This window comes from Amphiprion ocellaris, chromosome 18, assembly GCF_022539595.1.
Source record: "Amphiprion ocellaris isolate individual 3 ecotype Okinawa chromosome 18, ASM2253959v1, whole genome shotgun sequence".
Lineage (NCBI taxonomy): Eukaryota > Metazoa > Chordata > Actinopteri > Pomacentridae > Amphiprion > Amphiprion ocellaris.
The window spans coordinates 25,784,028-25,853,572 of record NC_072783.1 but is presented as its reverse complement, the minus strand read 5'-3'; the positions used below and the strand labels follow the sequence as shown (position 1 = coordinate 25,853,572).

The following is a 69,545-nucleotide window of genomic DNA, read 5'->3' as shown; positions in this document are numbered from 1 at the left end:
TTGCCCTGCATTTCTTAATAATGCAATTAACTTTACTTCAAGGAACATAACAGTGACTTGGAAATGTTCACGTATCCATCCCCACATTTCAATAACCTTACAGAGATGCTTGGAGTCTGTGTCACCTCATCCCACTCTGTTTAACTGAATTGTTGGTTTCCTTTTCTTAGATGTCACGACACCTTCCCTCTTTACCGACTTCCACTTTCCTTCTTGTTTGCTTAGTTATTTTTTGCACAGAACATCTCCACAGCCGGGAACTAGTGCTGACTTCCCATCTGTATAAAAACTATCACATGACATTCTGGAAGCGATGCCAAAACAAGAACTTTATGGGGGAAAAAAATGTGTTACACAATTTTTAATTTCTCAATACCTCTGAGATAAATGTTTTAATGCCCCGTGGGAGGTAGTATGTTATGATAAATATTGTCATCTTTGTACCTGGGATCTTAATTGTAGCCATCTTTGCTGCTCTAATTGTGATTTACGCTGTCATTTTGACAGTTATACTGCTGTAATTTACAAGGAATTTATTGTGTAGTATAACTTTGACCTTGTCAGGATGAATTAAGGCATTTCAGACTGACACCACGATGCTGCAGCTAATGGTATATATTTCAAATTTAGCTAAATGGACCCTGAGGTTAGAATCCCTCCATTAGAACTCCATTCTAGGTCTTACCCCATTTGTCTCAAAGACCATCCGGCATCAAGAAGTGTTTTAATTCAGACTCTATCTTTCTCGGTGAGTCCCTACGCTTCACCATTGTGAACAGCAGTGAGGAATTCCAAACTAAATTCACATTTTTATACCCAGAGTCAGAAAGGAAGTCAGAAATTAATCAAGAATAAAATACAACCACTACAATTTTTTTCTGTCCAGAAATGCAAGCAAATAACTGTCATTTGGCATCTCAATCATAAAATAAATAATGTGTTTGACTATTTTTTTCAGCTTTTTTGTAAAACAGTAAATTTGAAAATTCATGGATAACCTTAAGCTGGGTGGTAGTCCAATAAATTTGTTAAGCACTGTATACACAGACACTTAATAATATATATAAAAAATGTGTAATTTATTGCATATAAACATACACTCTATTAGTCATCCAGTGTACAAGTTGCTCTGAACAATACATCCTGATGTTGTATCACTTTCAGCTCATCACTGGTATTAACACACAGCACATCAGTTCACCCCACCATAGATGCATAAAGCACTAAAACAAATGATTCAGACTAGCTTCTTCCCATGTTACACCCTTCTTTGAAAAATAAATAAAGCATCATCCATCTTTTGTAAACAAATGATAAGCAGTGACAACAGAATAAAAATCCCCAGTAGCTTCACTGCTATTCTGCCTAAAGCAAAATCAGTTTGTGTTTGCTACATCTTGGGTGATAAATAGAACATCTGGTTGACTTCACTGATGGAAACATCCCTTAGTCGAGGAATTCCCCCCTTACGGGAGCATTCTGTCCTCTGGCCTTGTGCATACACATCTGTAACAGAAGGGAAACAAAGTATGGCATAAGAGTTAGGATTAGAAAGTTTGGAGTGTTTTCTTACATGTCCAGAGACACGAGTACGACTAAACTGCAAATTATATACTAAGTTTAAACAGTTTTCCCTTGTTTATTCCCTTTTAGCACATTCTTAGATGATCACAAAATGTCTTTTTCCTACTTACAGACAAGGTAAGTATAGCACTAAGGACTGCACAGTGGTAACTGGGGTGTCAGTGTTATTAGAAGTCTGATTGTAGTACAAATGTAGTTGCACAGCTGTATTTTGATGAAGGGAATTGTTTTAAGACAATGCATCTTAAATATCTTGTTAAGTCAAACAATCTTGAAATTATCTTGTTTTGAGTTAAATTTTACAAGAAAACTCAAAATAAGTTTAACCCTCCTGTCTCCCTGCGGGTCAAATTGACCCGTTTTACAGTTTGAAAATATTTTCACAGTGAAACTTCTGATGTCAACATTTTTGGGAAATCTTTGAACATTTTTTGGTGGAAAAAAAAACAAATGTTAAAAATGTTTCTTAAGAACATTCACAAAAAAAATCAACCAAAATCCAGCGAATTTTGCTGGATTTTGGTTGATTTTTTTGTGAATGTTCTTAGAGAAAATATTACAAGTTTTACTGCTATATATGTAATCACTTTAGATATTTTTAGGATTTTTTTGGAAGATTTTTACTCATTTTTTGAAAAATATTTACAAGAATTTTCTTGCCAAATTTGATGTATTTTTTAAAATAAAACTTTTAAGGGAAACTTTTGAGGAATTATTGGAGTTTTCTTCCTGAAGGTTTTGCAAATTTTCAGAAATTTGGGGATTTTTTTTCAGACAAAGAAGCAATATTATTTGGTGCTCATAAATGAAGACAGCAGGAGGGTTAATACATCTCAAATTAGGAGGTTACATGAAAGCAAAAATCTATTTTTGAGTGAAAAAGTACTATTTTTTTTTAGCGTGTCTGGCTTATTTTAAGACACCCAAGGTTGACAATCCTGGTAAAACATAGCTTAAAATAAGTTTTCCCAGCTAATTTTAAGATCTCAATATTCTAAATATCACATCTTATTTCAAGAAATCTTACCAAGCCATTTTTCACTTGTTCTATTGGCAGATTTTTTCACTTATTTCAAGGTACAAGTTCCTTGAAATAAGTTTTTTCTTGTTTTGAGAGGGGCATTTTTTTCCAGTGCAGTAGAAGGATCTGTGCAGTAATAATGCTGCTCAGTGTTGTAGTAATATTCCCTGTAGTAGTGATGTGAGCTGAAACAACCGCAAAAACGGTGTCAAGGTCTAATGAAAACTGAAAATAAGCTGAGTCATGATACCAATAGAATTTGCTAAGACATGTCCCAGCAGACGGCAGAGACAACCTCAAAGTTCACAACCTGAATTCCAGCCCAAGTACAGAATTTCAAAAGAAAAATGGAAGGCAATCCTGGGTACAGGAGGAGCCCCAATGAAGATAAAAACAGGAATCCAAGAGAAGAGCGGTTAGTTCAGTCCTGAGACTAAGTCATAGTTTGAGCTGGTAATCGTTGCCTTTTGACAAATAAAACCTTTTTGCATGAGACTCTGCCTGACTCAAGAGTAAAATCTGGAAGACTTTCCTGCTTTTTAAAAAAATCTGAGTTGAGCTTGGTAGAATTGGTGCCACTTCACTAACCAGTTACCTGTGATGTTGTCCACGGAGTCGAGTGGCGCCGTGTTGTTAAAGTTCACTCCGAACAACAGCAACACAAAGATCATTAAAGCCACCAGCAGATAGATTGGCGCCGCAAGAGCCCAATACCTACACAGGACAAAAGGCTTCAGTTAAATGATAACAAAACTACTAATGTCTACTAGTTAATGTTTTTGTCTCATCTTATTTGCAGGATTCTACTTACTTTTGAGGCCAGTAAGTGAGCCCTATTGAATGAAGCCACTCATCTGGAACAAATGCCCACAAGCAATAAAGAACTATAGAGAGAAAATGATAACAACATATTAACATAATTGTTTTCATATGTTTGACACTGAAAAATTATAAGATTGAGAAAATGTTTGCTACTTATGCAAAAAGAGAGACATTGTAATTTTGTTTATAAGATGTGTTTAATAGTTTATACTTTCTATCAGAAGAGTGAAATTAGCAGTTTTGGACTTACAGAAGCCAAACTGTGAGCCGAGGTAAAGGACAAACCCATAAATGGCCCTCTCTGGCAGAGGAGAAGGAGAATTTTCCACCATGATCTGGAACCAAAATAAATAAAAAACGAGCCTTGAGGGAGTGTAATAAAACACAGCTGTTCAGACACATAGATTGCTAGAGCTACGTACCTATAAACACGGATTTGTTTTGGTCGTTTAGCTATAATCCTGCTGAACGCATTTAATGTCTCTCAAAATCAACACCAGATATTTTCCTGTCAACACAATCGAGCTGGATTTTTAACCAAGATGTCAAAACGTAAGATGAGACGTATTTATGAAGCTGACTGTCTAAAGCGAAACAAGTTAAAGTCAAAAAATACATCAAACCTTCTCTGCTTATTTAATTTTACACATTAAAGATATGAAACATCCACAGTATGGTGGAACCCATCTCATCTAAACATAGTCCCACGTGATATCTAGTACGACGTGAAATGTTTGCTAAAATATTCGTTCCGCATTTAGAATAAGCTTCAAAATAAACCATAAAACGCAACCTTTTGCTTAATAGTAGATGGTGCAATTCTATATTTTGCAAAGCAACACAAAACTCGCACATCATTTTAGTCTGTAATCGATGTCATGTTTTTGGCGGACACATTTAGCTGTTGCACACCGCGGAAATACACACTGCAGCATGGCTTCTCAGTGCATGAAGTTTACTACTGAGCGATTTTACCACCAGTTAGGGAAAATACCAGAACATTTTCTCTGTGTTGGGGATTCTACGAGGTAAATTTACTCTGGGACACATTTTATTTCGACGAGACAACACCGACTGTTACTTTTTAAACGTTACCTGGTTAGTAAGTGACGAAGCTCGCATGAACAACGTGGCTGAGGACGGTGAAATACTTCATTAAATGAGAGGAAATATTTAAGGGAAAGCAGTTGCCATAATGTCTAAAACGAAGGCAAAAAATGCAAACGTTCAGCCCACAAATAAAGAGAAGAACAGCACCGTTAAAAAGAAAAAGAAGTACTGGATAAAACAGAAGATTAAAATGCCTCCAAACAAGAGCCAAGAAAAAGCTGAAGCTCAGCAAACTGCTCCTCCACAGGATGCCCAGCACTTCTCTGCCAACTGGAAAATATTACAAGAGGTTTGTCAGTACAGTACTTTGTCATATGTACTTGTATTTGTTCAGCACTTCTTGAAGGTTGTCTTCAACTGTGCTAAACTTTTTCAACAGATGTTAAAGGCCAGTCAGCCGGAGAAGAAGCAGCAGCCTGTGACACCCAAACATCAGAACGGTGTCCTGCCAAAAAAACCTACAGAAACATCTTCTAAAAATATTTCCAAGAACATTGCTGGTCCCAGCCAAACAGACAGCGGGAAAAAAGTGAAGCACAAAACTGTCTCGAACAGCATTGGCGTCCCCAAGGAGACTCAGGTGAATGTGAAGGAGCCAGCTGCCTCCGAGACGAAGCAGCCTGCTGCTCCAAAAAGGAAAAGGGACGGTGGAAAGTCAAACAGCGAGCAAGCAGCCAAGAAACAGAAGTCTGAGGTCGAAGAGAAGAAGGCTACAGAGTAAGTATGCAGCACTAACTCCTGCTGATATCCAGGTCAGGAATAATTATGTGTGCTAACCTCGTCTTGTGCTGTTGCAGAGACGACCTCTGGTTTGATGATGTGGACCCCGATGACATTGAGGCAACGGTGGGAGCAGAAGCAGCAGAGATCATGAGGAAGAAGCAGGGCATACAGAAACCCAAGGACACAGAGAGCGCCCTGGTCAAGGAGAAAGCGTTTGAGGGGTGAGTTTTTTTCTATAGCCCTTTACAACAGCCCAAAGGGTGACCAAAGTGCTTCACAGTAAAAAAAAACAAACAAACAAGAAAATAACTTAAAAACACTACAGTAACTTCAAACAGGACAAACAATCGCACTCACACCTACAGGCAAATGTAGAATAATCAATTAACCTCAGCATAGTTTTGGGCTGTGGGAGGAAACCAGACAAAACCCACACATGCACAGGGAGAACATGCAAACTCCATGCATAAAGATCCCGGGAAGGCCGGGGATCTTCTAACTGCAAGGTGAGAAGTGCTAACCACCACGCCACTGTGCAGCCCTTAAAATATACAATAAAACAATAAAATAAACAGCAATAAAACAGCACTAAAATACACTATCTAAAAGAAATAAAAGTAAGAAAATGTCACCATGCTGCTAGGTATTAAAAACCATTTCAAACAGGAAAGTTTTGAGTTTTGATTTAAAAAGACTCAGGTCAGTTATAATACTTTCGTATTATTTTTTATAATAAAAATAATATGAAAGTGCATATATTTCTGTGAATAAGGTATTACTGATTCATTGTCTTGATGTATGTAGACTAGTCATGCTTAATGTTGTGTGTTGTTGCCCCACAAAGACTCAAATTAAAAACCCTGGACTTCATTATTCTGTGGCTGTCTAGTTTGTCCATTCAAGTTCAGTCCTGTGATTCCCCACTTTGATGCAGGAAATGATCGACAGTAAAGAAAAATGTTGTAAAAACACTTGTATGGCCTATACTAGATAGACAGACAAAAAGGAGAGACATAACTCTTCAGGCAAGTTGAAATAATAGTGAAGATTCTCCTCTTTTGTCACCCTTGTTCATTATTCACCAACATTAGCCTCACCAAAATTGTGGCCATTGATTGTGAGATGGTGGGAGTTGGTCCCTCCGGAGAGGACAGCATCTTGGCCCGTGTGTCCCTCGTGAACCAGTTTGGGAAATGCATCTATGACAAATACGTGAAACCAACAGAGAAGGTGACGGACTACAGGACAGCCGTCAGTGGAATCCGACCAAACGACATCAAAGACGGTGGGTCATGAAATAAGTTGTCATTATAATACTGTGTAATGACTTTATAAGCTAGTAAAAAGAGTTAGAATTAATCGCTTAAAATGGTCTCCAAACACTGTTATTATTTATGTTTTTTTTTTAAAAATCATCTGTGTTTGTCTCACCACAGGAGAGAATGTAAAGACAGTGCAGAAGGAAGTGGCTGACATCTTGCAAGGGAGGATAGTGGTTGGACACGCCATACACAACGACTTAAAGGTAGCATGGATGGAATATCTGAGATTGGATTTTTCCGAAATGTTTTTCAAACTATTTGTGAGCACTTACAAACCGAGATTAAACTGACTTCTGTTTCAGATTCTGCTTTTGGATCATCCAAAAAAGAAAATCAGAGACACTCAGAAGTATAAACCCTTTAGGAAGATTGTAAAGGTAATTGTATGATATTGGTTGCATTTAAGAAGTTGTCAAGCTCGGCCTATGAAAAGAAAGGTTTTTCCACGATTTCCTTGGAAGTATTTTTCTGACGCACTATTACGCTGCTCCCAGCACTTCTGTCATATTTGCAATGTTTCTTGGAAGTCTGGTTCTGTAACCGTGACACCACTTGTCTGTGTGGCACTCTGGGATCTCCTGCACTGTGTCAAAATGTTGAACCCACAGCTTGGTGGGAGAGCAAATGATTGTGTTGCTGCAGTCAGAAGACTTGTGCGTGAGGTTGTATGCGTGGTTACAATAGCACATGCTGTAGCTTAGGTTGTTTCCACTGAATGTTCTCCATCTGATGCCTCAGGATGTTACAGCTGAACTTCCACAACCCTGTGAATGTTGACGGTCAGGTGGCTGCCCTGATGCACCTTTGTTAGTCTTGGAAACTGCAGGCTGTTTGACTGCGCGTGCTGCTGTTTGTTGTTTGGTGCGTGTCCGCACACCTACCCCTGGTTAGCAGTGATGATCCTCAACATGAGAGTTGGGTCAGTTTGACACGGAGTTGCTCTCAAGTTTGGTGTTTGATGTCGAAATCGCAAATGTGCATTTGCAGATGGTCAGAAAAACAATTCCAGAAAGTGGTCAGAATGTTCCAAGTACTTGAAGTGGTGTATCGTTGCATAAGAAGTTGATTTCGTGATGGGATGGTGGCCAAAAACATCCGGTCTTTGCTTTTCATAGGCACAGTCTCAGAACTTGTTGATCACCAATAACTCACAACTTGCACGTAGAAGCTGTGAATGTTCAGTAGAAGGTCACAGACCCAATCATGAAATTTAAATGCTAATGAGATGCTTTATTTCTTTTAGAGTGGTCGACCCTCATTAAAGGTCCTCTGTAGAGAAATCCTCCATGTGAAAGTCCAACAGGGTGAACATTCATCTGTAAGTCATCATGATGAAATTACATGCTGCCTCATTTTGTCAACAATAACAGCTGGTTTATTCACCACTACATTCTTGTCCAACATTACGAAAGAATACTTGTAAATAATACAAAATGAGATCTTGGACTGATCTTCGAATCTTTCTTCTTTTGATTTCCAGGTCCAAGACGCACAGGCCACCATGAGGCTGTACACCCTGGTGAAAAAACAGTGGGAAGCAGAGATTAAAGCCAATCAGAAAAACAAAGACACGGGTGAGAAGAAGAAAAGAAAGCCCAGGTTGGCAAGGAACAAGAATCTCAAGAGATTATGAATTTGAAACCAATATGCAAGACAACAGCTCATTTCCTGATCAGAGCAGATCTGACTGAAGCCAGCAGAGGTTTGGGTTTGTTTTCAAGAGAGGAAGAAATCACAATCGTTTTTTTTAATAAACGGATGCTGAACACTTACGACAGTCTAAAAGCATGACTCTTATCTATCACAGCTGCCCTTCAAAGTGAGCAAAAACAAACTATTAAGAATCTCACTGGAAATGACAGATGTCCTTAGAAATGTGTTTGAAATGTGCATCAGCAGGTGGTGACTGATTTCATCAGAGTTCCTCAGACAGGTTGAGCCAAGTTGTGAAACACTTGTTCGCTGATCAGTCAGGAGTTGCGCAAAGCAAAGATGTTCATTCTTGAAGATGTTGGACTTTCTCACACAGAAATGAAACCATCTGAGAGTTCAAGTCTTTATTCACACTCATTTTTCTCCAAACTCATTTCCTCCTAAAGATGTTCCAGACATCATGTCCTAATGTGTTATTCCCAGCAGTCGGAGGCAGGTGTTCAAATCACGCAACAGCTTCCTCTGTGGTGCGATCTTTAGAATCATTTGTCCACAGCCACCAAGTGCAGTGTTGATGTATTGTTTGTCCAGCGCGACGTTAGTATTTTATAAATGGTCTCATGGTGTGGTTTGTAAGAATTGATGGTTGCTTAAAAAGTTGGACGCTTTAAGAAGTTTGAATAAAATGAGAGAAACTCTTTATAAATATTTGTAGCTGAATTTATTGTTTAGGATCATTTAAATCAATGCAAGAAGTGAACATTTCCAGGTTCATTGTTGCCTAATTTCTTAAAACACATGCAAAGTTTGCTGTTGATCCACAGAATATGCACAATGTTGCTGGTTTGGTTCTATCAAAACTGTCTCTTGCAGCTTGTAATCACGTGGTTCTTTTTACGTCATGGATGCCCAGAATTTGTCCAACTTAAATGGATCTTGGTGCCACGTCTGGTACACAGTTGCTCTTGACCACATGAGGTGATATTGATTCATTTAACATCATTTTAAGCATTTGCAAAGTGAATTTGTCATTTTGAATTTCCTACAGTCACTTGTCTTTGCGTTGGAGCTTTTCCTAGTTTTCTATAAATGTGTTTCTTCTGCTGGGGTAGAATGAGGGATTCAGGCTCCTCACAGTATGTCAGTGTGATTTGCTGCCCGTGTTGTGTAGCAGAAATGAAACTCACACCTTTGGTGGGAAGACTCCTAGTTCTAAATGACACTCTTAAGTTATGGAGCTCAGCCTGACTCCAGGGACCTCAGACGGATGAAAACTTTCTATCTTTCTCTGACAAACACACAAGAAGAGATATTAGGAGGACGGTGAACTCTGTTTGCTGCAAATACTGTGTTTTATGGTTGCTTTTAGTCTCAAAAGCAAACATATCCTGCCCAGGTTGTTTGAATGTACTTTCAGTATGATTCTTAAAGCATCTTAGGGAACATTTGTCAGACAGTTTTAATTTTTAATTTTTTTTTTTAGCCAAATTCAGTATTGTATTGCTCACTGCCATCCAGGTCTGAAATATTAAGTGATATAATTGTTTTTTCTTGTTTGTTGTGGTAATAAAAATAAGAATTGTCGGCTCCCTGTGCGCCAGCAGTACGTCAGTGTGATTTGCTGTTCAGGAGCTGATACACTCTGTGCCTTACATTGTTGAAATGAAGCCAGCGCCCTTGGTCTGCAGCCTCTAGGCTTTAAATTAGACTCTATGGAGCTCAGACAGATTCTGTGAAGGCCTCTGGCAGAGCAGAAGATCCCGGTTTAGATTTGAATGCAGCCTCATTTACTGACAAGACAGAAACAAGACTTTGTTTTCTGGATAACTGAGGTTTTTGGTACAGCTTGTGTTGCGTGCATTTGTGCAACTGAGTGGACTCCCCTGGTGGATGATGATCTGTGTACAATACACAGTAAATATCGTACAGTGGCCATGAAATCTCTGCTGGTTTGTAGTGTCTGGTGGGCTCTAGATATTTTAAAATGCGTAGTGAGGAAATTGAAGAGGTGATCTACATTAGAAATACAAGCAGCTGCATTTACAGAAAGAAAACAAGTATGATTGTTAGGTTGTGCGGCTTCATTTGTCTTTTTTGTAGCCACCTTCTTATCTAATTATATAATATAATTTGACCAAGCAAGGATCTCCTGAGCCGAGAGGGTCTGGGGTCCTTTAACTATGATAAATAATGTAAACATTTAACTCAGGGGGTTTCTCACGAGACATTCATCATAAGATTCAGTCTGGATTCATGGGAAGAGCATGGAGTCTAGTTGAACATTTATTTTCATTTAATCATAGAGTATAGTTGATACAATTGTAGTGTGATACTTTGGAATCAAAAATATTTCGCTGTTTGGTCAGTTTTTGTAAGAATTTTACACTGATTGGAGGCAGAATAACTTGTCAATACACAAAAACACAAACCTTACTTTGGACAAAATCTTAACTGGGCCATTTGTTGTTGTTTTTAGAGGTTTTTAATAAGCATAGTGACCATTTCTAGGGACTCTGTTTGCATACACTGATCAGCCACGACATTATAACCACCTACAAGTGAAGTTTAAAACATTACAATGTTCTGCTGGAAAGCCTTGGGTCCCAGTATAAATGCAGATATAATAACAAACACATGCAAATTAATGCAACCAACAAAAAAAGAGACAATGCCAGCATCTTTTTATCACATTTTTTTTATTCAAATGGATTTTTAAAAGCCTCATATTCCAAGTTTCATGCTTCTGTCACCATTACAAGTCAAATGTGTTGTGGAAAAAAAAAAAAAACTTGTACCATATAAACCAAGTCCAAAGTTTCATGTTTTGCTTAAATTAGCCATAACATTACACCATATCGTGCCATATTGAATGACTTTCAAACTTGTTATGGTTGCATGCAAGTCTTGGAATCATTTATGTCAAAATTCAGAAATTTGTGTGAGACCACACTGTCTGTATAGAACTATGGTCTCTGTAAAGCTCCAGTAAAAGGACAGTAAAGGGTTTAGTTGCATTTTCTTATCATATTTAATTATCTTTCTTTTAATTCTGGCAATAAACAGATAATTTAATATTGCACAACAGAGAATTGAATTAAATCGTAAAGAGTAGTTCCTGAAACAGAATTTTTTTTTTTACTTACATCAGTGAAGGACAAAACATGGCAACATGACAGCATCTATTCCTTTAAACAGGGATATAACACGGTTCATGATTTTAGCTCCTTTTAAAGTAGACTTCTGGGAGTCATTGTTAACATTTGCTGCGTGGTCCTTTATTTTTTCAAACACATAGCATATAAACATCACCTCTGCAAAGTTTGTTTGCTGTGCTATTGTTAGTTTTCTCAACCAAAATCAATGTAACATCCTTGTGCACTTCACACTAAACATAACATCCCGCCTGTTAAACGTCTGAAGGTCACAGGGTTCATCTCGGAGGCGACATTTTTCATTATGAACACGGCAAGCAGTAAGTCAGATGTCACTGTTTTCCAATTAGTTGTAGAGAACGTCAATAACAGATAGTAAAGCACTAGTTTCTCATCTTCATTAAGTCGTTGCATTCTCAAAACCAGCAATTCTTCCTGTTTACCTTCAATGTTTTTGCAAATATATAGACTATTATAGATGCATACTCACATATATACTGTGTGACTTCCAGTGCAATGCTTTGTCATTTTTAAACTATATATTGTGTTAGAAGTCCACAAACACACTAATTAGTAACACTGCCTGGTGGACTTGTAAGATTGAGGCCATCTTCTCAGAGTTGCTGTTTTTCTCAGTCATTGCCTGAGAATCTTCTCTTAACCTCCCAGTTTCTTCTTAGGTCCTTTGCTCCCTACTTTCTTATGCATGAGCTGTGGTTGGCTGCTGCCGAGAGGTTGACTGAGCATGTGTCTGTGTTGACTAATGCTCACTCTTACGATGCCCAAAGTTGAGCATTCAGTATTTATGCAAGTTGATGAAGAAACAGTGTCAGCTACTTTCTGTGGATGACTTCCTGCTGGTGTGTTCCGGTCGCTCAGGTTACATTCCCTTTGAGTTTAAAGCACAGAGTGATGCCTTGATGAGCAGAGACTGACAGTCTTGTTACTGGACGTAGTTAGTCTCAACTAAACATGCTTATGTTGTATATTACTGGAATTTGTAGCTGCTGCTAACAAAGCTTTGCTAAAACTCACTGTGATCTAAGTGGGCAATGAGATTCTTACTGTATTTGCAAATGAAGTGGTAGCTAATGTTTGTTTTTTAGTGAGCAGCGGGTCCGTATGGATGACAGCGTCAGTTTGTCGGTTGTTTGTTTCACCACGTTGGTCCCGACTGAAATACTTCAACAACAACAACAGGGTGGATTGACATGTTGCCAATTTACTGACATTGACTTCCCCCAGAGGAAAAATCCCTCTGACTCTGCTGACCTCCAGACTTTCCCTCCAGTGCTGATTGACTTCTTTCAGAATTCAGAGTGAAATGTCTCAAGAGCTACTGCAGGAATTGCCTTGAAAGTTGCTACCAGTATTCAAGCACCCTTGCATTGTAAATTATTTTCATTTGGTGTGTTGATTTATGCCCAGAAACCTGCAAAATGTACATTATCATTAGCTACATCTGTCCTTTGTGTTTACTATCAATTAGCAAATATTGGTTGTAAATATTTCCTGCTTAATATCAGCATTGTCACTGTGCAAATGTTAGGATTTAACCACAGGCTCCATGGTGACGAAGCACAGCCATATGAGAGCTGCTGTTATAACTGGAGGCCCAGACTTATTGCTGTTTTATTACCTTTAATACACTATATGGTGAATGCTATGGATGCTTTTAAAATGTATAAAAGCTGCTGCTGGAGGGCCACTGGCTGCTGATTTAACCGAGTACAACACCTGTGTAAATCTTGTGTGCGGCTTATCGGAGACTCTGCTGCAGGGCCTTGGGAGGCGTAAATGAACGAGGAGTGATATAGTGCAGAATAGACACGTGCATTGTTTCCTCGGGGTGCAAAAAACAGCTCGAGGTATTCAGTGGCAGCCTCATAAGGTGTGATTTAGTATGAAAATATGAAACATGCAAAATACCTAGAGAGACAAAAGGAGCTTAACAGTAATTCATGTAGTTTTGAATGACTTACAGTGAACAGGTGAGGGTTTAGTTGCTAATACCAGGACATGCAGCTGCTGTGGGGCTTGAACCTGTAGACTTTTGGGAGAAAGTGGGAAAAAGCTCAGTGATAATACAAAGAACAGAAAACAGGAAAAGCAAGAAAAACACGAGAAAGAGTCAGTTCTGCAATCAAGCTGCTGATCCAGCATTTTTTCTGTTTTTCATGCAGTTAAGTTCTTCTTATTTCCTCCATGTCAAGCATAATCAGTTTCATATCCATGTACTTTTTCCTCTTTTTCTTGTAAAGGAGAACACTGTGACTTTAGCTTTGAACCCTCACAGCACAAGAAACATTGACCTTTTCTTGGTAGACTTCTCATGTAGATCTGAAGTGTCTCCTTCAGGCAAAACTAATGTGACTTTTTTCTGCAGCTTGAAGTGGCTATTTTACAGTAACCTTCCCTGTACTTAAATAACCCCTGTACTTTCCTTTTGTCTGCTTCTCCGCCCATCTCCCATCCGTCTGCACTTTGCTCTTACAAGAACATTTTGCGGTCAACGTAAAATGTCCGAGGCACCTAAGGAAGAGCCTTTTGCCCTTGTGCTTCTGTTGTAAATTTTATGAGGCCATGTTGCACTCTCAGTTTCCTGTCAATAAGTGCATCAGCAGCATTGCTTGCTGATCATCATGCTTTTCCTTCTGCTGGGTAAATGCTTCATAACCATTAGGGCCGCCTCCTTGCAAAAGCAAAACACGGCAAGCAGAAAGTGGAAGGTTTTGTCTGCAAAATGCATGAATGAAATCAGTCCGTTTAGCCTGTTGATGCTTATTCCCAGCAACATGAGCGTGCATTTCTGGAATTTGTCATGAAATAGTGATGGTTGCTCAGAAAAAGGGAGGATCTCTTCATGAAATTTGCCTTTTCTTTCCCCCCTCTATTGTTGTTGTTATTAAGCATTTTACTCCATATAATCCACCTGCTCATCTGCTACCACATGACTGCTGATGTCAGCCAAGCCAGAGTCAAGGCTGGGAACCTGTAGACAAAATGGTGTTTGTGCGTCCGTCCAGCAGAGTGAGCATGTGTGGGCTATGAAGTGGGGGGGGGAGAAAAAAGAAGCAATTAAACAGCTGATGGAAAAACCAACACAAGCGTTCCTCTCGTAGCCCCGCGCGCGTGTGTGTGTGTGTTTTCTTCCCTGCATGTATTTATGAAGTTCAGCAGCCATATGAGAAATTAGCCTCTGTATTCACCGGGGTCCTCCCACCCCTCTGTCTTGTTCTCTAATCCGCCCACATGTATCGTCTGAGGAAAAAAATAGTGCAGAAGGTGACGCTCCTCCAAAGGAACAGAGAGAGAGAGAGAGAGGGGAGGCACAGGGAGGGGAAAAGGCAAAGAGAGAGGTGTCTACAGGCTGCATCTCCAACTGAAACATTTGGACAAAAAGGGGGAGACAGAGGAAGAGCTGAATGGTAGCTACACCCTGCGCCTGGAAGCGTAGAGACACTGTCACAAAGGCTGGCAATTCTGGGTTTTTTTTTCCTTTTTTTGGGGGCAATAACAAAGAGGTGGGAGAGGGGTTTGTGAAATCGAGGGAAATAGCAAAGAAAGAGGCAGTTTTCAGGGGGACTTCTGCTTCATTTCATCCGAAAAGACTCATCCCTTTTACCATCATCAGCATGACCATAAGCTATAAGTAACATTCGGCAATAACGCTATCCAAAACGAGATTTCCTGCAACTAGACGCGCGCAATCTTATTTTGATTTATTTTACAAAAGCAGAAAAAGAAAAAAATATATATCGGAGGGAGAAACCAAAACAAAAAGATCATCTGAATGCCTGCGAGAAACTGGATACTCTCTGAAATCATAAGAAAGAGCGATCTGACAAAGAAAACTACCTTTTGATTGATCTTTTAAAGCTTGATGTGCGTGTTTCTGCGCGCACTCGAAACGAACCTGAACCAAAAGCAAGTGAGTATGAACCATGTCTGTGTATATGTCTGTATTTTGGTGGCTTTATTCTGCGTTTATCCGTCTAATAACACGAGATTTCTCCTTTTAATATTATTCTGATTACTGGGCAGAGGAGAAGGAAGGAGGTGGGATAGAAATGGCTAAAAAAAAATACAGCGCCTAACCTACATTCAACAAGTATCGTTTTGTCCACAAAAACTGCCATTTTTCCCCCTCTCCTTCTGTAACCTGCTTGTTTTGATCCTAATGTGGAGAAATCAGAATGTGTTCCAGATTCATTCACTGTTTCTGTCTCTAGCTGCACAGAGAAATGTGCTTTTACAGCCTGATTCTATGACCTGAAAAAAATTTCCATTTTATTTAAAAAAAAAAAAAAAATCCTAACATCCCTCATTGCACAAATGGTGGGTGTTTCCCCATCTACACCACCAGATCAGAGCAGTTTCATGCCTCTGAGAGGGGAATGTGTATGCATCCCTGCCTGCATCATTTTTTGTGTGTGTCTGTGTGAGTAACTGTTTCCATGTGTGTATTGCTATTGTGTAGAGGAGAGGTGTGTGTGTGTGTGTGGGGGGGGTGCATTTGTTTGACTTGCATGTGCCCTCAGTTTTTTTTTTATTTCATTTTTGTGTGTGCAGTCGTGCATCGTGGCAGCACTGGGCAAGTGTCAAGGCCCGAAATGGAGGTTTGATAAAGGAACCAGGGGGAGGGAGGGCTGACACACAAACACACAGGAGAGGAGAAAATGTTGTGAGGAAAGAGATGGTGGAAGATGTAGGGGGGGGAGGCACTGGAGCGGAACTACAAGAAGGACATAGCGTCACTGAGATCTCACCCAGGAAGTCAAGGGGGGCAGTTAAATGTCTAGACGTGGTCTTCTACCCCTTCTGCTACCTTCATCTACACTCTGGCAGTTAGCTCCATCCGCATTCCACCGCATCACACACAGAGTCGCTGGTTTCATAACGCCTCTTCTTCTGCCTGCACTTTCCAGCACATGCCTCCCCTTTTCTTTTTTATTTTTTTTCTCTCCTGCCAACTGGCTCCTCTCTGAACAGGAACTCTTCTTTTTTCCTCCATTTGCTTTTCTCTCTCTCACACACACACACTCTCCTCTCGCTGCATTATAAATCTACAGCTGGTGCTATTTTTAGACTGAGGGTAACCCAGAAAACACCCCTTCGATTTTACCCAAAAAAAAGAAGCCTCCCCACCAGAGACAGTGGCATGCAGTCAGTGGATGTGATTGGTAGAGTAGTGATGGGGTTTTCTTTTTTCTTTCTTTTTTTTTTTAAAAGGAGGGCGCTGCTGTTTAAGCAATGGGGGGAATAAATCTATTTCGAGGCTGTGATTGAATTACGCATCCGCCGTGTCCTGGGTTTCTGTGTGTTCTTGTGCCTCTGACCCTTCGTCTCTCCTTGGCTGGGATGGTTTCACTCTCATCTCTCGCTTCTTTTTTTTTTTATCCAAACTTCCCGTATGTCCTTCAACTAATTTCCCACCTGATTCTGGCCTTTTACACCTCCTTCTTCAAATCTTTGACCTTGAGGGCTCACCTCAAGCTCACCTTTGTTTTGTTTTCTCGACATTCAGCTTCCCTGCTGTTGAGTCTCTCAGCTGTGGATTTAAATCTCTCTTCACCCCCTCTTCTTTTCTGTCTAATTGCTGGCTGGTTCACAGGTCAGAAATCAGCTCTGTAATACTTCTTCCCTCATCACATTTGTCAGTCTGGCCCCCGTGTAGCACATGATTGCGCTGCTGGATCATAATGGTCCTAATCATGCAGGGAGGCCAGTGTCATTAATTAGGAGTCGACAGGTTTAAATGACCTGAGAGAGAGTCGGGCGGTGTTCGGGGTTAAAGCTATCTGCTCCAAAATGCAAATTCTCCAAGAACCAGATTTTCTATACTGTGGGATAATAGCTCAGATTCATCCAGGTCCCAAAATAGAGTTCCTTCCCGACATGACACACTATCCTGTGCCTTTTTTTTTCTTCCTTTGCACTCAGTGCCAGTTCAGAATTATTCTGACCTCTTCCTACACTGATGATTGCTCCTTGAAGGAAGCTCTCTTCTTTCATCACCCTGCATGTCACCAGTCTCACTCTGGTTTCATATCTATCCAAAGAACAAAAAAAAAAAAAAAGAATCTCAGCCGTCATCGTCCTGTGGGCAGGAAAGATTTTAGTCATGGACACTGACTGAGCTTTCAGAGCTCTATTACAGGCTTCATTGCTGCTAGTCTATTCCTGAAAATGGCTTTATGTATTAATCATCCCCCAGCCAGCTAAAAGGAGAAAACCAGGAGTGCATGATTCTTTTTTTTTTCTCCCTCATAAGAAAAAAAGGTTTCTGGAAGGGAATCATCACAAGAGAGCAGCAGCTGCATGCTTTTCTGGTAGAGGTGTTTGACCAATATGCACAAGGCTCAAGACCCCCCGAGGGGGTGTTGGAGCTGCGGTATGTGTGGATTGGTGAGCCCCTGGAGATCTGCACTCTGGTGTTGCTGAGTAGAGGAGCTGCCACTGGTAGATTGCCCATTTCCTTTCTGCTTGCTTAATTGATTGGCTATTTAATTCACGTTCTGGGAATTGGTCACTAGTGAGCTGTTTTTTTTGCTGTTATTTTTTTCTCATCTGTGTACATTAGAGGGTCTGTGTGTGGTCCTGCTTGCTGGCTTTCTCTGCACACCGTTCTGCTTTTGCTGCCTCCTTTCCATCCATCCATTCATGCAGTTCCAGTCATTCTTATTCATACTCGTCGCCACCATCCACACACACACACACACACATGCACACACACATCTTATCTGGCTTCTCCACTCGTGGCAAGAAACACTTCCACCATGAGGTGCAGTGACAGTCCGAGGAGGTGAGGAAGGGAGGGAGGGCGGTGGGGGGGAGGAAGGAGGGAGAGAGAGAGGATGCTGTGGTGTGACACCGCACTAAAAGGGGAGGTGACCGCAGTGCTTTCAGTGTGCTGCAGTGCTTCACTTTCTCCTGTTGGGGTCTCCTCAGCACTGGGGAGTGTGAGAGGAGAGGGAGATGAAGGGGGGAGAGAGAGAGAGAGAGAGGAGGGAGGGAGTGTGGTGATATGGATGGAACAGCGTGAAGTCTTGTGGTTACATCCTTTGATGAGGTAGCGGGTGGCAAAAAAAAAAAATGGCTGCGCACCAGAAACACATACGTAATTTGCACTCTCTCTCTGCCTCACACACAAACATACATTACACACTCGCCTGCAGAGCCCTCCTCTTTTCTTTCTTTTTTTTTAAACCCCCCTCCCCAGTGGTACATTTGCCATTCAGCTCAGCTGTACGTCTGCTTCACACTTGTTTTCCTTCCTCTCTCTCCATCACTCTGCTGTTTCCGTACCTCTCTCTGGCTGCTACTGCAGGACATTTCTAATCCTCCCTCCCACACCTTCACAGCCGTTCAGGTGCCATCCCGAGCCACTGCATGGTCTCCCTCCCCCATCCCCTCCTCCCCCTTTTCATTTTCCCCTATGTTTTCTGCCCCCCACCCCCCTCTTCCTTTCTCCCATCACATCTCACTCCCTCTCATCTCTCCCCATCTCCCCCTCTGCGATTGGTAAAGCTTTTCGCTTTTCCTGCCAACTGCTGGTTCTGTTCCACATAGTCAGCACTCCTCCAAATTTCTCTCTTCTCTTCTTTCCCTCTCTTTCTCTCCCTCTCTCTCGCCTCCCCTCCCCCTCCTCTTCCCCTGGTTGCTGCTGCTGGTACCTCACAGTCAATGCATCCCATAATCTCGTGCTCCCCCCCGCCTTCTTGCTGCAGTGTTTCTGCTAATATATATTAACGTCGGTGCGGTCTTGGTGCATGAGTCGAGTGCACGCTCCTCTCCTCCTCCAAAGCCCCCGTTCTCTGTATCCATCAGGGCCCACTGCATTAAAAAAAATCTCCTTTTATACCAGCCTCCTGTCCCCTTTTGTCATGTTTTTCTGCCTGTTCATTGTAGCCAGGTGAGTGCGCCTCCCTCCCTCTCCTGCTTTTCCTTCCCCCTCGTGTAAGTATGTGGGTAGTGGTGTAGTAGCAGGGTGGCGCAGGACATGGTGGCCGAGGCAGGAAATGCTGCAGGAGAGAGAGAAAGTAGTGGTGCTGCAGGAGAGGAGGGAGGTGGGGTTGTTCCTCCTCCTCCTCCTCCTCCTCCTCCTCCTCCTCTCTGCACCCCCCTCCCCTCCCCTTCACACTCAGTTTTTATCCTCTTTCTCATGTGTGCTGCGTTTCCTTCTCACCTCTTTGCCTTTTTTTCTTACCCACCTCCACCGGTTCTCTTCCTCCATTTTACACAAGATGCTCACCTTCTGTACCCCCTTTTTTCCCCTCCTGCTCTTCCCTCTCCTCCCCTCCTTTTCTCTCACTGGTGTGTTTTTGTGCTGATGTCAGTCGATGAAGGTGCTGAGGCTGACTCTTAAAGAGATCTGCTTACTTCCCCTGTATTAACCTGAAAACTGCAGCTTCCGACTCCCATTAAGATCAATCATCTGGTCTTGTTTGCAGCTACCTTCCCCTCAAACTTTTTAAATGTAACCCCACGGAAAGGTGCAGCTGCACACAATTAAAAACAGCTAGAATGCACAAAAGAACATTGAAGTAAATGTTTAAAATCAATAAGCTCACCACATGTGACTGTGAGCAAACAAAAAGCGTTTAACCACAGTTACAGACTTGTGGCTGTCCGTGTATTAAATATTCAGCAGTTCACGTATGTGCTGCCTGTGAAGTGCAAGTCAGGGTTCAGAGCTGCAAAGCGGAGCCCAAAAAAGTTATTTAAAGTATAAAAGTTTCACAGCGAGTTCACTGAAAGCTGCTTGTGAAAAGTTCAGCATCCCATCGGAGGGAGTTTATCCCAGAGAGAGTGCTGCTGTCCATGGTGCTGAAACGTAATCCATCCCACAGCACACTGCTGGAGAGCCCCACAGGACAAAAGCTGACTCCAGATTAAGATCTTTTTACACTCTCTTCCCTCCCTGACCTATCTTCCAAATATTCTCTTTGCTGCAGAAGTCATTCCTTTTCTTGTAAAGGAAAGTTGCCTCTATTTAGATGCTACTTTGGCATAAAGATGCAGTGCAACTCTCAAGCTCACAGCGCAGGACTTTTTTTTTTCCTGTCAAACAAGCACATTTCATGGTCCTGCAGCAAAATACTGCAGAGATTTGGGAAAGCTCAGGAAAAAAGTAGAAATCTGAAGATTTAACAGTTATTTTTCAGAGCTGCGTACATTAAATATACCCTTTTTTGTCTCCAGTGCACAGTAGTTAGTGCTTTGATTGTTAACCCATGCAGCAGATCTTACCTGAGTGTTGTCTTTTTTCCCCCCAGGATTTCCAAAAAAAGGAGATAATACTCACACCAAAAAGTCAGAACAAAATCTGAAACAAGAATCTCATTTATAATAAAAGATCTGAAGAGAAACGAAAGACAGCAAACTTTTCCGTGAACAAAAGTTGTTTCCTCAGACAAAAAAAGTGAAATGATCAAAACAACAGAGCGAACGTTGGAAAAGAAAGAAAGACTGCAGTGTCCTATATAACACAAAGTCTGAGGGGGAAAGAGGAGGAAAGAGTTGACCCAAAGTGAAGGAAGCTTAGTTTGGGAAAGAGGGAAGAATGACAGAGGACTGATGCAAAAGAGAGGGGAGGAAATGGAAGAAAAGAGTGAAATGGCAGGAAAAAGCAAGAGAAGTGAGGAGAAGGGGGGACACTGGATAGGAATAAGACTGTTGTGAGAGAGAAGAAGAAGAAGTGAAGCCTTGATTTCCCTCCTCCTTCAATGAAATGTGATTCCTTTATGCGGAATATGAGAGCGAGTGAGGAAGGGAAAGTGAGGGAGAGAGTAGTAGGAGAGGGGGGAGGGCCAGAGAGAGAGAGCTCACAGGAGGGAGGAGGGGGAGAGTGGTGCATTTCTTTGAATAGAGAAAAAGGTTAACAACACAGATACAGTGCATGTATGGGGCTTCTTTTCCTTTTCTTGTGGTCGCGTGGCTTCTCCTGAAGCATCATGAGCTCCTCCGGATGGCAATCTGACCTCGCCGGGGAGAACGAGAGAGCAAATAACTCCGGCTTTTTACTGCAGCAGAATTCATTCACTTTTATAGCGCACTCTCCTTTTTGATTCTCCTCTTCTTCCCCCCCTGCACACTCTCTCCTCTACCCGCTTTTTCTTCCATTACTAGAGGCGACAACATTACACTAACTGTTTACTGTATTTGCCCCTAATGAGGATGCTGCATTCACTTTCTCCCTCATTTTTTTGTCCTCTTCAGGTCTTTGTCTGCCTTGTTTTTTCCCCTCTCTCTGTCCTTTTCGATCCTTCCATTAAAAATCTGATTTATGGCCTCCTCATCCTTTACCTCCCCCCTCAGGTTCTCTCTCTCTCTCTCTCTCTCTCTCACCCTCCACCTTCCTCCTCTCTTCTGCATGTCTTTACACAGTGCATGAGAGAAGTGGCAGCATTGACATAATTGTGCATCGCATGAATCTCGGTGCGGTCGGAGGGGGCTGCTGCAGCACATAGGCTGATTGAGGAGATCTAACATTAGTACGGACACCGCACTCTCGGGAGGCAATTAACACACACACACACACACACACACACGCTCATACACACACACGCAAGGCGCTGCACCACCACGTCACGCAGGCAAATGGGGCACATGCACTGTTTCCCCCCTTCCCTTTCTTTCTGCCTTCTTTGGGTGCATTTGCAAGTAAAAAAAAAACCAAGTTGAGGGTGAGTTGTGCGGCCTCATTGTGGAGCCACACTGGCTGCCAGATCAATCTAGAGGTTGTTGAGATCATGACAGATCTGGAAACATCACTTTAAGACGCCCTCTCATCACAACAATCAACCTCAGGGGGGGGTGCTGACTCATGAATGTGCCCCCAAAAAGCCACCTGTTTTCATCCCCTGGCTCCAGGATGCTGGTGTTAAAAACAAACAAACAAACAAAAAACAACTTTCATCCCCTCTCCCTCCCCTCTTCCCCCTCCTCCTCCCTCTCTGCACCTGCACAAGGTCGTTTTCCTGCCCTCTCTCCATCCTCCTGATTATCAAGTGACTGATTGCACATACATGTGGCAGCAGCAGTGTGGTTCTTTGATGCGTGTGTTGCAATGTTGATAATCCACGTCTGTTTCTCCCTCCTTGCTAAATAAAATTTCTGCCCTTTTTTTTTCTCCTCTCTTCCCCGCAGACTCCTCAGACTCCTCCCTCCTCCTCCACCTCCTCCCTTCGGTTTCTCTCATCCTCTCCCTCCCCCCCGGTCCTCTATGCTCAGTTCGGTGTGTGTATCCTCTTTCAAAGGGCGCAAGGGTGGGAACAAGTCGTCCAACAAAGCATGTTACAGCGCAGACATGACTTGTCCGTCGGAAAGCGAGAAAATCGTGATAAACTGCGGGGGGGTGCGGCATGAGACCTACCGGAGCACCCTAAAAACGTTGCCCGGTACCCGCCTGTCGTGGCTCACCGAGCCGGACGCGTTCAGCAACTTCGACTACGACCCCAAATTAGACGAGTTCTTCTTCGACCGCCACCCGTCGGTGTTTTCCTTCATCCTCAACTATTACCGCACCGGGAAGTTGCACTGTCCCAACGATGTGTGCGGCCCCCTGTTCGAAGAGGAGCTGGCCTTCTGGGGCATCGATGAGACGGACGTGGAGGCGTGTTGCTGGATGAATTACCGGCAGCATCGGGATGCGGAGGAGGCGCTGGACAGCTTCGAGACTCCGGAGCCGGACGCGCCGGACGACGACCCGGCGCTGGGCGGCGCGGACGGGGACTTGAAAAGACTGTGCATGCAGGAGGACGCCAGGAAAGCGGGCTGGTGGAAAACCTGGCAACCCAAAATATGGGCACTGTTCGAAGACCCCTATTCCTCCAAATACGCTCGGGTGAGTCTCCTCCAGGTGTCTCCTGGAACTTCTTTCTCTACTGTTGCATATTCTGCCTCATTAGACCACTGCTTGAGTAAGTTTGAAAAACTTTGCATGTTTTGTTAACATTTCCCCAAACTGCAGAGGAGGAGAATAAAAAAACAATCATTCATAATTAACTGCAGGACATTGACTGCTGGTATGTTATCAGTGTGGCTTGTATTAAATGGCGGGATGTAGACTTACTGATATTGAATAATTAATGCTGATAGCAAAGGAAAAATGGAAAATGGTATGTCAGTTGTGTTGCTTGATGGCTCGCTACTAGTTGAACCAGGGTTGTCCATGTCTGATGATGTGTAATAGAGCAGATGCACTCTTACTGATTACCTTCTTTTTTTTATTGCTGTTATAATTCCTTTCGTCTTATTCTCCTACTTGAGCGGCTGTGATAAAAAAAAAATCTGCCTCCAAACGCAGCATGCGACGCGCCTCCTGCATCCAAACGCCTTCATTAGATGATACTTGTCCGTTTACGACGCACATCAATGCGCCGTATTTCATGTTAGTTTCTTTTTTTCCTTGCTGCTACGACGCTGAATCGCTCAAGTGCATGTCTTTGCCCTTGGTAGTGTTACACTCTGCTGGGTTGTGTGTGCGTTTTTTTGGGGTTTTTTTTGTCATTCTGTCCTGTCCCGGTTGAACGCTACATACCTTTTACGCACGGGCTTCATTCCTGTTACGCATAACTTGCTCCTGCGTTGCAATCACCTTTATTGTTTGCATGTAAATACTTAATGATTTACCTTCTAAAAGCAAGCGTTTGATGGCATTTGATCACACAGGTGTAAGAGTAACAAGTACCCCTGACTGTGTTTTTGATCCGTGCTACATGAAAACGGTTACAGTGGCTCTTTTTTCTCAGACCCTCCAGTTACAGACGAATCCAGCTGATTGATCACAAGCTGCTTTGATTTTTTTGTGTTGCTTTGTATATCAAGTGTTACAGTTTGATCACCTTGTCTTTCGTGCTATTTTTTGCTGTTGTGAGGGTATGTGAGGACCCACTGGTACGGTGAACGCATGTGTGCTGTAGGTACAGATGCAAAACCAGACAGTCAGCAGACACATGCAGTAAGTCAGGGCATTCATGCCATCACACTGGAAGCAGCTGAAGCTCACAAAAATGATCATAAATCACTGCGCACTCAGCAATACGAACTGTATCTACAGTGACAGATATAGACAATACATACACACCTGGACTCAGTTTCCTCCAGAGGAAGATGAAAGTGTCGGAATGTGACGGACACATAGTCTGTTTAGGCCACTCCATCTGCCTCTCTGAACTTGGGATCTCTTTTCTGTCAGATTGATTTCTTACTTCCCTCTCTATCCATACTCCGTGTGACTAAAGAGCTCTCAGGGTTAGTTATTTACAGATTGTCCCAGTGTTGCAGAGGAGACAGAGGGCTTTAGTGGATTTTCAAATGCACCTGTAAACATTAGAGGCAGATTTGGCTCAAAGTTCTTGCGGCATTTCCACTGTTACCTTATATGATAGCTACTGTACCTGCTGTTAAGCTGCTAGAATGCTCCATATTGTTCAGTTAAACGTCACATCTACGGGTCCCACTGGCAAATATCTCACAAATCCAACAAAAATGAGCATATGTTCAGTGTAATGGCTGCAGGTAGAGGTGTTTGTGGGGTTGTGAGGAGTACAGAGCAGGTGGTAGGTGGGATTCATTTCAGCTGCTGCCTCCATTTGTGGGTGAATGTAGCCCCATTTCACTGTGTAGGTTTAATATGCCAGCGCCATACGTCAAACAGGGATGTGACCCAGATCACTGGTTTCTTCCTCCCTTGCTCTTTCTAAAAGTAGCCATCGGGACCGATGTGGCAGAACCTTTACGTCCCTGAGAAAATTATACGTGAGGCAGAGAGATTGAGAAAGGCTAGGAAAAAAAATGAGATGCCGATGTGGAAATACAATGAGACAGATGAGAGAGAGACAGAGGGAGGAAGAGGGAGATGAGAGGAAATACAGGGAGACAGGAGGAGAGACATTACTCTAATGATTTAAAGGGGGTTTGTTTGCATGGCTGTGATGTAACGCACCAGCAATCAATGCTTTTGATCGGCGCGTTCGACGAGCACGCACGGGGGCTTTTTTTTTTTCCCCCTTAAATTTCACCTTCGCTGCTCGCCTATCGTTCGAGGCTCAGTCGTGGATTTACCGTAGTAGCGCACACATGTACGAACGCACACATGCTGGTGTCTGTGCTGGCTTTCTGCTGCAGTAGACACGGAGAGGGGAGAGGAGGGAGGGTGGGGGGAGCGCTGGAGAAAGAGAGGGAGAGGTGGGAGAGAAATGGAGAAGGGGTGAGATAGTGGAGAGAAAAAGGGGACTGAAGGGGAGCCTGAGAGGGATGTAGACGGAGGGGAAAAAAAGGAGGTGGAAGAGGGGGAGACGAGGAGGAGGAGGAGGTGACGACCACAGAGAGAAAGACGTAGCATGATGGGGGTGGGGACCCTTGTTTTAGCATCTTCGATTATCTCTGAAGGCTCGAGCCATCCAATGTTCCTACCCCCGGCCCTCCTGGCTTGCCTATTGATTGATATTTTATTGATTATCTCCTCTTTTGTCTGTTTTTTAAAGCCATTCTCTCACCCTCTGTCACCTGTTAAAATCTGAGAAGGCTCATGGGGGGGGGGCTTCATTCTGCGCCGTCGGACAGTAATGCAACCCACTGACTAAAATTTATGCATGTATTTGTTTCTCTTTGATGAGGTGTTATACAATGCGATTTGCATCTGATTTCCTCATCGATCGGTGCCTTGGTCGACATAGATCTTGCAGTTGGAGCTGGAGCAGCTTGACGGATCTGGGCCCATTTACCCCCCCTTTGTTTTAGTTATTTTTTAACTGTAGTGGCTGTTTTAAACTCAAATCTGCTTGAGCGACAGTGATCCTTACTGAATAACTAAGGATTCACCAGTATTGATGAAGTCAGGTTAATGTTTTGCCAGTGTTTTGTGATTGACCCAGCGGTAATCTAATCTGATGTAATCACTTGTCACTCTACAGATCGAATACATGATGGTAAACAAAGAGGGAAAAAATAATGTTACTTAAGAAGTCGCCGTCAAGATTAGCTTTAGTGGTGTAATCACAAAATATATATTAAGCGAGTATTAAACTGTCAATTTTTGACATCCTAGTCTGGATTTAAAGAGGTTAAACTGATGAGATGAGATCCACTGTAGGATAATCTGATGTAAACTAGTGCATTTCTGAAAATTTAAGATGCAGAATTTTCCATGAGCTTCCCTCTGCTTACTTGGTACACAAAACGTCCTCAGTAATATTTCTATCAATGCCTGTCCTGTCCCATAATGTCGTCCACTGTCCCACAGATTTAGCTGCCTTTTGATTACTTCCTGTTTTGCACCAGAAGGGCACAGTTGTCTTCGTCAGCAGTCTCCTGACAAAGCACCATTTGTAGCTCAGCATGTACAAGATGCCCCTTTGCACCCCCCCACCCTCCTTTTTCCAACTCGGACTTTGTGTGCCTGTATTTGATTCGTTTCTGTTGGAGCGACGTCCCATCCGGAGCCCACTTCTCCCTGAAGGTCATGTCTGGTGGCTCATTGTTTGCTGTTCTGTTCCGCTTGTGTTCAGTGCACAACGCTGTCATAAACAAAATGTGACCTGATGCTGCGCCGGACGGTCCTCGGAACAGGTCTTCTCCGGGTAGAAAATCACAGCGCTTGGTCAGAAGACAGAAAAGAAAGACGTATTGATAGGCGTTACTTGAGACGGTGGAAATAGAGGACCACCCTGGGTGGATGTATCAAACTATATCAAATTTTCGGGCGTAAAAAGAAAAAAATAAGACTTTTGGTTGTCTAATTTGCCTATCATACACTGGCATTTCTGTCGTCTTTCTATTCTAAGTGTATCACACGCAGGCATTTTTTACGATATACTAGGTCACTTCTAATTTAGCGTGGTCTTGTGAGATTTTTTTGCACCAGTTTTGTTTGCCCCAGAGCTACACGGTTCCATTACCTCCCCACTCTGGTTGAATTTAATGGGAACTGTGGGGAAGGTGACTGTTTATTGTCTTTTAACAATTGTGGCATCTCCTCTCACTTCACCTCGTCTCTCGTTATTTGTTTTGTCGACCGACTGGCGCTATCATTATCTTGAACTCTCGTTATTCTGTGTAAACATCCAGCAAAGATGTGAGATTTTTTTTTGTACCTCTTTTGTGATCTTAACGGTTTAAAGTGCGTCAAATTAAATTTTTGCATTGAGCAGTGGGGTCCTGTATTCGTGCATCTAAGTTGTTTCCATTCAAACCCCTGACCCTGCTTGAAAGGCCTATTTCCCACTTCCATTCTTGCTCCTCTCCCCGTGGGCTGCATCTGAAAATAGCAAAGAAAGGGAAAGGAGGCCTTAATTTCATCCTCAAGCGGCAAATCTATTCTTCCATTATTGGTGAGAGGATGAGATTCTGTACTTATATCAGCACATAAGCAATACTTGAAAAGAAAAAAAAAACACTAGTCTGAAAATAGCCAAAGCACCTGAGCCCGTCTTGCTGAGCGAGTTAATTAAGGTAAATTGTTTTCTTCAAGCAGTAGTTGCTATCAGGGGCGTGGCGATTAGTACACTTGCCTTTCCTGTGCCTGCAGTCGGTAAATATATCGTGTTCTGTTTAAATTTTCCCTGACAGCGTTTTGTACCGCAGGCCTTCTCATGTTGTGTTTGCATCCTCGGAAGTCACTGTCCCTCCGCTCGCTGCCTGGTAACTTGAGCGCTGTCTGTTGGCGATACCGAACTCGATAGATGCTCGATGTCTCACAACAAGGACGGAGACAGGATCTTTGTGTTGAATAAGTAAGAAGCACTTTAAAGGAAGCAAACAAGCACGGTTCGATTTGGACATCTCAGCAGCATGCAATAGTGAGATATTTCATTTTCTGTGAGAGCATTCTCTTTCTGAATGTTTTCATCGGTTGAAGGATGTTTCATATTGAATTTTTTTTGACATAATCTGACTGATTTGTTCATTTAGGGAGGACTTTTCAGTGTCTAAGTGCTTTCATGTGTAAGTTAGCTGTTAGAATAGTATTGAAAAGGTCAGGTTAATCTCCACAGGTAGGTTTTTAGCCCTCACATGATTGAAGGTGTATTTTATCTGATTTAGTGTCTGGATTTGATCCTTAATTTTTAAATTACTCACACCATAAATAACATTGTAGGGTCTTAACCTCAATTTTGGAACTTGTCCAATTAAATCGTAATGCCAATCTTGTTTTTCTTCTGGAAAGAACTGTGGCACAGTGATTGTTGCTTTATAATTAACAGTGACTTGACTTGATTTGATTGAATGTTTATGGCCTCGATCAAGGAAAAAACTAAGAAATTAGCTTCATTTAATCCTCACCGGTGGCACTAGTTCACAGATAGTTCAACATTTTGATCAATGTGCCACCAACTTTCATGTCTGCACAGTAAATAATAGATAAATATATTATTTAAAAAAATAGTGCCTCTAGTTAGCTTAGCTTAACATAAAGGTTGAAAATGGAGGGAATCAGCTGTCCTGGCTCTGTCCTGCGCTAACAGAACACACCTACCAGCACCTTGTAAAACATTTTAGCATCTATTTTTTCAACCTGTACATAAACTGAACTGTAAAAGCAATGATTCAACATGTTATAGGGGCTCGTGTTATCGTAGCTGTGTCTTACGCCGGACGGGCGACCATACAGAGTCTCCTCTGGTTGCCTGGCAACTGCTCCGAGCCGAGAACTAGTCTGACTCTTAACCCTCTGTAAAACTGTGAGCTGTTTTTTGTACGCTTGAGTTTTGCACAGATTAAACAAATGAGACAATTTGTGACTTTTATAGGGTCTCATTGATGGGTTTTCCGTTACAGTCAGACCTGCATCCATTTGCAGTCTTTATGTAACTGCTGTTTATCATACAATCATGTGTGTAGCATCTCTTTTCTTATCTAATTCTTGAAAGCAAATAATTTCCCAAAATGTGCGTATCACATTGAACTTCAGGCATGTCGTGTGGTAATGTTGCAACAGTATCTTCCCCATCCCTCCAGATAACTTTCCTCTGTTTGTGTCTTTCTCAGCTATCTTCCTCCTTCACCCCAGCCTCGGTCCATTTAGCCATGCTAGTTAAGTGCTGAATCAGCTCTCTGTACAGACGGTCAATTAGCTGGACTTTGTGGTAAACCCTGGACATTTTGCTCCTATGCTCCGGAAATAAAATGATTCAGAAGGCTGGTGTGGTGGAGAACTCGCACAGTGCCAGAGCCCATTACGGTGGTAGGAGTCTGAATTCTCTAAATGGGGCAAAGTCTTGTCAAATCGCACAAGGGAGCAATATGTGGTGTACTGTAATCACACAAAGTGTCACATGCATAAGCACATGTATATGTAAACAAATGGATACACAACGAACACGTACTGATGGGGAGAAATTGTTTTAATTGCGTGCTGGAATCAAAAGTCCTTTCACCGCGTCAGGGTATAGTCAATTATTCATATAAACAATATCCAGCACACACTGAGAGAGTTTACGTGGCAGAGAAACACATTTACCCACTTCTATTACGACATGCATCTTCCATCTGACCCCCTCAAACACCTGGCGGAGCATAAATCACTCTCAGCACGCTCACCTTTACACATTGGCCCGTACTCTGTAAGTATAGCTGCCCATAAAGCATTGAGCTGAGTGTTCACACTTACAGCACACACATAAATCACTTCATGTGATGAGCCTCCACATGTCGTCCAGCGGATCACTCTCACACATACGAATGTCATGCCAACACGAACATAAAAGAGTGGTCAAACTCCAACAAACTGAGTGTAAATCAAGCTGCAGATGCATTTTTTCATATATATATAATCATTCCCAGCACTTAAACTACTTAATATTTCCACTATTGAATATTCTGTGATTTAAGTCAATAAAATGTAACAGCTTGTTTTGCCTTAAGAACTATCCAAAAAATTACTCCAACTCAATTTCTAATTACATAAAACACTGAAAAACAACTAACCAACAAAGCATTTGATACGATGGTACCAGCTTTTTTATTTTTTCTCCATTTTATTAAAACAACCACAAATATCACAGCTAACCACTTCAGAATTAACTGTTAAATTCGTTAATACTTCTCAATATGACGTTTTGTAAGTTCTTCAAATGATATTTAATGTCACAACCTTATTTTGAAAGATTCCTTAAGTCTTGAAATTAAGCCATTAAATTGCTAATTTTCCCTGGCATCTTATTTTATCAGCTCATCAATTATTCAGCTAATTGTTTCACTTCTGCTGATACCACTTTCTTTGAATAACTGTTAGTCTATTAATAGAATAGAACAGAATATCCTTTATTAGTCCCACAAGGGGAAATTTGCATGCCAGCTAAATGTCAGTGAACAATCATAAATGTTGTCCAAAAATTCCCAGAGCTCAAGTAAATGTTTAATTTTCTGACCACCAGGCAAAAACGCAAAGAGATTCGATTTCCTGTGGCTAAAGAGTGAAACAACTAAGAAATATTCACATTTGAGAGGTTGAGTCCAGTTTAACTTTAGGGTACTTAACTTAAAAAAATCAGTTAAAAACTGTAGCTGACTATCAAATATCTTTTGTAGTGCACTAAACACATCATATGTATCAGAACTCATCTCTTAATAATTAGCATGTTAGCTTCTGAGTTTTTGAATGGGCTGAATGTCAATACAGACATTTAGGGAGTGTAATTTTCTGGTATCTATATATTGGCTAATATTCTCTTAGATACAGTCTGTTAAAGTTATATTGAAAAGGGTAAAATGGGGGGAAGTCACCGCTTTGCTCCGCACCACCATCTCCACAGCTGCGATACATACTCTGCTACATGTGCTGCAGACAGAGTTAACAGTATTGTAAACAATGTCAGAGCTGCTCTGTTGGACAAACTGTGGTGACATCATTTCTAAATTACTCCAAGCTTCTTTTTCTGCATTATATCATATGCAAAAATAAGTTTTCATATCGGTGCATATCTGAAAACGATTACGCCAATGTCGACGTATTCGTCACAAGCCGATAAAATTAGATGTATCGGTTCGGCTCGAGCTTCTATGCGCCATCGGCCACACGTCATTATGTGGCACTTAAACAGTCAAACTGGATCTCTGCTCACTCCCTTGGAAAATGACATTGGAGGGCGTTATTGGGACGATTCCTGTGTGACCATCTGCTTCCTTGTGATTGTCCCTCCTGTCCAAGTGGCAGCAGAGTGGAGGCAGAGTGCATGTATAAGCCGATGACCACTTTAAGCAGAAATATGATCTAGAGAAGTGTGTAGCGGTGCCATTTGGGAGCGGATTTGGATGGGAATGTGTCAGAACGTTTAAATTTCTTATTTATGACTTTGTAATGAGGTAGATTATGGACAGTTACAGAAGCACAGAGGGAGAAAGGACGGATGGAGAAAAGGGATGAGGAGCTGAGGAAAGGAGGAGATTGGCTGGGAAAGACTGAGGCTGCATTGCAAGGACAAATGCACATGTATGCAGCAGTAATGTGAACCAAATACAGGTGATAAGTAACGAACATGTGCACAGTTCACTCACCTCCACACAGTATTTGTTTGTCTTCAGAAATGTTTGTCAGGACTGCAGTGGGAATGAAATGGAGGGGACCTGAACGCTGCAGAGCTTAATACGACACTGTGACGTGACGGCTGGAGGTCTGTGTGTGTGTGTGTGTGTGTGTGTGTGTGTGTGTGTGTGTGTGTGTGTGTGTGTGTGTGTGTGTGTGTGTGTGTGTGTGTGTGTGTGTGTGTGTGTGTGTGTGTGTGTGTGTGTGTGTGTGTGTGTGTGTGTGTGTGTGTGTGTGTGTGTGTGTGAGTGTGTGTGAGAGAGAGAAAGCTCGCCGATTTAACTGTATCATGTCAGCGAGTTGAGTCATTCGGGGAATCTCTAAAACTCAAGTCTGCTTTGTGAGTGAAATTTTGCCAGGATCACTTCCAAGAGCGCTGACCTCACAGAGTCAGTGTTGCTCATGAAATAAAGTATACGCAAAGATTACCCAGAGCCAATTATATCTCAGCACCTCGCGCCCACCTCCAACATTCCTCCTCCTTTGTGTCCTCCTGCATTCAGGTGTTTGATGAGCCTCATGCGTGCCCGTGTGGCTGTTATTGTCTTTTTTTTCTTTTGCACGTATGCAATCATGCAACACATGTGGCTATTCTTGTACGTCCTTCTCCTGCCCATCCCACATCTACTTCTGCCAGTCCCAGTCGTTTTCATGCCTCACCTCTCATGCCCTTCAAATTCCGCAGTGTCCCGCGTTGGGCTCCGGATGACCCCTAGCAGGACTCGCAATCTTCTGTTTAACCGCCCGTCCTGGTTCGGACAACGGTGTCGCCATCCCAGTGTTGATTGCATTTGCTGAGACACAGCGGTGGCTCATCTGTGAGAGACATGAGGGTTTGAGAGGAATGAAGCTATCTGCTGTTGTTTTCTGCCTGTTGTCAGTCTGTCATTGTCAGCCGTCATGGATCCCATCTTCGAAATGAGGCGAGGCGCCACCAGATCAGTGAAATACAGACCAGCCAACACTCCCTAAGTTGATCGATTAGACCATGATCGATTGAGTAATTGATTTTTAATTGACAAAATGAAATGTTAATTTTGTGCTCTGTTAATGTTAGTGCTGCACTATTTACTGGCTATGCTTCTTCTAGGCGAAGCTAACTGGCTGCTGGCAATAGCTTCATATTTACGGTACAGATTTAAGAGTAGCTTTAACCCTGTCAACCCTCGGCAATTTCTGTCACATTTTTACTCACTGAGATCTCATTTTTTACTGCAATATAAAGCCGCACACCTCTATGGAAACAGCACAACCAGGGCTAGAAGGAGAGAGAACTCAAACATGTCTTCTGTGCAGTATAAGAAAGTATAATACAAATCGTAAGCCAAATTTTATTTAGTGGCCTATTTTACAGAAATGGCAAAAAATAGAATAAACATTTTGTGTCCACAGGTGTTACCACATCTGGGGGGGGAAAATTGTTGGCCTGACATGCTATAAATGTTCTACTGCTTACATTTTTGTTTTGTTTCTATACCTGTTTCCTATCTGCTCTGTTTAAACACAACCAGTTCCACCCAGTTCATCCAAAAAATCCAAGAGTTTCTGTCATGCCACCGTTGGGTGCTGGTGAGTCACTTATGGCTTCATGGTTGCATGGAGGGGTGCAGAATTTTTATTTTAAACAGAATCTGACTCCAGCAAATGGTTAATTATTGGTGATTTTTTTAAATGAGACATGTAGAAAAAAAGTGATTTTGATAAAATATTCCGATTTTAAGCTTAGGTTTGGTCAAGTTTTTACATTGAACCCCACATGACAGCAGAGTTCAAAATCTGAAATCTGATTTTCTCTTAAATAGTTTCTGCATCATTTTGGCGATATTTTTTTTTTTTTAAAGACAACCTGCTTTTCGAAGCTGTTCTGTGTGATATTGAGTGGATTTGAGACAAAATGGTGTAACTGTTGTGTTAACATTGTCAGACGCGTTTCGTTGGCCGTGCTTTCATAACGTGAACTCGCATGAAGAGGCCTCGAGGGTGAGGGTCATGAACGGCTAAAAGCCACTGATTCATAATTTAACACACACAAAAATACAACACTCAAAAAAGTGAAGACATCTTTTCACCACTCCTCTCCGCCTTTATGCACACTTTTACTGCTCGTCCATTTCACAAACCATGTCCCTGAAGGCAACTCTCTCTCTCTCTCTCTCGACATTTTACTTGTTCTTCTTGTCTCTTGTCTTGTTAAAATGTGTTCAGTTTTGGTGTAGTCTTAAGCAGCAAAACCTTCGATTTTAACATCAATCTGCAGTGATGATGGTGATGACACAAGTGAAGACTATTCCTGTATAGTCCAGCCAAGGTTAAACCCACGCTGCACACTGAGTGGTTACACCGGAACTTTCTGACTGATGGCTGCAGTCATTCACCTAAGATAATAGATTAATCACCTGATCCTGCTCTGAAGCACTGCTCGGGTCGCCCTTCAAGAGAGCGCTCTGTATTCCACATCGTTTAAATGTTCATTTTTCATGCCTCATTCATGTGCAGATTTCAGATCATCCTTCAGTGTCTCCTTATCGTTGCTGACTCTGCAGTCACTGGTCGCACATTTGCTTTGCCCTCTGGGAAAGACTCCACATACGTACCGCCGTAGCGCTCGCCGTTCGTCATGCTAACGCTGATCAAACATCACCGTTGCTGGAACAAAAGCCGTCGCTAATGACAAGCCGAATCTTTTATGTGTCTTTATGTATCTCTGTCAAGGTCACTCGCTCTTGACCCGACAAATTACAATCTCTCGTTGACCAATCAGCAGCTGGACCGAGTGATCACAATTTGGCTGCGGCTCCTCTGTATTCAGCCCCTTCACTCCAGCTGTAGGAGCAGTATTTGGCTTAGTCTTGTCCTTGGTGCCTGAAAGCAGAGGCTAACGCAGTGGTTGTCATGGTGACAGAGAGCCAGGCAGGGCTGTGGTAATACTGTAATGATAAAGCTCTTCTGGATGGTGCCGCAGTAAACACAGCGCCACTAGGGTCCCGTTAAGGAAGAGCGCAGCGCACCGCCGTGCATGCAAAAAGGCCTGTAGGGCTAATATCAGCTCCGACAATCTCTCCTTGGTTATATCACTTACATTCATGCTCTCCCAACACCTCCTCCTCCTGTCTCCTTCTCTGTGTCTTTTATTGCACATCTCACTCTCCGATGCCCTGCTCTCCCTCACCCTCTTGATTGGTGAGATTTGACATCATTGTCTACTTTCCTCTGCTCGTCTTTTCATTCCTTCACTCTTCATTCATCCATCGAAACACAATCAATGCTCTCGATCATCAACTTCCTTTCGCAGTCTTTTTCATTCACTTCTCTCTCTCTCTTTTTCTCTCCCCATCTCCGACTCTGGCTCTTTTAAATTTATGTTGATGATCTTTCCAAATCTAATTTGAGTCTAGAGAGTGAGGAGGGGGACTCTATTGGACCTTGAAGGTCACTGGGCTGCAGGTGTCACACATGGAAGCTTTACTGTGGGGAATTCGGCACATTATGCTTCCCACCAGTATGAAAGCGTGCCTCCAAATGGAATATTCAGGGCATTAACATGGCTGTTCAGAGCGGAACACACACCTCCATGTTGCAGTGGATGGAGGGGAAGAGAACACAGACAAAGTGCCCGAGGAGATAAATAAGCGTGAAGTGACAGATTGCTGCTCCTCCTTTTATCGTCGTCTTCCTCCACCTCTGTCTTTCTCCCTCCGCTCGTCCCTCTCCATCACTTCGATGCAGTGCTCATGCAGCTACCGCTCGCTATCTGCGATCCGTGCACACACACCTCCTGTGCCCATAGGCTGTTTGTCTCGCTCGCGTTGTGAGTCATGTCCACACGCGCTCTTATGCCAGGCACTTACGCTAACAGATGTATACGCATACAGTAGACGCATCCACACCTGCGTGCTGCATGCGGGTTTGATGAATAGCGTTTTCAAAGCTCAAACAATAGGAGCTCTTTTCCCTCTGTCCCTCCTTGCAGACTGGAAAGCTCTGCTGCTGTGTATTTACAAAGACTGGCTGCTGTGATGGATTGATCAGTATTGATTTGATGCTCAGGTCTACAGTGTAATCCACTGTACTGTGCAGTCTTGAATTATTATTCGATTTAATTACTGAAACCACGATTGAACCTTTGTTTTAGCAGTAGCAACGTTGGATTGTGGCTTTTAACTAATCATGGTGTAATTAATGGCGGTAAAGTAGTGCACATTAGAGCTGCACCCAGCAATAACACTCAGGCCTGACTGTATATTTGTTTTTTATTGAATATATTCAGCCGTTATTGTGGGGTCGAGCTTTCACTGTACAGACTGGAGCTTCACCGTTTAGAAACACATTTTGTATTTCAGTTACAGTAGAAACAACCTACACCAAAGTAAAATTTAGGGACAGGAGGTGAATGTGCAAATGCAGAAGCATCACAAACCTCTTCCCTTGCTGTATTTGCACTGTACCAGTCAAACACGAAAGGACTGAATGTTTAGAATAAATTGTTTTGGTGTGGGTGTGATCTTTGCAACCCCAGATGGATTCACAAATGGAATTATTATTCTATTTTTGCAACAACAATAGTTAATAATGTTTTGTTGCCGGCACAGAGAAGGCAGAATTCACACGGTGCAGCATCTGGACATATATACTGGAGTAATCTTCCAAAAAGGCAAATGTTTAGGTGCATATTGGGATTAATGACTTCATAGTTTTTAACTTTGCGAGACAAAGAAAAAGTATTTTGGTAAAACGTGGTACTTTATCAACTACTGACAGTGGATGAAGCATTAAGCTGCAGCTCTAACAACTAACATTGTTCGAGCACTGCAACACTTTTTTACTGTAGTTAGGAAAAGAAATATGTTTTTACATAAAGAAAGCCGTAAGGTTCTTTCATGTGGACTAAAAAATAAGAAATGATAAACTCATGCATCTCTTTGCTTTTACAGGCAATAACCTTCATCAAGAGCAGTTAGCTTACGTTTAATTTGCACCACACTGGGCAAAGGACAGGAGTCACTGGTCTGGATTTAAAATATAGTGTCCCTTTATGTTTGATTTAATCAATGATAGTTTTAAATAGAGGTCAGCAGAAGGCAGGGATTCTATCCCAGCTGACTTAGGGTGGAGGCAGGAGACACCCTGGACAGGTCACCAGTCTATATCAGGGCTACATATAGAGACAAACAATCACACTCACATTCACACCTACATACAATTTAGAATCACCAGTTAACCTCAGCGCGTTTTTGGACTGTGGGAGGAATCCGGAGAACCCAGAGAAAACCCACCCATGCACAGGCAGAACATGCAAACTCCATGCAGAAAGATCCAAGGCTCAGGCCGGGACACGAACCGGGGATCTTCTAGCTGCAAGGCAACAGTGCTAACCACCGAGCCACTGTGCAGCCTGTGTTGGATTCACATTATTCTAAATTTTTACACCTAAATTTTACATTTCTACTGCAAATGTGTATCAGTTCTAAATATCGGTTATTGGTGTCCTTCACTGGCTGTTGAGATCAAATCCTATTTTTGAATGAAGAATTACTTTTGAATCAGATCATGACATTAGTCAAAGTATGAGATCACCAATGATTCTCACCTTTATTTGTTCAGTAATGTCTAGTTCACAGGTATCAAGGGGTATTATAATATAAACACAAATTTACTTTCACTTATTTGTTATCCCATTTATGTATTATTTTTACTATCTCATAGTATCTCTTTGTGATCAGCTCCTTTTTGTGTATATGTTATTGTCACTGTGAGGTGAATGTATCAGCAACTGTTCAGTTTTCACTTCACTTTCCGTTGCCTGGAGGTTTCTTGGTTGCAATAAGACCTTATTTAGTGTGAACAGAAATGAATGAAGTGTTTCAGCAAGAAACAAAACAACTTTTGCATGTGTCTTGGAATGATCTAAACTTACATGCTTAACTGCTGCAGAACTTAATTTTCAGTGGCATAATGAACAGTGTGCTGAGTTACAGTTGATTAAACATTATTTTCACTGCAATAATCTTATGGTAAACCTAAAGTGTCAGTTCAGTCTAAAGAAAAGTTTCTTTCAGTATTTCAGCACTGACAGGTCTACATACACATTTAGTAAAGCAAAATTAAATAAAAATATTAAGATGACGACCCAAAATATGGCTGTTATTGAGTGTATTACACTATATATTACATTTGTTGTAACCTTGCATCAGGGTGTTTGACACTGAGAATACATTTCACCTAAAGAAGCTTTGAGTCAGATTCATTTGTTTAATCTTGTGACACCAAAAACCTCCTGAATTTATGTCTGAATAAAATAATAAATGTAAGATAATATGAATGAAAGACATGTATGCATACATACATGTATTATTATAGAATTTAAGTTGCTCTAATCAGATTTTGTAAAAGAAAAACAAACTAGAAAGTTCCAAGAAACTGTAAAAACAGAAAGAATCACTGGATGTTTCCAATGACTCCCCTGTGACACACTGCAACATTGCAAATCTTAATCAAATCATTTATATTTACTCAAAACTATTTTGTCTCTGCATGTCTCATTTAATATTTGGCTAAATACAAACCGTTTGCTCTCACCAGATTCTGTAATAAACAAAAAATGCTGCACTCCTTGGTGCAACTGTGAAGCTATTATTGACTCTGCTGATACAACTGTTACTTGACAGAAATTCTGAGACTTTTTGGCTGAACTGCAGGCTGTGTTTACACAGAGCAGATTGGAGACAAGTATGGAAGCAAATTAAAAATGTAAGCAGTAAAATAATGATTTATGGCATTATAACTGTGTCATACTGCACAGAAAACAGTTAGAGTTCTCTCCACTTGTAGCCGTGGATGTGCTGTTTCCGTAGAGGCCCAGGACTTTATATTTCAGTGAAAAAGAACCTGCAGTGAGTAAAGATGTCACATGAGAAAAAAAAAAACCTCACATAATCTACTTAGGGTTCAAGGGGTTGAACTACTTTTATATAAAGGATCATTTTTATTGGACGAACATGTTGGAAAAATACGGAACTCCGTCTGTCCCTCCGGTTGACAGAAGCTGCTTGTATGGCTGAGTCCTGTCATTTAATATTAGCCCTCAGTGTCTTGACATGTTTACTTCTCTTTCTTTGCTTTCTCACTCTTCATCCTCCTCTCATTCCTGCCATACTTTCTTGTCCTCTTCCTTGTCTTTTTAGGCTCCTCTGTCCACGACATCGCAGTCGCATCGCATCCAGATCATCTTTCACTAAGTTTAACCGAGCGAATCTTGGTTCGGAATACTTTCCTCAGTCAAATTCTGAATCGCTCTAACTGTTTTGGCATTCGGCCTTCACCCCCTCTCACTTGTATCATACGCTGTCCTTTCCAGTGGACTGCTTCAACTTTTTTTTTTTTTTTTTTCTGGTTTTTCTTTTGTGCTTCTCTACGCATGGATCCACATCGTCTGGTCTCCCTCCCACCTGTCCACCCCCTCCTGTGTCTCCACCTGTGTAGCCTACATAGAAGATGCGATGTTGCCGCAGTTTCGCCACTATTTTTCTCTTTGCGCTCTGTTGTGTTTGTACACGTGTAAGAGACAGCAGGGAGAGAGGAAAAAAAACTCCCTTTGAGGGCAGATTTCACACTTTTTTTACCACACTGGAGCTGCTCATCTCCTCCGTCTAACCGTTGTTATATCACCAACATCTTTAATGTCATCGTAAGCAATAATGACAACAGTAAGAGTAGAAATAAGAGCATAACACTTGAGGGCAAAACTCTCCTCGTTGTCCTGATTTGTAAATGTGAAGACTTTCTTGGTGTTTAGCCAATAAGGGAGCATCCTTAGCTGGTCCCGCTGGTGTTATCCTGCCTCCCTGGGACATGTGGATGGGGGGGTAAGGAGGCTGGTATGGGGCTAGAGAGGTAGGAGGATGATTGAGAACCTCAGTGTGAGTGTGTTTTCACCATACAGAGGAGGAGAGCACTGCAGCAATCTGAGAAAGTAGGTCAGACACCGACTAGTGAGAAGTATAGCTGAGGAGAAAAGAGGTAGGGATGGAGAGGAGAGAGGGGGGAGAACGAAAAGAGGAGGGAAGAAGGAGAGGAAAAAAAAGGCCAGAGAGGGAAGAGAAGGAGGGTGGATGGTTGTGAGAAAAGCAGAAAAGCCGGAACAAACCTGATGTTATTCACCGGCAAACTATTTGGAGTGCAAAAAGGTAGTAAAGCTAGTAAAAATATGATTCTTGATTCGCTCGAGCCTTCATGGCACTTTCTCTGCAAAACAATTGTCTTAACCTACTGCAAAACCTTCTACAAATTCAAAACCAGACAGTGGATGCTGACTTACGCTGACTTTTCCTGGAAGGTCACTTTTTTTGGCTGAATACTTGTTGGCTAATCTCCTCAATAAATACAGTGGCTCAGAGTCTTAAGTCTGTTTCTGTCATGAAGGCACTTAGAGAAAATATGTGTAGGCTCTCATCCAATTTCCAATTCAAAGAAAAAAGGGGGAGACAGAAGCGAGACCTTTCAAGAAAAATAACTGGAACTGGTTTCCTCCGTTTGCTTAGTTATACAGGCCTCCTCTTATAAGTATGTTGCTCTTGATATTGCATAAGTGCATAATGTTGAAAATACACGGTGACACGCACAATACACTGAGGGCACTCAGGCTTCTTATATATATGGGCTCCACTCAAGTATGAATTACCTTTCTCTTTTGCTCTTCAGGCCATGTCTGTGTTTTATTATTTATTTGATAAAGCACAAAGTATACTGCATCTATAAATACACTGCACGGCTTGTGGGAATGGACTGCAACAGGGGGAGGTTGTGCAGAGGCCCGTCGCACACTGGTGTTATCACGCTACTGTCACCGATTCACTGACAATTGAATGGGCTACAGTGGAATAATAAGCTGGGTACATATCCTGCCGCTTGCAGATGACACAGATGGGCAATGTTAAGAAAATTGCCTCTGAGTAATGAAAAAAACAAGCAAAGCTGAAAAATAAACTCACTGAGAAAACCGAGATCTCTGCAGTGGGACAATGTGGCGACTTCATTTTTCTTCTTCCCGCCCAGGAAAAGTTACCCCGAGGACAACGTTTCAGAAATGAACAAGCAAACATTGAGTAGTGAGATATTGTAGCACAGAAAGAATGCCGCTTATAGAAAGTGTATCGCTGCAATACTACCAAGAAGTCTGATTCAGATGTTTTAATTTGAAACAAATGCATGTTGGTGCGCAGTCAAACATTCTAAAGATTATTTTTTTGATTAATTGACAAGTTGTTTAGTCTGTAAAATATAAGAAAGTGGGAAAAATGTTGTGATTTCCAAAGCCAAAGATGACATCCTTATCTGTCTTGTTTTGTCCACAACTCAAAGATATTCAGTTTACTGTCATGGAGGAGAAAAGAAAAGAGAAAATATAAATTTTTAGGAATCAAGAATCAGGATTTTTCTTGAAAAACTAATTATTAATTGCAGCTTTAGTCACAATAATTAAGTCATCTTAAACCTTGCAAAAACCTCAAATACAATTCAAGGTCAAGACGCTTCATACTTTGCAGTGCAGTACTGCAATGGCATGGCAGCTAATACTACATTTGTCAAATAATATGCTGACAGAGATTGATTTGAGATGTGCAGTTAATCCAAATACAGTTTTAATCTTTGGATAAATCCACAACTTTGCTTCCATTACTTTAAGTATTTAAAAATGCTCAACATTATAGAAAGTCCAATTCAAACAGACTAAGTCAGACGATGTGACGGCTGACTAAAGGCTAATGTAACGGACTTGGATCACCGGTCAAGTGTACCGGTAGGAAATGGTTTTGTGCAATCTCCATGCAAAAGCTGTATCAAAATTAAGATCTCAAAATAACTGACATCAGTCAACTGTTCATTTGCAAGGCCTGATTTTTATTATAATCTGTAAACAGTTGCAATATAACTCTTGTTTTACCACTTTTACAACACGGAAATCACAATGAACTCTGGGAATACAATGCAGGATTACTCGCTTGTTTACAAGATTATAGCATACAGATGATCAGTTATTTATTTATCCTATCCCTTCAGCTTCTTTTCTTTTCCATTCTTCTGTCCTGTCCTGTGTTCTCCCTTGCAAAATAAAACAAATTAGTTATATAATTAGCTTTTTACCCCCTTTTGCACATTTTCTTTTACAGTTTTCAGCTACATTAGTGCATTTCGATTTGAATTCCATTTTGTCTTTTAATATCTCTGCACTGCTGACAGCAATGGGAGCAATTATATATCTCTCTGTCCATACGTCCGATTCTTGTGATATCTCTTTACTACCTGCAAGACATTTATTCAGGCACAAACGTTCACTTGAACTTGAGGATGATCTGATTGGAATTTAGTGGTCAAAGATCAAATGTCACTGTGGCCTCACAAAACAAGTCTTTGGTCATAACCCAAGCAGTCTTACTGTAAATATGACCAAATATCGCACAAATATGATAAAATGAGCAAGTGATTTCATTTTATGCCCTAAAGGTCGCTGTAAAATCATAATGATCTGTCTTAAAAAAAACACTTTTCTGCTCATTATTTAATGCTGTAACTCAGGAACAGGAGAGGAGATGGATGTAAACTGCAACTTAACTGACTGGTGAAGTAACTGTGGGATGTCACTGTAGTTTCTGAGCAAGATCAGAGATCATCTACAGTCAAAACTCTAAGACAAATGTGTTTTGGGTCCAGGTGGAACTGGTTTTAGGTTCGTTTTTTGGGTAAGGGTCTGGTATGAAGGTGGTGTTGGGTGATTGAAAATTTAGTTGTTCTAAATGTAATATTTGTTCATTTTAAGTATAGAAAGATGTAAATTTAAAAGAAAAAGCATAGGCTATGATACACATTATAATAGAGATATTCTAAAAACTCATCATCACAGTACGCCATCATTTCCTGATGGCACACACTCTGCCATTTACTGAGAGTATATCTTTCTTTTTTTGGCATCACTGTTGAACACAGTTATTTATGACTCATATACTTTAGTCAGGACAATTGTCCTTTTAAGGCAACGTTCACTCGCCATCTGGTTTGTTATAAAACAGGCCTTTGTTTTATTTCATGCATGTAAAATTTAGAATTGATGAAAATACAGTAAATCTCAAACTGAGTGTCCAGCAGAGTTAGTATTTGCATCATTTGTTTGGTATGACAAAAAAAGAAGGTCATATGTACACTGGTTGTTTCTCTGCTCTGTTTTGAGGTTTCATACTTCAACAATGCTGTAGTCCTTCGTCATGCTTTCCTATTTTGCCTTTACCTTCCTGAGTTTTCTTGATTTGCAACTGACTCTTTTTTTTTTAACCCATTTGCTTTCTCCTCCTGATTTTATTTTCTGTTTGCTGGTTTCTTCCTGTCTTCCAGTATGTGGCATTCGGCTCCCTATTCTTCATCCTCATCTCCATCTCCACTTTCTGCATGGAGACGCACGAGGCCTTCAACACCATCCTCAACAAGACAGAGAACGTCACGGTGGGCAACGTGACCCGTGAGGAGATCGTATATGAGGTGGTGACCGACAGCTGGTTGACGTATGTGGAGGGCGTCTGCGTCATCTGGTTCACCATTGAGGTCTTGCTGCGAGTCACCTTCTGCCCAGACAAGCTTGAATTCTTCAAAAGTACCCTCAACATCATCGACTTTGTCGCCATCCTGCCCTTCTACCTGGAGGTTGGCCTGAGCGGTCTGTCCTCCAAAGCTGCCAAGGATGTCCTGGGGTTCCTCCGTGTTGTCCGATTCGTCCGTATCCTCCGAATCTTCAAGCTCACTCGCCACTTCGTGGGTCTCCGTGTCCTCGGCCACACCCTTCGCGCCAGCACCAACGAATTCCTTCTGCTCATCATCTTCTTAGCTCTCGGCGTCCTCATCTTCGCCACTATGATCTATTATGCTGAACGAATTGGCGCAGACCCAGATGACCCGACTGCCAGCGCTCACACCAACTTCAAGAACATCCCCATTGGGTTTTGGTGGGCCGTGGTGACCATGACCACGCTGGGTTATGGAGACATGTACCCGGAGACGTGGTCGGGGATGCTGGTGGGTGCGCTGTGTGCCTTGGCTGGTGTGCTGACCATTGCTATGCCTGTACCTGTCATTGTCAACAACTTCGGCATGTACTACTCTCTGGCCATGGCCAAACAAAAGCTGCCCAAAAAGAAGAACAAACACATCCCCCGAGCGCCACAACCAGGGTCCCCCAACTACTGCAAGCCAGATGCCCTAGCAATGGCGACCGCATCACCGCAGAGGATCTTGGGAAATGTCTTAGGTGGAGTGATGGGGTCTGGAGGCATAGGGGGTGACTGTCCTCTCGCCCAAGAAGAAATAATAGAGATCAACAGAGGTGAGAGATTTGGTTTTCCATGTTCAGTTCCCTTATTCTATGCACAGATATTATCTTTGAACAGCAGGAAAACAAATCTGGGAATAAGTATATGTATCCAAGTGTCAAAGTTTACAGATACACACTCAGTGGGAATTGTTTAAAACTGAGTATACTGAGAGCAGTTTTGGTCTTTAATGACGATTCTAGAGGTCTGATGGAGAATTAAGAGCCAAAGTGTCAAGATAAAGAAGTAGGCGAACTATCAAGAAGTGATGCGTAGTTGATTCTGGAGCCGCCCTGGAGAAATCACTGGCCCATCAGAACTCATGTGTAATTTATGATCAACTGGTAGGTTCAGAGTTGCCTTAAGGCTCCCATCTGTCAGCGAGGAACAAACACTACAGAAGGAAAATGACCTCAATTATCTATTAAAACAGCTAAATGCATCTCACTTTGGGCTGACTACACATATTCCCTCTCTGGCATTAGCCGTGGGATCAGGAGGTAATTTGGCTCTTTGTTTGCTTTTTGCGTGCTGCAGCAGCAGGCGTCAATCACATGCAACAATAATGCATCTTTAATGCAATACTTTACCGGCTTAGTCATCAGTGAGCCAGAAAATATTGGTTTCATCAGTGCTTTTACTACATCTTGTCTGCTTGGCTTTCTTCCAGCCTTTTTGTAGGCTGTGTTAGTAGTTGTTTTTTCCTTTTTAGCAGGAAGTGGTATTAATCAAAGTTTTGACAACTGGCTCCGAGACTTGTCTTCATCATTTTTTTTGCAGCAGAAAAAAGAACAACACAGATGCTCGGTAGCAGATTTTAGCATCATGTGGGTGACTGCAGTCAGTCATTAGCAATCACTCATTAATGTTAGCTGTTTGACAGTATGCAAGGTTGATTCTTTGACTGTTTTACTATACATATACATATATACTGTATATATCAAAAAAAGCTATATTAACATTAACTGACAATGTATTTCAATGCTAACTATACCATTAAGTTTAAAGTTAACATGGTACATGGGCTGCAACTAAGGCTTATTTTAATTATCAGTTAATTAGCTGGTTATTTTCTCTTTTATTCAGTTAGTTGTTTGATCTATAAAATGCCACTTAATTGTGACAAATGCCAATCAATGTGTATCCTAAAGGCCGAGATTGATGCCCTAAAATATCTTGTTTTGCTCACAGCTCAAAGATATTCAGTTAAGTGTCATAGAGGAGACAAGAAACCAGAAAATATTTAAATTGAAGATGATGGAATCAGGAATTTTCTTTGAAAAACTGCTCACTTATCAAAATAGTTAATTACTAATTGATAATTGGAGCACTAGTCCCATAAGCAAAGGAATCTTGAACCTTGCAGTTGTAATCGTGTTTCACAAAAACTAAAATACAGTTCAAGATCAAGAGGCTTCAGCTTAAACACACAATTATTCTCCTGTGCAGGCATGGCAACTAATACATTATTTGGCAAATTTCTAAAGGCTATCCTAACACAGTGTTTGTGCCAAATACAGCTTCAGTCTTTGAATAAATCCACAACTTGTCTTCCAATATTTTAAGTATTTGAAAACTACCTAATGAGCTTCAAGTAACCAGAAGATATAAAAAAAAATAGGAAGCTAGAATGACACAATTTAGGCTTTTTTTCTTAAAAATTACTCAAACTATATTCAGTTATTGATGTAGTTGACAGTTTAATAACTGACAATTAATCAATTAAAAGTTGCAGCTCGAACGGATATGTTTATTAATCCAATTTATTGTTGTACTAAAACTATTGACAGACCTCAAATTACCAAACTGCAGTAGGAAATGTAACTTATTTTCTCCCTCTTGATGAATGAAGTAAATAAATCTTCAGTAAAGTCAACACACGAGATGCTCCTCTCTGTGGGTTTCTCAGACAGTAATTGCCTTGTATTTGGTTCTCCCTTTTCTTCGCCGTTTCTAGATTCCAAGCAGAACGGTGATGCAGCCTCGGCCGCCTTGGCTAACGAGGACTGCCCCACCATCGACCAGGTGCTGAGCCCAGACGAGAGGAGCCCCATCGGGCGGGGGCCGACCCGGGAACGCTACCAGCAGGACCGAGCCTGCTTCCTACTGAACACCAGGGAATTCCGTGCCACAGATGGGAATGTGCGGAAAGGTATGTTTCACACCGGGTGACGGATATGCAAACACGCACATCTTATGTAAACAGATCCACACAGCGAGATGCCAGGCACAATATGCTGTAAACATATATAAACATGCAGACGTCCAGCGTGCAGCAGGTAAAGCACATATAGGTCACTTCATGTCTGCAAGATCAGAACATTTAGGAAGGATGGGTTGGATTGAGGAGCTCAGCTGTAGCTAGAACAGACTCCAATCACAGCAAACAGCAAAACACAGTCATGCAGCTACAACACATGCATATACACCATATAGCTCTTCTGCTCTGCTCTCTTTGTTTCCACCTCTTCACATTCATGTTGTCTGTGTTTCCATCGCCGCTTGGTATCGTATTTGATTTCCTTCTGTCAGACAAGATTTTCTGTCCCTCTTCTTCTCTCCTTTTTGCTTTCTCTTCACACCGCCTCAGTCACGTCTTCCATCTTTCCATGGTGTCTGTGAATCTCTGTCCCATAGTGTCACATTCATTCATGCTCAAAAACGATCTCTGTCTTTCTCTGTCTTCTGGACTCAGACAGTTGACCATGCATTAATTTACTTCTCGTCACTTCTGTTTCTCCCTGTCTGTTTCTCTCTCTCTCCTGCCTTGCATTGTCCTTTTTATTTCTTCCCTTCTCCCTCCTCACCCCTTTGATGACTTTTCCCTCTCCTAACCTTCCTCCTACATTCTCCCTCCTGGCTCCCTGTTCCCTCTGCTCCATCTTTAAATCCAATGGCCTTACATTTCCCCATTTTCTTTTCCTTTTGTGCTCCATCATAATTCCTCCTCCCTCCTTTTTGTTTTTTTTCTTTTTGCCCCGTGTGCATTATCGTCATGCTCATGAAAACCTGACACCTCGATTCATTTACTACTGCAATCCAACCACCGCCACTGCCGCCAACCTGCACCAAAACACTCCCTCACACTCCCTCCAAACTTTTCAACACCCCCTTGTTGACACCAAACTAGAGGCTGCAGCCCTGGCACCCAGCCCAGACTCCCCTCTGACTGAGGATTGGTATAAGATGGAAGGGTCTCTGTTACAGCAGGACCTCAATGCAAACTCCACCTCCTCCTGGATCAAACCATAGCCCAGAGGTAACACTGAAAACAAACAAAAAAAAACCCATAACGGAGCCCGTAGCTTAGTCAACTTTTGACTGAAAACATCCAGAAATTTTGATCTGGCTGTCCATAATTTAGCATGTTTTGCAAATGCACAGACTATGACACGGGAGTATAGCACCCACTTTATCACAGATGCAGCTGCACATAGTATGTATGACTTCACAGATACACTAATATTTTCACAGTGTTGTGTCTAAATGTTCTATGGAGTTTCACCTGTAAGAATTTTGTGTCTGAAAGTGTGGGAAGTCTGCTGTCAGTCTTAAATAATACATTAAGAGGCTGATGCAAACAGTTGAGCTAAGGTTATGTAGTACTTAAAAGTGAATATTACAGTTTGGGTGGCATTTTGGCGCTCATCATTTGATTTTTGAGGTATTTCATACAATAATCCTAACCTCAGCCCAATATCCTACTTGCATAAAAATGTGCTTTTTTCTAACTTTGTAATCTCAGCGACAATCTCAATGTACAAGATGTTAAAAACAAGAATTCTGCAAAGAAAATGGGATTGCTCTGTGATATACACTGAGAATAAGTAGAGTGCACACGTGTATGAGTGTGTCTGTGTCTGTGTGAGCGCTTTAAACATGCAAACACTCACGAATGGATCCAAATGGGGGTAACGCATACATGCTGATACATCCAGCAGCTCAAGTGAAAATAACCCAGATGTTGTGTCCTGTGTCAGTAACTAATAAAACATACACTGAAGAAGAATGAACGGGAACAGCGGGTCACGTTGTTGTCTGATGTGCCTCTGTGTTGTTGTTGTCTCTCTCTTCAGGTTGTGTCATATCACGCGTGTGTATGTGGGCTTTTTCATTCTTACATGTTATACACTGTGTCTCTGTCCTCTCAATGCCGTCTGAGTGTCGTGTTTGTGTTGTCGTGTGTGGCTTCAGTTTGGTTTCTCCCTTCTACTGTGTGTTTATTCATGTTATTCCCTACCCCACGGACCTCCACCTTGGCAAACGAAAGCGCACGCTGCAATTTAGCGATGCTGTGCTACAAACAAACAATGCTCTTTTTGTATATACTTGTATATGTACATGTACTCACAGGCCTCACAGTGGCATCTATTCCTTATATGCCACATTTTCCGGGCACAAAGCATGATTACATGTACATATGTTGCATTTCATGTAAAAATCAAGTAATATCTTCACAAAAGTCAGCGTTGTGCATCACCTTACCAAGGCCCAGGGTTACTGGGGTCAGTGGAGCCATCTGTGTCAAGGGATAGTACCTCTGGAAACATAGCACGCTGAAAACAAGCAAACACTTTCAATAAAACCAATTTAACCCGACTTATAAATCAGTTAAACTATGCTGATTTACAAAATGCAGTGCTATGAGCGTGTATTGGATCTGAAATACTATTCCCTAGACCTTGTAACTGTGCTTTCAGTGCCTAGTGTAGTCCAAAAGTTCTGGACCCTTTTGTATTTGTACTGTGGAGAACTGGATAGAAATCAAATGGAATAAAAGGCTGCACTCGGTGACTGAAACACTTACTGACCAGACAGACAGACAGACAAACACTATGACAGATTTGACTGAAAAGTGGCCACGTGCTGTCTAAGGTAAGCAAGCCTTGAGCTGTCCAAGCCTTTCACGTAGAAGCCGCTGACATCGCTACAGTTTTAAATGGTTCTTATGTATAAACTGCAATTTAAGCGCTACCAAAAAAAAAATCCCTCTTTAAAGCAAATCAGGAGTCGGTTGACGAAAATAACTGCTAGAGAAAGTTGTGCACTGGTGATTTATACAATTTTTCTGTGTTAACATGTTGAAGCTTGTGCACTGGACATTACAGCAAAATGCCAGAGAAACACGACCTGGTTCTTGTTTTCTCTGAAACTTGATTCTCTAGGATTTAATGTGAAGGTCATGCATGTACAGCCCTGTGACAGACAAATCAGCTGTCCGGGTCGACCAACATAAAAGGGTGGCTGCATGTAGACACTGGGATATATGACGTGATTAACAATCAAGAAAAAATGATAAAACAAGCTGCGTTTCTATCAGCTAACATCTCCGCTGATTCTAAATGCTCTCCTTCTTGTTTTTAAAGAGGGATTCTGACGCTGTGTAAAACTCATTCTTGTGTGCTTCATCTGTGGTTAAGATGTCTTTGCCAACTTATGTTCTTAGCCTTTCAGCCTTTTCTTTTTGATTGTTGGCCATTTGACTTCCAACGCACCCAAATGCTGTATGCATGGCTCACAAAGGTCAAACGGTCAATCACTCCTTTGATTGCTCACTCCAGATCACTCCTGCAGACCTCCCTCAAGGATCTCAGTCACTGTTGGGTTCCCTTTCTATTGTCTCTGTCCCTCTACACTCTCTCTCCTCACTATATGTGATGTTTTTATTGTTGTTTTTTGTGCTTATTTATGTTTCTAACATGGTGTGTCTTTCATTAAGTGTTTTTTTTTTGTGTGGAGTATTTTGCAGCGATTTTCGTAGAGATTTGTTTCTCTGTGTTGTATTGTGAATGCTTTATGGTTTTAATGTGCATAGGGTTAAGTTATATTTATTTCAAGTTATTATTTTTTGCTGTTGTTTGTGGTTGTGGTCTGTTTTCTCTTAATGTCTTTGAGTTTTTGTAAAACTGTGTTTTGTTTGTTTTGTGTTTCGGCTTCCCCTGTGTTCCTCCTGTGTTCCCATTTGAGTTTTTAACCATCACCTGATATCTGTCTTCGATAAATTGGAATGATCAAGAAAACGGCCAAAAAACGGTGAAATTAACATGAAAGTGGTGCAAATCTCACTGGTTAAGGACATTCTCAAGTACATATGTGACAAAAAGGTCATTTAGTACAGAATTCACCTATAATATGAATTTTTTAATGTAAAATACTTTATCAACTCCCACCATATCATGAACTGATACAAATACCTGAAAATGTAGTCATCCTCATTTCATTCCACCCTTATTTACTCTGTTAATAATTCTGATAGTGATCAAAACAGCCGGTTGGTGGAAAGCCCAATAAGTTTGCTGATAATCACTTACTGGACACTACGACAGACATTTTTTCTGCATAGCACTGTTGTAGAAGCTAAAACCAAACACTGTGTACCAAATTTCGCCCTTTAAAGCTCTCTAATGTGAGGTAATATGAGTAAAAACAGGTTTTCTGTAGTAACACTTGTCAGTCTTCTTGTATGTATGCAGTATGTTAAAGCTGTTCTACATTGTCATGCATGTTGTATCGTGTGTAAAAATATCACTGTGTGTCTTAATATCATCACAACTCTGCAAATATTCCGTTTGAGCCAGATTTTTACCATATAAAGAAATAATACATGACGTGCATACACATACAGTATATGTATATGCACCTGTGATAAATATTTACATATATGTATGAGAGGTAAAGACATCAAATATTAAGTGTCTTTGAGCTTTAATGATAACAGCTGAAGCATCCTGTGTGACCTACATACTGCTAACAAGAGGATGCAGGATACAGTTGCATGTCATCCCGTTTCCCCAAATGACGCGTCAGGTACTGTATGTACTGTACGCACACGTTGTGGTTTCAGTAATGGTTGTGTAGCGATCGATGCATCTAATCATGGGTAACAGGAGATCACACCATCTTTAACAGGCAATTGATCCCATGCAAGAATGATACAGTATGAGGCCACGCTAAGAATAGAAACTGAACAGTCAGCAAATCCATAGCAAGCACGCCCTCATGAAATTACAGGACATATGTGCAGCAAGAAACAGAGGCGTCCAAGTAGTTCTCTGCCTCCTCCGTGCGTACAGTGCATACAGGGCTGTTATTCTGAGTCGATCGGTTTAATTTGGCATGATTATTTCCTTGGTAAACAGTCTGGCTGCGATATTTGCAGTTCTTACTCTGTTCCTCCGTGTCTTCCCTCCACATAACCTCCTCCTGTGATTAACACTCATTCTCCATCCCATCCCCAGGCCGCCACTGCAGTGCAAGTGTAACTAAAGTCTGACTCTAGGTAGGTACATACTCCCTCCATAGTGTAAATTAAGTGTGACTTTGGGAAGGAATTATGTCATCACTGAGTACAGTGACAGCCAGACTCATCATTTCCCCTGACAGAGACTCCCAGAGCTCAAAGCCCCTGTTGATGTTGTTGTAAATACAGCAGATAGTCACAGAGAGCAGAGCAGAGCAGAGCAGACTGGGACAGACTGCAGTGGCTGAGACACGATTAACTCTATTAGCATTTTTATTGTATTGCTGTTATTGAGAATTCCTGAATTCGACTCTATTATATTAGCGACAGCAAACTAGTATCAACCAGGTTTTGAGTGCAGAGCAACAAGCCAAACAATCATCAGAATCAGCAGAACCACTTTACCGCCTGATCCTCATGATCCTCCATCACTTTCACTTTTCATCTTGTCAACAAATGAGGACTTTATTTTCTCTTTTTTTTCCATATTTTACTGATATTCCATTGGCAAGTGTTACAAATCTTCAAATGCCATTTTAAAAAGGACCAAATAAAGAACATTTGTTTAACTCAACAGCTTTAAAGCTAGACTTAGATACTACACACAAATCACCTTTTACTTTTGGTCAGAGATCATGATATATATGAAACATGGTGTTTTCATTGTTCTTATCACATGAGCAGTGTGTATTCTTTCACACTTGGCATGCTGCATGCAGATTTTTGCTTCTCACAAATAATATACGTATAAAGAAATTTCACAGTAAAATCAAAAGCAAAATCAACTTTTCTTACAACTTACAAGCTTTCAAAAATATTTTAGCTCACAGTGCTTACTTTAAATCGGTTGGCTTTTCATCATTGTTAATTAAAAGTAGTGTGCAAGTGAACATACGACAAGTGGTCGTGTCTAATTACTAATGCATTAACCCTCTGAACCTCTCAACCTGCCAGTGGATATGAAAGGCATGTTATATTCTAAATTTTCCCCAAATTACGCCATTTATCAGATCCAGAAACCGCAAAAGCAAAGAGAATCATCGGCTCATCAATGTTCTGACAGTCTTGAACTCTGTGATGTACTGTTCTGTTGGAAACCTGAACCAAACCTAGGCTTAAAATCGTTATGATTCACAATGATTGCTTTATTCTACATGTCTCAATTAAAAATTTCCAAGAAATGGACCATTCACCTTAACCGGATTCTCTAATAAACACAAAAGTCTGCATTTAAAGCTAACTGGGCTGAACTGCAGGTTGTGTTTACAGAGAGCAGAGAGGAGACAAATATGGGAATCAATAAAATCTGTGAGTAGTAAAATATCTATATCTAAGTGTTGGTAACACCTATGAGCACTTGGAAAAACATACAGAATGATTTTAGTTTTATTATTATTATTATTATGTTATTGTAAAATGAGCAATCAAATAAGATCAATTTTAGATATTCTTTTTAATGATGTATAATATTTGCTATACTGCACAGAAGACATTTTTGACTGTAGTCATGGGTACAAATGTGATGGAAGTAAAAAAAAAAAAAAAAAGCCCAGAAATTGCTTGGGGTTTAGAGGGTTAATGTATAATTAAATTTTTTTTTTTTTTTTTTTTTTTTAAGAAAAACACAGGCACATTTTGTTTAAAAATCTTCATGCTTTTATTGTGAAGCAGCATCGGTAAACGTTTCATTTGCATTAGAAGGAATTTAATGCATCTTATACATGTTTCAGAGAGCCAACAGTGAGGCTGACATAGATTTGCACACAATCCTACCTGTGAATCCTGCATGTATGAGGGCACATACTATCATAGAGAATTCTAAATCTTAATAATTTTAGTTAATATTGCGAACATTAGGCAGTTTAGATGAAAGGTTTGTTGGCTCATTCTGTTAGACATTTTTATCTGCATTCACTTGCAAGCCTTGTTCTCTTTCTACAATAAAACAGGTTGAGTTTTCCAGCTCATCCCTCCTGTCATTAGCCCTAAAATCAGCGTGCAAACATCAATTACACGGCTGCCATCTGATGCAACGTGACAATTTGTCCTGACACATTCGAGCAGTATGAGCAAAATATTTCTTTGTTTCTGCACTTGAGAATGAAGCAACACCACAGATTTGCCAGACAGCTTTTCAGAAATCTTTGTGTGACATGAAGCCTAAGAAGCACAGCGAAAATGCATCATCAATATTTTACCGAGTTGCCATCCAACAAATGTGCCTGAGCTGGTCAGAATAAAAAAAGGACTTTTATTTATGGTGGGCTCAAATGATGCGTTATCTAGAGTGGGAGAGTTGGCCACAGTGCAGCTCAGTATTGGCGTATTTTTTCATTTCAGCAGGAAGGCACAAAGAGCATCATACTCTACCGATGGGTGTTCTTTGTTGTCTCACTGTGGCCATGTGATGGCTGGAGTTTGACAAAAATCACTCATTTTGCCACAGAATCTGTGAGCATCACTGCATTAGATTAGAGTGAAATTTAGCTCATGAACGCATTAATGATAAAACTGTAAAACTCCAGCCGTCATATGTGAGTTAGCCATTGTTAGAGCAGAAAACTGCTACCTACCAATGGTGTTTTTCACTTCACCTGATGCAACAACACTCCGTCAGCACAGCGCTGCCTTCTCTGTGGCTGCTTCCTGCAGGGAGAGCTCAACATCTGCATGCTGTGTAACACACTGAAAATACAGCGGGAAAGGACACAGAAGCTGTTTCTTAGATAAATTGATTATTATTACTACTTTAGCAGTGCAAGTGTCACACAATAAACCTCAAAATCACTTGCGCAGCTGGATTTAGTCATCCATCGTGTGTCATTTCCCACTGTAAACACGATATGAACTGATTTCACTCCAAAATGTGATTATCGGGGATAGGATGTGTTTTTTTAATGTTACAAAGAGGACATTTTTGTGTTGGCCATTTGAAGTTTACAGGAACCAAAAGAAGAATACTGTTAATGAAGCATAATTTAAAGCAAGTAACACATAAATTCTTCATATATCTAAACAAATTCATTCAAAACTTCACGTGGTCAACTCCTACACTGTATCTGACTATATGCTGCTGTGTGTTAAACTGTACAGTTGTGGCCAAATGGTTGTCTAAAACACCTGAACATCGAACTTTACTTGCTTGAATGTTTGGGTGATTTATGCAATGGGCCAACTACTACTGTTAAATTTCTTAATATTCAAAAAATAATCTTTTGCTTTTCTGGTTTTGAAAAAAAAAAAGACATATCATAACTCGCATTTTCTTGTTTTGTCCTGTCTTGTCTGTCTTGTCTCTGTCTGTCCTCGTCTGTCTTTTAAATGTCTTTATGATTTGATAACATTTTTCTATTTCTTATCCTCAATTGATTCTCTCCACTTATGTGCTTCTTTTCATTTTGGTTTCTGCTTACGACATCTTAAACCTCGTGTTCATATTTCAAAATTATGCAACCTTCACAACTGACCACCTGAATGTGGAACTTTTTAACGATGATTTCCATTTATTTTATTTACATATCGAAACAATAACACGTAATATGATCTAATTGATCCATCAATGGTTAAAATTACTTTCCTAAAGCAACGAGCTATGAGAAATCTCGCAGTCTAAGTAACATATCGGGAATGGCTGGGTCATCACTGCGGCTCGCTCCAATCACTAGCCCCCCCTTTGAGACCTATGAGGCCCCAGGACCACTGCGCCGCTGTCGCTCCCCCATCCCCTCAATTTTGTAGCCGAAAGGAAACGTGCATGATTGGATGATGAGGGATGCAGTGGATTAGCGATGGACCGATCACATTGAAGCCTCCGTTTGCATTGTACACGGTGCAAAAACAATAGCAATAACATAAAATGAACTTGAATGTAGAAAGAATGACCTCTCGTCTTGTGAATTCAACCGTTTAAGATGCATGCGTCGGGTTAGGGGATGGGGTTAAATACAGAATTTAGCTTTAAAGATACACTGTTGTTTTAATTTATTAGAAGAAATATTAAAAAAAAATTAAAAAACAGTATCACGGGTAAAAAACTATATATATAAAAACATGTACACAGTTGAATTTTAATACTTTAAATGTGTAAATGGACATCAAGTTTTGTGTGTTCTGGATCAAACAAGCTCACAGAGAAACAACCATGAAACAAGATCCTTCAGTTCATTTAGCCAAAGACAAAAATCCATTTATAGATTAGATTGATGTTAAACAGGTTTCTACTTTATGTCATTTTGTGAATAATAATGTATGTACAGAGTAGATATCATTTTGGTAAATCTCTTTAAAAAAACAAAAAAACAGACTCAGTCTCTGTGAGTCTCAGTGTTGAAACTTTATTTCGTATCCTGTTGTGTGACACTGTTGGACACTTTATGTTGATAGTTCACACAGAAAAACTACGCAATTTAAAAAAAACTTCGTGTAAATTAAAAATATAAAACATATAAAAGTATTTTCCTGTAAGAGCTGACATGCCTCTCTTTCATTGAATCACTGTTAGGATTCCATATATGCAACTGTTACCTTATAGTGTACAGTTAAAGGTCTATTCAGTCATTACTACATTTAAAAACATTTTTGGTAGCTAGCACATTATTATTATATTTATCATGATTATCTGGAATTGTGTCAATCGATATTCTAAAACAAAACTATTTGTTTCATGAAATGCCTGGAAGAATATTAAAATTCTAACCAAACATTTGTTGTTTTCGTACCATGCAGGCTGTCATGGTAAAATACACACCGTGACAACTGTGCTTAGTCATTGTAAGGACAAAGATTCAGTTTCACAACATTACATCTGGACATTACAGGTGGCAAGATGAAGGTCATGTGATCAGTGGAGGTAGCCGAGCTTGCCTTGGGTTATTAACTGTTTCCAGTAAGCTAATAAACCGCAAGATACTGATTTCTTTGGACAACATCCAGGATTGCATTCATTTGTTTACCTGCATTCCTTAGTGCTGGTTGTTACGAGTGAGATAATGTTATACAATAGCAATAAGGTACCTTGTAAGTTGGACTTTTCACCTTTTTTTTTATTCGATAGTGAAAGTGACGAGAGCTGAGACATAGATAGAGAGAACAGGGAAGTGACATGGAATCACCTGTGTGGTCTGCATGGTGAGCCTTTTTAATATTAAATAGCTGAGTTTGACATTAAAGATATCAAAATCTTCTTCTTAACTAGCTGTAATTACAGTGACTAGTCCTTATTTTTATTCACAATATCTATGACGTCATTCTGACTAGTCAAAACGACCGTTAGAGATATCCGTAATTCAGTTTTGACTTGTCAAAATAAAAGCTACAGAAATCTTAAATAGCATTTTTGGAGATGGTAATTAAAGAGAACGAACATGCACGTCAGAAAATGTATTGTAGATAAGCTGTAATACTGGGTTGCCTCACCAGGTGGTGCCTCTTACTATTTAATACTGTAACAATGAGAGGAGGTGGTCACTTGTAGTCCCGTGTTACTTAGCATTGTGGCTTAGTTTAGCTAGTAAATTGGCACCATGACAAAGTCTCTTGTGACACTTAATGGGGTCATTCCTGAATTGGAGGACATTTGGGCTTCAAAATTTTTGAAAAATAAACCTTTTTTACAATTTTCTTCTACATATTCATCAATAATAGGTAATAAACTATAAAAGGCTTGATTGGCTCAGTTTACACATCAATGGAACCATTTTTATTCCATATTTTATTTGTTGTTTGCTAACCTTATTCTAATCACAGTAACGGGGTTGCTAATCCATGCTAATGTTCGCTTTTTCTCAGGAGTAGAAGTTAAATATTCACCTAGCTGTTCCTGCTGACCATGAGGACAAACTGACTGATGGAAAACAGTAAAGAAAAACGCAAAAAGAATTTGCCTTATCCTGATAATAAGAGGAAGAGTGAGACATTCAATCAAGGCTGACAGTGTTATGAAAATGTGAAAAATAGAAGAGAGGACATAGTTTTGCTCTACCAACTCTTTTGGAAAACTGTTTGATGATGTTAATTCCAGTATATCATGTGATTCACTGTTTTTTTTTCTTCTACCAGCTAAAAAGGTTATGCTTACACAGTTATGGGATACACGTTCCATGCATAGTAATTATTACTTAAAATATTATGTTGATTAAAAAATGTTTTCATACAATTACAAGAGACATCAATGAAAAAAAAATACCAAAAAAGGAGATTTAAATTTCATTTTAACAGTTTTATTTGAGATTCAATTTGATCATCAGGGGGGTGGGAAAAGAGAAAAACTGCATTTTAGGGGGAACTCCAGACTTACTTGATATTTTAGAAATTTTTTCAAACGTTCTTTTCTCCTAGTGTTTTTTTTTTTTAGATTTGGGCTCAAGACAAATAAAATTAAACAACAACTGCATGTTTTAGTATTTTGTTCATGGATTATTTGAATTTTAATGGGTGGGACGTAAAATGTCCTCCAGTTCTGGAATGACTCTAGTGCCTACCAGCCAGAGCTCTTAGTATTATGGGAAAACTAAAGTGCACTATGGCAGCATCATTATAGGAGAGTGACCACATCCAAAGCAGTTTCATCAGGACATGTAATAATGTACACAGAGTTTATTTCATGTTATCGATTAAGCCATTTTTGATTTATAACTTCGGTTGCTATTTTTGTTCTGGCAGCTCAAGACTTCACCAGTAGAATTGCTGGGTTAGCAACATGCTAACCGTGTTTTGTTGGTGAAATAGATTATTAGTTTTTCATATCTTTAGTTCACATTTTGTTTTTGATGTAGTAAATGACTGAGTGGACCTTTTGAGGAGATCCTGATTAGGACAAACATGTAAATTAAAGTTGTACTTGTAGGCCGAGAATTTTTGAGGACATCTAAGTGCAATGTTTTTAGGAGGCAACTCAAAAATGAACACAGAAATTAAATGTAACAGATGTACACAGTCAGATGTGGATAACTGCAATATGATAATTAATAATATAAGTACGAATAAAAGCACTTTACTAACAATCAATTGTAACAATAATTTATTAACCTTCAAAGCTTGTTGGCTTAAGATATGGATTATATAACAAAAGTAGACTGAAGCCATGAGATCACTTCATTAAACGTGTCTATTAATTATGTCTAAATATCTGTTTCACTTCTTCACTCTTTATGTTTCTTTTAATTATTTTTTCCCCATATTTATTTAGTTTAAATGTTTATCTAAAAAATACAAATTTAAACCATCAAATGAATCTGTTGGTTCATCTTTGGGAAAAAAAATATGAAAGTGATTTAAATGTGATATTTCTCTCAATAACTTCAAATCAACAAATCTCTTTTAAGCAAGTTAGGGCTTTTATTTTTGTAATTGCGGTCGCCACATTGCCATGCCTGTATGTAAATAGGTCTTCTGTTAAAAGTTGAGCAAAAAAGATTTAAAAAATTATCTTACATTCACATATGCAATAAACATGCAATATTACTTTACTGCTGGAAGACATGCTGTGCACATACATATGTAAATATGCAGATCTATTTTTAATCTTTAAAATGCACAGACTTAGCGGGCGGTCGACTTATTGTCTTTGATTTCGTTGTTCCAGTTCTGAGTGTACAAAGTTGCTCTGAAGACATGAGCCAATTGTCTGGTTTTATTTCCAGCCAGTGTAGATTCGTTCGATTTTTTTGATGTTGTGACTGCCATTTTTTAATTGTTTCGGTTTTGTAACGGTTTTCTATTTTCTTCACTTGTACTGGTTCATGTGTATTTCATTGTGAAGAATGACTTTTCTGTACCGTTGTTTGTCTACGATGACATTTCTTGAAAAAAATACAATGTGTTAAACTGTTCTTAGGATCTTTAAGTAAAAAAATAATGTAATAAGACTGAAATCAAGAGGAAAAACGAAGTGCTAAGTGAGGATTTTCTGCAAGTGTAAAGGGAGATTATTTCCACACTTGTTTAAAGTCAGGTCCTGATATTCTGTTGTGATCTTTGGTCCTGAATACCATTTTGTCTAAAAATCAACGTGCTTCCAGACCCCTTAACTTAGATATGTAGTATTTAGATGAATGCTATGACACCACTTGAATCAGTGTGTGAACTACAAAGTGGCATTGGGGGATCAGAAATGACAGAAACAACATTTACAAATGACTTGATATAGGTTTTATTTTTCATTTTTCCTATGAATATGGACGATAAGAACAAGAAATCAGATGAAAAGTCACCTCTCCTGTTTGACTAACATGAAGAGCTATTGTTTTGCTTTATGGTGGTTCAAGAAAGTTGTGTGATTTTTAAGTCGTAAAGTGAATGGAATTTATCATATCACACCGACACTCTTCAGTCCTGCCCACTTAATTAAAGTGAATTAGTGATGACTCGCCGTCGTGCATGAATCATACATCAATAGTAGCCTAATTTTACGCATCACCCATAGTAGCGACAGAAATGATTGACAAAAACAGCATTCTGTCAATATTTTACAGATCTCAAAAAATTTCAAAAGTTATGTTTTCAGGTAAGCTGATGTCTTATTAAGAGGAACCAAGCTCCCCTTGGCTCCCTTGCAGTTCCCACACTGACTTGTAGTGTCTCATTCTAGAATAGATCCCGTCATTCAGTCACTGCAAGGAGTAATGCTTGCCTGGCTTCGTCTCATGCAGGTTTTCTGAAGCCCATCGCACATGTTTTTCAAACCAAAGTAGTCGTGCTCATACTCAATGTTGCCACATTTCACCATTATGATGTCAAAAAAAAAAACCAAACAATGACTGTATTTTAGTGTTGTCTGAAAATAACTGAAACAGCATGCGGAGATTTGTTCCTCTAGTGAATACAAGAACTTTTGATAGCTCCTTGATGTATAATGTCAACCTGAACTTGTACAGTTAAAGGTTTAGGAAACTCTGGGATATTTTAAATCGATTTAACCTGTAGAGAAACGTGTAAGGAGTGACGTTCACGGTGCGTTGACTGGCCTGGGTTCAATCACAGCTAGTCTTAAGCCTAATCTTTGGTCTGCAACTTTTGCTGGCATCACTTCTCTCAGTGCTCAAAAACCCCAGTAAGCGCACAACGCAGACTGTATAATCATAAAATGACTCCACAATGTGGATGTTACAGTTTGCTCTGACTTTATGCCGTTTTTTTTTGGAATGTACATTTCCTGTTGTAGTGAATGTCACCCATCTTTGAATGTTTTTTTTTACTGCTGCAACAGTGGGTGAGAGCAGTAACACAACCTCAAACGCCACTTTCATTTTACAGAAGTACTGTATCTATTCATATTTGCTTTGTGTTGTTTTAAAATAGATCTGAAGAATGTCATAACTGTGAATTATTTGTTAAGTCATATCACATTGTTGTGGCCAATGCAAATTACTTAGCACACTCTGAATCAATCATTGTTGAAGTGAACAAAACAGGCATTTGTTGTAAGTGCCTCTATGAGGCCCCTCTAGGCTCTGATGTCAATTTAGGATGCAAACTAGCTAGATTTAACTAGCTAAACCTTTGAAGCAATGCTTAATAGGTCAGTGGTTATTGTTGAATATGTACAGATCTGTATCTACACATGTGAATACATTAAAGTCATATGGAATTAACATACCTATGTATAATTTGTGGTAAAGTATTTGGTTTTACCCTGCAATGAAGTTTCAAACTTACCTTGCCACCCACATGGAAGCAGAATATTATATATTAGGTGTGTTTGTTTCTTATTAGTATTATATTGCACAGTGTCCACATGATATGATTATATTTCATGCATATTATTAATAATTCCGCTGTAATGACAACGTCCAAGAAATATCCTGACTGCTCCTGTGTTATTATCTTGGACAAGAACTAGTGCTTCCTGGAGTAAATGCTGTATTTTATTGAGTATAAATGTACAGTAAATGTAAATATTTTAGAGGCTGTTGCTCTCGTGTTCTGAAGAGGCATGTATAATGCATGTACAGCTTTGAAAAAAAATGCAAACTTCTACTGTAAGTACAGTCTTTGTTATTGTGAGAAGAAGTGGAGACAATAGTGTTTGATCAGCTTTGATGATTTGCAGTGAGAAGACTGACACTATTGTCTGTCACTAAGATGATGGCGAAGTTAAATGGATGCTGTATAATTATCATGTAATTTACCAAATTGATGTAATGTTGGGAGCACTGAAAAAAGCAGCTGTCAGTGCTCCTGTAGTAAAATGCATTGATTGAATAGGCTGAACTATTTCTGTAAGTGGCTAAAAAATGCACATACAAGAAAAATCCACGTGCACCTTTCACACGAAGCTCCCAATTACATGCAAGATTTTTCAAAGTGCACTTAGAATAATAGTAGCTGAAGAGAAACTTGTGGTCACAGAGGCATGTATTTGGAGCTTTGGTGTTAAGGACATCAAAAAACTCAGAGTTCTTTCTAACATTTACAGATATGCACATTAACCTCCTTTTACTGTATTTGTACCACGTTGTAAAGAAATGTTGGAGTAAGAATGATGCACAGTCCAAATACTACTAACTTTGACAAGCAGTATCATCAGTCACTTGGCTATTTTGATTTACGGTTCTAGTGCGTTACGTGTAATAAATGCTATGATGCTGTTTTATGATAATACTGATCCCAGAACAAAGACTGGTTCATGCCCAGACAAACAGTGGAATTTTAATATCCATTACTGCTATACACATATATACTGAGGAAGTTCTAGAAGTTAGAGGAATTTAGAAATCTGCAATGAAGACATTAACTTATTTTGTGCAGTAATATTTACAAATTTACAAAGATTACAAAGATTAATAGTATTTGCTTTAATTTGACCAAAAACTAGCATGTTTTCTAGTTATCCCTCATTATGGGCCACTGGCAGAACTACATGTACACACATGATTAAATGCATGAAGTTTAAGAGCTCTAATGTGCAGCTGTCATGTTAGAAATTAGCTGCATAGAGAGTCCACTGAGAGGTGAAATAAATATATTAACTAGCACGAGGGACAGTTTTGTACCAGCATTCCTTTCTTGCATCATTGGCAGTTGCAGCATTTATTTACTGTAATAAATTTTAATATTTCTAATAGTTCTCCATTATAACAACCTGTTCATCTTGACTAAAGTAGTCAAATCACAACTCATGTAAGGTGAGAGCTTAAAGGACAGAGCCAGGTTAAAAAGAAAGTAGATAACCGTAACTGTGATATTCATTGTCTCTGATTGGGAGTTTAGGTTTTGTCAAGCCAGCTAACGAACAAAATCTGACTTTGTAGAACTTGCTTTGTAGTACAGGAGAAAGTGTAAGGATTTACGGTGTTTGTATCTAATAAATAGGGAACCACAGTGGAGTAGATTAACAGGTGCCCAACATTTACCGTACATTTGGTCTTTGCAACTTTTGAACTGTGTCTTGCCAACAGCTTTTCTCAGCAGAAAGCAGCGCATATACAGTGGCCAGTGGCAGAAGAACGGAGTGAAACGAACGGAAAACTACACTAAAAGAGTTAATACAGCTGCAACTATGGATAATGTTTGTGTCGTTGGTTGATGTTTGCTGGTGAGACCACAGTGGAAGGGTTTCATCTCCCAGCAAATAAATGTATGATGTCATCACATGTGATACAACGATTGTTTGGTGTAAATGTCGGAAAAGAATTAGAAATGCTCAACGTACTGATGTATGGAAGCATTTTCTTGAAGTAGCACCTGTGATGACATCATGTGACCTCCTGAAACTCCCTAATTTGTAATTCCATGAATAGCAGCGAGTACGTTTGTATGTGTCCATCTGTCCAAAATGTGTTTTTCCATGAGGTGTGTATCATTCTAATGAAAATGTCTGCACGCGCACACATGCACACACACTAGTAAATAACTAATGCCCCTATCGCCTTATCTGGATTGCTCTGAAATGTTTTGTATGATCCCACCCCTATAAAATGATGCTGTATTGGTTGAGAGTTGGCAGTGTGGAGAGTGTGGTCAGTTGGCTGGCAGCTTGTGTCATTCAGTCTGTTGTTTGTTTCTCTAATAATGTCAGCTACGAGTTTTATTGTCACCATTTCTTGATTGTTGCTGTTCAGAAATGTGCCGAACCTTGTGTGTGTGCATATCTACATGAGATAGACTATTTCTGTAGCTGTATCACAGTTGTTTAAACATGTGCACTTTATTCTGACACAGTTAACCTGCAGTTTACAGGTAATGGTTATCCCTGATTATTTCCAAAATGTACATAATGTTAGTTACCCTATGAAACTGTGTTGTGCAAATTAATTTACCTCAGTTTACAGGCCACATTGGTTTATATCAGTTTCTATAAATCAATCAAGAGACAAGTTCTTACTTGTAATGTTACAATCTTAAGTTCTATTGTCACTGAATATGATTTTCATTTACAAATCCTGTTTATTCCCTGTGAATTTAATGGCTTTCTGTTCTTGTCTTCACAGTGTTAAGTTTCTAGCATTCGCCTTCTCTCTAATGAGGAGTCAGTAACCGGTAAACACAAATTTGCGGCAGGAGCCACGTAAGCGGACAGGTGTGACACGGATGGACAGTTTACAGGAGATCTTTGGGGTGACAAGAGAGACCAGAGGTTAATCATGAGTTTAAAAAAAAATCACATGGTCTGCTCCTCACATTGTTACCAAAGCAGCCTCTCGGAACTCCGACCACACTTTTCACAACTGTCTGACTGACCCTTTTTTCTTTTTCCTTTTTTCTTTTTCTTCCTGACTGAGCATTGCACTGACACACTTTTTTGGGAGAGAAAAGGACTCCTGATTTACACATTCCAGATGACATCTCTCTTGACAACATTATATTCGCCATCTTGTTACGATGACCAACTTCAGCGCCGTCTGCAGTGCTGAACAACTGAGCAACTTCACCGAGTTTTCTGAAAAAAAAAAGCTTCTTGTCTTCAACTGGACTGAATGAACAATGTAGCATCTCTGCTAACATAATGTAGCATTTGTTGGCTGGGAAATAACTTGACTTCAATCCATCAACAGCTCAAAGAGAGAGGAACTTATGCATTCAAGGGATCTTCTAGATGTCATTTTTTCCTCTTGGGTTCCTTTCCAGTAGATAGCGAGTACATGAGAGACAAAGGATTGGTCTTACTCATTAGAAAATACTTGACATTCCAAAAAGAAAAGAAAAAAGATGCACAAACATATGAGATTGATCACAAATGCACAGTATTACAACCCCCATACTATAGTCCCTCATTCAATTATAGCACTTGTATAGTACGTTTGCCACTGAACCTATGTCTTCCATTCACTTCTATCAGACTGAAACACTGCCCTCCTCACAAGATAATCAACAACAGCACAAACTTTGAACTAACGAAGCACAGCAATGTAGCATCAGCTCAAACAAGTCGCGTACGGCGTCACCTGAAACAGTCACAAACGATGGAAAAAGACTTCCCTTTGTCTTTCATGTACTGCTGCGGGCTCGACCCAAAAAAATTCCATGTGGGATACCAAAGGTCCTGTAGCATGCACTTGCTGAATGACCTTCTGTAGTGTATTGTAGATTAGGAGAAATATTCCATTCAGGGCGAGGTTTGTACTCACCCGTATACTGCCCATTGTCTTTAAGTCATTCCTCGAAAAGAACTTTTAAACTGCCACTAACATCCCATCACTATATGCACATTTAAATATGTTTTCCCATGTCTGACTAGCACAGCGCTCAGTCATGAGGAGCAAAAAGACTGACTCAAGGAGGCAAAACAAGCCCTAGAACCTCGTCGCTTGAGGGACATTGACCTGCCTAAAATAAAAAAATAAAAACACCCCAACTACAAAGACTGTTTTTAGGTCACTGCCCATTACCTGGAAATTGTCTTATTTTGAAAGGGACCAATCAGATGAGTATTACCTTGCCCTGTAACACAAAAGGCCAACACTGCCAATAAGGCACAAGATGACTCCTCCAGATACCTACTGCCCCATCTCTCTCTTGTCCCGCTTGCTGCCAACGACTGCTTCATCGGCAAGTCGACGTCAAGAAAAAGATGGCCCGTCAGGGGGAGCCCACCGGGGTGTAAACGAGAAGAAACGGACCAAGAAGTAGAGCAAAACGTGGAAGTGTACAAAGAGAACAAATCTATATTTTGATAAACAAATCCACAACATTCTCCATGACTTTGGAGGAGGAAGTTTTCTGAGCAGGAAAAAGGTTCGGAATAGCAGGAAGGAGTTTAAAAAAAAAAAAAAGATGCAAACGTGAAAAGAATATTTGGCATCATGAAATGAAGTCAAAATCCTAGAAAAAGATGGATATTCTGTCACGATGGGAGTGTGCAAAAAGCTGCTCGCCCTGAGAGCACTGGAAGATTTTTTTTTTTGAGAGACTATGAGCAATGAGAGACTCTTGCCTTTGAAGACACGGGGATGACAAAGGATGGATGCCGAGATAAACAAATGAAGAAAAAAAGATAATGCATTTTTGTAACTTTGTTTACCAGCATGACTACTTTGCATGACTGTCTTTTCTGCAAGCCCTTAGTTGAAGACAAGGGTGCTAGAGATACAAAAAAGTATATATAAAATGAATTAAAAAAATGTTATATGCAATTAATGTTTTAAAAAAGATTATAATGAAAGAGAAGAGCTATATTTTGTTTTGAAAAGTAAAAAAAATGTGAATATTGAAACATGTATGTTTGCAAAGTACACCCTGAACTATGTTTTGTTCGATGAAATCTCTCTGCTACTACTGCCCTTACATCCCTCATTTCCAGTGTTTTTGGCCTCTGCCATCATTTTTTTAGTTTCCTAACGAGTCGGATCAGTCGATGTTTTTTAACTCTTGAATCCACAGCGATCATTCGAGACTTTGCCTATAGCATCTGCGCAAAGGATGTTTGTCGTTAAGTCCACGTTTTCCTCCTTGAAATCATTTGCACAACTTCCGTAGCAGCAGCAGCAGCAGTAGTTCGTAAACAACAGCTCTCCATACCACAACTTGACAGCTTGATTAGCACTCTTAGTTTTGCTTTTTTCTTTGGCAATAATACAAGAGTTGTCACATGATTGTAGCAGGTCAAATGGAGAACCTCGAGTCCCTTCGAGCGTCTTCAAAAGCCTCAGTGTTTAAAAGAGATTCATAAAAAGGCCTTGGATGATCCCATGGCAGGATTTTGAAGGCAGTTCTGTTCCATTACAAGTGTCCAATAAGACTAGGAGAGATATATTAGCGAAGAGAGATTTCAGGTTTGCATGGAACCAACTGCCATTCCAAAGTCTGTGTGTGGTTTTAAGGACTCAGGTGTGTCGATGGTGTGCGTGGATGTAGGTGTTTTTTGCTATTTCCTTTCTAACATAATAAATTCTAGTATATAGACGATGCGATAATGTGAACACCTCACAGTGACGTGTAAAAAACGCATGCATTATGACTTGATAATCTCTCGATGGGGGGGAAACAGAGTCTTGACATATCCCCTTTAGCCTCCTGTCATTGTTTGTCATGAATCCAGTCCTGATAACTTTAAACACTGTGCCGTGTCGTAGAGCAGAAACGTCTTCCTCCGAGAGGCAACCGAAAGCTACTCGCACTCGCAGTGTCAGCATGAGTGTGTAGAGGTGGCTCGTCTTCGTTTACTTTTTTGGTTTTTTTAAGATGGTCAGGTCTTTGTCGTTTTACCTTCGTCCAGCCGGCTAGTTGGCAGCTCATTTTACAGCACACGACACAAGTCATGTGAGCACCAATCAAAGAGACCCAGAGCTTCCAAAATGATGTCAGAAAAGTTAGAAAGACAGGATGAAGAAGTACCAGTGTCCACCAGGGGGAGGGAGATAATAGTCGAATAATAAAATGTGAAAAGAATCTCAGAGTTGAGTGCTCATCCTTGGTTCCAAGTGAGTTTCAGGCCCTGCTGGTCCAGGGCTCAGCTCAGGCAGCTGAATGGTCCTCCGTTCATTCCTCGTTCATCGCAGTCAGAGGCTCGCCAGAATAAGAGGCTCTTCGGTGTGACGTAGACCGATTCTGTTGAGTCTACGCTGGTTTTACAGGGTCTAGAACTTTTGTCTAATCGCAAAAATGGTCCATGGGATTTAGTTTTTTAGTCCCGTATCTTTTTTAAAAACCCAACAATTTCAGTTCCCGTTTTGGAAGGCATTAAGCTACTGCGGCTTCTGATGGTCAAAAGATGTTTATGAATATTTCAGAGGTTCTAGCGATGGGGTGCACACTTGCAAAAACTTTGTGCTTCACCCAGCTGTCTTTTTTTTTTATGGCCAAGTAGTGTCTTTTTTTTCCTTTCTTTCTTTCACTATTGCATTTGCTTCATTCTCTACATTGTGACTGCTCTGCCAATGCCAGGCTGAAAAAAAAGATGTCTTTCCTTTTTCCAATGCATAATACTGCCATTTGATTTAGACACGAACAGAATGAGTTACAATGTCAAGAGTGCTAAGTCTGTTTTATTTTTCTCAAGTCTGCAATCTGTTCTAAAATGTCAGACGATTTCATGTACAAACACTCACACAACCAAAAGAACAAAAAAATGCTTTACATGATAAGTAGGTGCCACTAATGACTATTATGTGCAGATGTTTGAAAGGTGTCATGTGGTCCTTGGATGACACATCCTCAATGGCATCCTGTTTATTTTCCTTACATGCCTGTTTCTGTTCAATATGGGGTTTTTTTTTGTTTTTTTTTTAAATTTTTCTTAAAAAAATTGAGGACACTGTATGCAATCCGCACCACGAATGCCACTGATTGACACTTACTGTATTCTCCCTGAGACACAGATGTTCTGTCATCAGTTCAGATGATTGCAACCACATGTGTAGTGGCTTTATGGCTTTCCATAGAGTGACTGAGCAATCACATTAAAAAAAAGAAATATTTTATTTTACAAATTGATGAGACCAGAGTTGTTTTAGAGGAAATGTTAACATGCTGAATAGATTTTTCTAATATATTAACATATTATTTTAATCAGAAATAATACGATAAGCAACACAGAAGTCACACCGATATACATACTAATACTACTGTAATATTACTTACTAACACCATGCATTCACGTAAGCATCCCAAAGATAAACAGCCCTATGTTCATTTAACATGTTATCAAATTGTATAAAACAGACTTAAGTACTAGTCCATTGTACTGCGGTCTTAGTAGGAGAGTGAATGGGGAGAGGAGGTGGTCACTGGAGTATCTGGTTGTGACTTATGCCGGATTTTATTTTTGAAATGTTGGAACACAAAGAACAAACTCATCAAGAACTGTATAAAGTATATTTCAATGGAATGTTCATGATCTATCTTTTTATATTTTGAAGAAAAAATAGAAACATATCAATCAAGTGTCATAATTGAACATATTTCTACTATTGAGACTTAAAAATGTATGAATGTCAATGCGATCTAATGTGAAACCAATCTCCATAGCAGCTTGAATGAATAACTGATTAACAAATCGTGAGATGCTTTTTCAGAGACATTAAAAATTGCTTAAAATCATTAAAATCAACTTAAAATAAATGAAAAAGTAACATCAACTGTGTGTCAGTTTGTTTCAGGTGTCTGATTTCTGATGAAATGTTTGCTCCTGTGCAGACTGACTGAATATGACATTCTGTACCGACTGTCACAGTTAACTCTGTTCATCGGCCTGTCAGCAGCAGCATCCCACAGTGCACTGATTGATATAATCTGACTTGAAGCGAGGACACAGTGAAACTCCAAGAAACTGAAGGATGACTGAAAAGGACTGGGGTGTATTCAGATGCCAGCATCACTCGAGGAGTTTCTTTTTTAGCCAGTAACTGCTGCAGCAACACACAATTTCTAAAATAAATAACTTGTCACATGGTGGTAATCTATAAGTTTGAGGTCAGCTGTAACTGTGTCGGGATATTTGAGACTGATAAGCGCCGTTTTCCCTCCTCGATATCGAATAACTGTAACTGTAACTTCTAATATCCGAGACACTGGACACCAACATGTCACCAGGATCTGTAATGTTTTGTAAATGACACAGAATAATGATGTTCTTGGACTCACTAGATGGTGCACAGGGTGGA

The 69,545-nt window shown here is 40.4% G+C and overlaps 3 protein-coding genes across 16 annotated transcripts; 2 read left to right on the top strand and 1 right to left on the bottom strand.

Annotated features, from left to right (window-relative positions):
- Positions 1-1,055: 1,055 nt before the first annotated feature.
- Positions 1,056-4,129, bottom strand: pigp (phosphatidylinositol glycan anchor biosynthesis, class P). The gene is made up of 5 exons (XM_055004541.1): positions 3,850-4,129; positions 3,678-3,762; positions 3,417-3,489; positions 3,201-3,319; positions 1,056-1,506 (listed from the first exon to the last, which is right to left on the bottom strand). Exons 2-5 carry the CDS (start codon positions 3,757-3,759, stop codon positions 1,391-1,393), a joined length of 390 nt encoding a protein of 129 aa, XP_054860516.1. The 5' UTR covers positions 3,760-3,762; positions 3,850-4,129; the 3' UTR covers positions 1,056-1,390.
- Positions 4,130-4,331: 202 nt separating this feature from the next.
- Positions 4,332-9,830, top strand: rexo4 (REX4 homolog, 3'-5' exonuclease). Its single transcript, XM_023293805.3, has 8 exons — positions 4,332-4,826; positions 4,917-5,254; positions 5,335-5,481; positions 6,352-6,545; positions 6,697-6,785; positions 6,885-6,959; positions 7,826-7,900; positions 8,063-9,830. Exons 1-8 carry the CDS (start codon positions 4,623-4,625, stop codon positions 8,213-8,215), a joined length of 1,275 nt encoding a protein of 424 aa, XP_023149573.1. The 5' UTR covers positions 4,332-4,622; the 3' UTR covers positions 8,216-9,830.
- A 4,866-nt stretch (positions 9,831-14,696) lies between these two features.
- Positions 14,697-69,020, top strand: LOC111584631 (potassium voltage-gated channel subfamily C member 1-like). Of its 14 annotated transcripts, XR_008599469.1 has the most exons (8): positions 14,699-15,318; positions 22,539-23,235; positions 43,300-44,281; positions 46,225-46,419; positions 47,398-47,526; positions 48,344-48,364; positions 51,506-51,546; positions 63,936-69,020. XR_008599469.1 is itself a non-coding variant. In XM_035940783.2 (7 exons), exons 2-6 carry the CDS (start codon positions 22,615-22,617, stop codon positions 51,538-51,540), a joined length of 1,854 nt encoding a protein of 617 aa, XP_035796676.1. In that variant the 5' UTR covers positions 14,699-15,318; positions 22,539-22,614; the 3' UTR covers positions 51,541-51,546; positions 63,936-69,020. The 14 variants fall into 14 exon arrangements, 13 of the variants coding, with proteins under 13 accessions (XP_035796670.1, XP_035796676.1, XP_035796675.1 ...); XM_035940783.2 differs by lacking the exon at positions 47,398-47,526; XM_035940782.2 differs by lacking the exon at positions 48,344-48,364.
- The last annotated feature ends 525 nt before the right edge of the window (positions 69,021-69,545 follow it).

Coding starts and splice junctions, on each gene's coding strand:
- LOC111584631 (XM_035940777.2), top strand. CDS start 22,615: ATGCTCAGTTCGGTGTGTGTATCCTCTTTCAAAGGGCGCAAGGGTGGG. Junction 44,282..46,224: donor AATAATAGAGATCAACAGAG/GTGAGAGATTTG, acceptor CGCCGTTTCTAG/ATTCCAAGCAGAACGGTGAT. Junction 46,420..48,343: donor AGATGGGAATGTGCGGAAAG/GTATGTTTCACA, acceptor CTCTCTCTTCAG/GTTGTGTCATATCACGCGTG.
- pigp (XM_055004541.1), bottom strand. CDS start 3,759: ATGGTGGAAAATTCTCCTTCTCCTCTGCCAGAGAGGGCCATTTATGGG. Junction 3,490..3,677: donor CGGCTCACAGTTTGGCTTCT/GTAAGTCCAAAA, acceptor TTCTCTCTATAG/TTCTTTATTGCTTGTGGGCA. Junction 3,320..3,416: donor CTCACTTACTGGCCTCAAAA/GTAAGTAGAATC, acceptor TGTCCTGTGTAG/GTATTGGGCTCTTGCGGCGC.
- rexo4 (XM_023293805.3), top strand. CDS start 4,623: ATGTCTAAAACGAAGGCAAAAAATGCAAACGTTCAGCCCACAAATAAA. Junction 4,827..4,916: donor ACTGGAAAATATTACAAGAG/GTTTGTCAGTAC, acceptor CTTTTTCAACAG/ATGTTAAAGGCCAGTCAGCC. Junction 6,960..7,825: donor CCTTTAGGAAGATTGTAAAG/GTAATTGTATGA, acceptor TATTTCTTTTAG/AGTGGTCGACCCTCATTAAA.